General features: G+C 38.7%; 1 protein-coding gene and 1 pseudogene across 1 annotated transcript; one reads left to right on the top strand and one right to left on the bottom strand.

Annotated features, from left to right (window-relative positions):
- The first annotated feature begins 847 nt into the window (after positions 1–847).
- On the top strand, positions 848–1,632 carry LOC124108813 (NADH dehydrogenase [ubiquinone] flavoprotein 2, mitochondrial-like; annotated as a pseudogene).
- Positions 1,633–18,796: 17,164 nt separating this feature from the next.
- On the bottom strand, positions 18,797–58,073 carry Mtap (methylthioadenosine phosphorylase). Its single transcript, XM_046467388.2, has 8 exons — positions 57,887–58,073; positions 47,069–47,155; positions 45,829–45,887; positions 42,552–42,719; positions 30,657–30,759; positions 27,355–27,594; positions 23,638–23,760; positions 18,797–21,286 (listed from the first exon to the last, which is right to left on the bottom strand). Exons 1-8 carry the CDS (start codon positions 57,917–57,919, stop codon positions 21,248–21,250), a joined length of 852 nt encoding a protein of 283 aa, XP_046323344.1. The 5' UTR covers positions 57,920–58,073; the 3' UTR covers positions 18,797–21,247.
- Between the last annotated feature and the right edge of the window lie 14,016 nt (positions 58,074–72,089).

The raw sequence follows: 72,089 nt of genomic DNA, 5'->3' as shown, positions 1-72,089 counted from the left end.
GCTGAAAGGTGAAATGGTTGAGTTGTGAGGGCCTTACCCTAACCAGTGCCTTGATTCCTCTGAAAGGGATTAACTAGGTGGTAACTACAGGCAGGTAGGGTGTGGCTGGAGGAGGTGTGTCATTGGGGGTGTGCCTTTGGGATACCTGTTGTCCCCAGTGAGTGAGGGTTCTGTCTCTACTTCCAGCTTACCGTGTCCTGAGTTGCTTTTTTCCTTTACACCTTTTTGCTATGATGTTCTGCCTCACCTCCACAAAGAGCAACGCAGTTGGCTGTCTGCGGACCTCTGAAACCATGAGCACCAAATAAACTTTTCCTTCTCTTAAAATTGTTCTTGTCAGGGGCTGGGGATGTGGCTCAAGTGGAGCGCGCTCGCCTGGCATGCGTGCGGCCCGGGTTTGATCCTCAGCACCACATACCAACAAAGATGTTGTGTCCGCCGAAAACTAAAAAATAAATATTAAAAAATTCTCTCTCTATCTTTCCCCCTCTCTCTCTCACTCTCTCTTAAAAAAAAAATGTTCTTGTCAGGTTTTTTGGTCACAACAGCAAAAAACCTGACTAAAACATGCACCTATTTTACTTTTAAAATTTATGTTTGTGGGGGTTTGTTTTTATTCATATAGTGATTTTCATCTTAAATAATTTCATTTTAAAGCAATTAAGTATACTACATTGGTATTTCTATTTTATCCCTAATCAATTGGGGGTTTTAGCTGGCAAATTCAGTTTTGTTAAGAGCCCTTAAAGCCCTCCGCATAGAGAACTGCGCACCAATCTGGTCGCGATGCTTGAGTTTGGGAGCGTGCATGCCATGCGTCCCAGGCTCTCTCGGGATTATCGAGATTATGGTTTGGTTTGGCGAGGCAGCAAAAGGCAAATCATTTAGTCCGCTGAGTTCTGCTCCTTGGTGCTCGGGGGGCTGGCCTGCAGGCCTCACCGCGGGGTGGAGAAGACATAAGGAATTTGATAAGACAGCTGTACAGAATGGTGCTGGAGGAGCCTTGTTTGTGCACAGGGATACTCCTGAGAATAACCCAGCTATCCCATTTGATTTCACACCAGAAAACTATAAGAGCATAAAGGCAATTATAAAGAACTATCCAGCAGGGCATAAAGCAGCAGCTGTGCTTCCAGTCCTGGATTTGGCTCAAAGGCAGAATGAATGGTTGCCCATCTCTGCTATGAACAAGGTTGCAGAAAATTTACAAGTACCTCCAATGAGAGTATATGAAGTAGCAACTTTTTATACAATGTATAATCGAAAGCCAGTTGGAAAGTAACACATTCAAGTCTGCACTACAACATCTTCAAAACTCTGACAGCATATTGGGAGTCATTCAAAAGAAGCTTGGAATAAAAGTTGGGAAAACTGCACCTGACAAACTTTCACCCTTATAGAGGTGAAATGTTTAGGGATCTGCGCGCATGCACCAATGGTTCCAATAAATGTCAATTACTATGAGGATCTGACACCAAAGTATATTGAAGAAATATTGATGAGCTCAAAGCAGGCAAATTTCCAAAACCTGGGCCAAGGAGTGGATGTTTCTGTCATGAGCCAGCTGGAGGTCTTACCTCTTTGTCCTAACCACCCAAAGGACTTGGCTTTGGTGTGCAAGCAGGCCTTTAATTTATAATCAACTGTAAATATGTTATTGCAGAAATAAAATATTTTATTTATATTTTATATATATATATATATATATATATATATATATATATATATATATATATAGCCCTTAGAAGCAATACAAGGAGTTCCAATTCTATCAATTATCCAGGTATTCTACATTCTATTCTTGGATCAAGTTAAATTGATATAGGAAAGCTACGTATATGCATGTTTTAAGAGCCCCTACTGAAAATAATCTAAGATATTCAGGGTTATAAGTACATTATTGAATTAAAAATGTTAGTTTGTAATGTCTATATGAATATAAGTACAATTTGCAATCTGAGTTTAAGTCCCTCCCAGGACTGACTTCATCGATTGTATAGTGAGTGATGTACAGTTATTATTAGGATATTTGTTCTGAGTTTTGGCTGCTCTGTGGTATAACACTTTTTATATTTGGGGAATTCCTGAATTTTATTTGTATGGTTGGCATGCACAATTCACTACAGCAGCTCATAGTGCCAGATATTTACTTTCCCTTCCTCTTTTGCACAGGAACACAATATAGGTTCTACCAATCAGAAGCTACATGAAACAAGGGTTTGAGAGAACATCCGCTCTGTGGAAAGGAGAAGTTTTATCTTCAGACCAATTCAAAACATACTTCAGTGCATTTTCTTAGCAACTTAGCCTTGAGCCTGCAACTTCATCCCTCCTAATAGATTCTGTGAATATCCAAATGAGAAGATTTACTTATGACTTTTTTTATTTTTGAACTTTATGTTTGTATTGTGGTTAAAGGATTAAGTCTCTTTAAAATTTTTTGAGGTATGATATATATCCCAAAACATCATCCATTCTTGTAAATGTATCACGTGTTTTTTGGGGGGGAAGAAAAGCATATTTTGTTGTTAGTAGCTTTTGTTCTGTGACCAAAATACTTCTAGGAGGAAGAGTTTATTTTGGGCTCATGGTTTCAGAGGTTCAGTCTATGGTGTGCCAAGTCCATTATTCTGGGCCCCAGATGAAGCAGAACATGAAGTGAAATAGTGTTGGGGGGGGAAGCTGCTTAGTTCATGACAATGAGAGAGAGAGGGAGGGGGAGACAGGGAGAGATGTGTCGAGGAGGAGGAAGAAGAAGAGGAGGAGGAAAGTGGGTGGAAGGAAGTGGGTGGAAGAAGAGGAGGAGGAAGTGGGTGGGGAGGGGAGGAAGGGGAGAAAAGAGAAGAAAAGAGGTGAAGGGGGGCTATAGGGAGATATGGCCTAGGCTATGCCCCCAGTGACTCATTTCCTCCAGCCATGCCCTACTTGCCTGCATTTGCCATCCAGTAGTCCATTCAAATGATTAATCCAACAAATGGATTAGTCTACCAATTAGATTATAGCTCAAAAAATCTAATCATTTCACTCTGAACATTCCAGTATTGCCTAATACAGGAGCTGTTTGGGGGGGGGGCAGTTTTAGATCCAAACTGTAACATTTTCTAACAGTTACATACAGGATATGCTTAATCAACTTTGCTAATTAAGTTGTTCAAATCTGCATCTAAACTTGTTTGATGCATAAGTTACTAAGAGTAAAAAATAAAAATCTCACTTTGTATTTTTATAAATTTCACTATGTAATTCTGTATTGAATCTGTACAATTAGTGTTAATAATATTAAGTCTTCTGATTCATCAACATGAGATTTATTTTCATTTATTTATTTATATCTGTTTAAATTTCTTTCAACAATATTTCATAATTTTGAAAATATAATTTTCAAAATATAATTTTTAAACTTGTAGTTAATCACATAAAATTTATCATTTTTTAATAGTGCTGGGGATAGATTTCAGGGTCTTGAATATCTAGGCAAGTGCTCTACCACTGAGCCTCCACATTTTTCATCTTAACCATTTTAGATGTACAGGTTAGTGGTTTTAATCATGTTCACATTGCTGTGCTTCACATCTCTCTCCAGAATTTCTTCATCATGCACAACTCAAACTCCATACCCATTAAGCAATAAGCCCCCATTTCCTCCTCCCAGATCCTTGGCAACCAGTATTCTATTTTCTGTTTCTATGAATTTGACTACTTTTAGATATCTGATATAAGTGAAATCGTACAGTAATTTTCTTTTGTTTTTTTCATTTATTCCTTTTTAATTTTTCAAAAATTGTATTTATTTACTTGTAAATTTTGAGACAGGGTCTTGCTAAGTTGCTTAGGGCCTCTCTAAGTTGTTGAGGTTAGCTTTGAACTTGTGATCCTTCTGCCTCAGGTTTCTGAGTCACTGGGATTATAGGCATGTGCCACCAGGCCCAGTTCCATTTTTTTTTTTCTATTTTTTTGTGACCGTTTTCACCTAGCACAAGGTCCTTAAGGTTTATCCATTTTGTAAGATGTGACAGGATTTACTTCCTTTTCAAAGTTGAATAATATTTCATCTTATACATGTAGTGCATTTTGTTTTATCCATTCATTCCTTGATCCACCTCTTGGCTTCTGTGAATAATGCTGTAATGAACATGGGTTTGCGAATACCTCTTTGAGATCCCGTTTTCCACAATTTGATTTTACATGCGTATCTAGAAGTGGGATTACTGGAACATATGGGAGCTCTATTTTTAATTTTTTTGAGAAAAATTTATTTTCTTTTTTGTAGTGGCTGTGGCACTATTTTACATTTCCAATAATACTGTATAAGGGTTCCAGTCTCTCCACATCCATGGTGTCATTTGATATTTTCTAGAATTTTTAAAAAATATTTTTTAAATGTTGATGGACCTTTATTTTATTCATTTATTTATATGTGATGGTGAGAATTGAACTTAATGCCTCACACATGCTAGGCAAGTGCTCTGCCACTGAGCCACAACACCAGCCTATGTTTTCTGACTTTTTAATAGGAGCCATATTAGTGGATGTGAAGTGATACCTCAAGGTAATTTTTTAAAGATTTTTTTGTTTGTTTTAATTAGTTACACATGAAAATAGAATGCATTTTGATATGTCATACAGAAATGGAGTATAACTTTTCATTCTTCTGATTGTACATGATGTAGAATCATACCAGTTGTATAATCATATATGTACATAGGATAATAATGTCTGATTCATTCCACTATCCTTCCTACCCCCGTGCCCCCTCTCCACCCTTCACTTCCTGTACCTAATCCAAAATTCTTCTATTTTTCCATAGCCCCTGCCTCCTGGTTATTGTGAATTAGCACCTGCATATCAGAGAAAGAATTCGGCCTTTGGTTCTTTGGGACTGGCTTATTTCACCTAACATGATATTCTACAGCTCCATCCACTTCCCAGCAAATTTGCCATAGTTTCATCCTTTTTTAAGACTGAGTAAAATTCCATTGTTTATATACACCGCAATTTCTTTATCCATTCATTTGTTGAAGGACATCTAGGTTGGTTCCACAGTTTAGCTCTTGCTATAAACATTGAGGTGGCTGTGTCACTGTAGTATGCTGATTTGAAATCCTTTGGGTATAAATTGAGGAGTGGAGTGACTGGGTCAAATGGGGTTCCATTCCAAATTTTCTGAGGAGTCTCCAAACTGCTTTCCATAGTGACTGCACCGATTTGAAGTTCTACCAGTGTACCTTTCCCCTCACATCCTCTCCAATATTTATTGTTGCTTGTATTCTTGATGATTGCCATTCTGATTGGAGTGAAATGGAATCTCAGTGTAGTTTTGATTTTTATTTCTCTAATAGCTGGAGATGGTAAACATTTTTTCCATATACTGTTAATCAATTGTATTTCTTCTTCTGTAAACTGTCTGTTCAGTTCCTTTGCCCATTTCTTGATTGGTTTATTTATTGTTTTGGTGTTGAGTTTTTTGAGTTATTTATATATCCTGGAGATTAGTGTTATATCTGAGGTCATATGGTAAAGATTTTTTTCTCCTATACTGTAGGCTCTCTCTTTCACCTCTTTTGGTAGATTGACTACCAAGTATTAATTGTTTCCTTTGTCATGAAGGTTTTTAGTTCGAATCCATCCCATTTATTGATTCTTGATTTTATTTCTTGCACTTTAAGAGTTTGTTAAGGAAGTCAGTTCCTAAACCGACATGGTGGAGATTTGAGGCAACTTTTTCTTCTAGTAGACACACGGTCTCTGATCTAGTGCTGAAGTTTTTAATCCACTTTGAGTTGAATTTTGTACAGCATGAAAGATAGGGGTTTAATTTCAATTTGCCACATATGGATTTTCTATTTTTCTAGGACCATTTGTTGAATAGGCTATCTTATCTCCAATGTATATTTTTAAGCACCTTTGTCTAGGATGAGATAACTGTATTTATGTGGGTTTATCTCTGTGTCTTCTATACTGTACTATTGGTCTACATATTGGTTTTGGTGTCAATACCATGCCATTTTTGTTACTATGACTCTGTAATATGATTTAAGTTTAGGTAATGTGATGCCTCCTGCTTTATTTTTCTTGCTAAGGATTGCTTTGGCTATTCTGTGACTCTTATTTTTTCGAATGAATTTTATAATTGCTTTTTCTAGTTCTATGAATAATATCATTGGAAACTTAATAGGAATTGCATTAAATATGTTTAATGCTTTTGGTAGTATGGCCATTTTGACAATACTAATTCTGCCTATCCAAGAGCATGGGAGATCTTTACATCTTCTAAGGTCTTACTCAATTTCTTTCTTTAGTGTTCTATAGTTTTCATTGTAGATTGACTACCAAATATTTTATTTATTTTTTGAGGCTATTGTGAATGGTGTGTTTTTCTAATTTCTCTTTCAGTGGATTCATCCCTTATATATAGGAATGCATTTGATTTATGGATGTTGACTTTATATCCTGATACTTTGCTGAATTCATTTATTAGTTCTAGAAGTTTTCTGGTGAAATTTCTGAATCTTATAAATATAGAATCATGTCATTGGCAAATAGTGATAGTTTGAGTTCTTCTTTTTCTATGTGTATCCCTTTAATTTCTTTCTTTTGTCTATTTGCTTTGGCTAGAGTTTCAAGGATGATGTTGAATAAAAGTGGTACAAGAGGGCATCCTTGATTTGTTCCAGTTCTTAGAGAAAATGTTTACACTTGTTCTCCATTTAGAATGATGTTGGCATTGGTTTTGGCATAGACAGCTTTTAAAATGTTGAGGTATGTTCTTACTATCCCTAGTTTTTCTAGTGTTTTTAACATGAAGGGGTGCTATATTTTGTTAAATACTTTTTCTGCAGCTATTGAGATGAACATATAATTCTTGTCTTTAAGTCGGTTGATGTGATGAGTTACATTTATTGATTTCCATATGTTGATCCAATCTTGCATCTCTGGGATGAAACCCACTTGATCTTGGCGCATTATGTTTTAAATATGTTTTTGTAGGCAATTTGCCAGAATTTTATTGAGAATTTTTGCATCTATGTTCATTAAGGATATTGGTCTGAAGTTTTCATTCTTTGATGTGTTTTTGTCTGGTTTTGGTATCAGGGTGCTACTAGTCTCATAGAATGAGTCTGGAATAATTTGAGGAGTATTGATGTTAATTCTTCTTTGAAGATCTTGTAGAACTTGGCTGAGAATCTGTATGGTCCTGGGCTTTTCTTGGTTGGTAAGCTCTTGATGGTGTCTTCTATTTCTTTGCTTGAGATTGATCTGTTCAAATGTATGTCCTCCTGGTTCAGTTTGGGTAGGTCACAGGTCTCTACAAGTTTGTTGATGTCTTTAAACTCTTCTGTTTTATTGGAGTATAAATTTTCAAAATAGTTTCTAATTATCTTTTGTATTTCTGTAGTGTCCATTGTTATATTCCTTTTTCATCATGAATTTTATTAATTTGAGTTTTTTCTCTCTCTTCATTAGCATAGCTAAGGATTTGTAAATTTTATTTATATTTCAAAGAACCAAATTTGGTTTTGTCAATTTATTGAATTTTTTGTTGTTGTTGTTTTAATTGCATTGATTTCAGCTCTAATTTTAATTATTTACTGTCTTCTATTGCTTTGGTATTGATTTGTTCTTCTTTGCCTAGGGTTTTGAGATGTAATTTTAGGGTTTTTATTCATTGATTTTTCTATTCTTTTAATGAATGAGCTCAATGCAATGAGCTTTCCTCTTCATACTGCCTTCATAGTGTCCCAGAGATTTTGATGTTTTATCACTATTCTCCTTTAGCTCTAAGTATTTTTTATTTCCTCCCTGACTTCTTTGGCTATCTATTCTTCATTCAATAGCATATTTAGTCTCCAAGTGTTAGAGTAGCTTCTAGTTTTTAATTCTATCATTGACTTCTAATTTCATTCCATTAGGATCTGATAGAATGCAGGGTAGTATCTCTATTTTTTTTTTCTTTTTCTTTTTTTGTACTTGCTAAAAGTTGCTTTATGGCCTAAGATATGGTCTATTTTAGAGAAGGATTCATGTGCTGCTGAGGAGAAAGTGTATTCTCTTTGATAAATGAAATATTCTATATATGGCTGTTAAGTCCAAATTATTGACTTTATTATTTAGTTCTATAGTTTCTTTGTTTAGTTTTTGTTTGGCAGATCTATCCAGTAGTGAGAGAGGTGTGTTAAAGTGACCCAGTATTATTATGTTGTGTTAGATCTGATTCTTGAAGTTGAGAAGGGTTTGTTTGATGTATAAGGATGCTTCATTGTTTGGTACACAACTATTTATGATTGTTATGTCTTGTTGATGTATAATTCCTTTAATCAGTATGAAATGTCCTTCTTTGTTCCTCTATTTGACTATGGCTTGAAGTCCACTTTATCTGATAAGAGGATGGAAACCCCTGCTCGTTTACACCATCTATGTGAGTGATACACTCCCCCACCCCATCCTTTCACTTTCAGTCTGTGGATGTCTTTGCCTATGAGGTGAGTCTCTTGGATACAGCATATTATTGAGTCTTGTTTTTTAATCCAATCTGCCAATCTGTCTTTTGATTGATGAGTATGGCCATTGATGTTCAAGGTTATTATTGAGACATGATTTGTGTTCCCAGTATTTTTTTTTTATTTCTGGTTTTTAATTTGACTTAGTTTCTGCTTTGATTGACTATTCCTTTAGTGTAGTTTCTCCTTTTCCTGGTTTTTACTTTTTTTTTTTTTTCATTTGCTCCTCATGGAATGTTTTGTTGAGAATGTTCTGTAGTGTAGGCTTTCTCTTTGCGTATTGTTTTTATTTTTGTTTATCATCAAAGTTTTTATTTCATTTTCTGAAAATCTGAAGATAATTTTGCTGAATGTAAAATTCTTGGTTGGTACCCCATTTTCTTTCAGAGTTCGGTATATGTTATTCCAGGACCTCCTACTTTTGAGAGTCTGGATTGAGAAATCAGCTGAGATCTGAATTGTTTTCCCCTATAATAATCTGACATTTTCCTCAGGAAGGCTTTAAAATTCTATCCTTATTGTGTATGCTAGGTATTTTCATTATAATGTCCCTTGATGTAGGCCCATTGTAATTTTACACATTCGGGGTCCTGTAAGCCTCTTGCATTAGACTTTTCATTTCTTTCTTTATATTTGGGAAAATTTCTGATATTATTTCATTAAAAAGATTGTGCATTCCTTTGGTTTGTATCTCTGTACCGTCATCTATCCCAATAAATCTTAAATTTGGTCTTTTCATGCTATCCCATAATTCTTGGAAGTTCTGTTTATAGTTTCTTAACATCTTCTCTCCACGTTCAACTTTATTTTCAAGATTATATATTTTGTTTTCTTTGCCTGAGGTTCTGTCTTCCAAGTGGTTTAGTTTGTTGGTGATGCTTTCTATTGAATTTTTAATTTCGTTTACTGTTTCCTTCATTTCAAGGATTTTTTTCCTCCAGAGTTTCTATCTCTTTATTAAAGTGATCTTTTGCTACCTATATTTGCTTTCTTATATCATCTTTTACTTTGCAGATTAGTTTAACTATGCAATTCTAAACTCCCTCTCTGACATTTCTTCCACTATGGTATGAATGAATTCTGTTGAGTATCTTGTTTGCTTGGGATGATTGTTCTCTTGCTTATTCATGTTCTTTGTCTACTCATCTAAGAGTATGGATTTGAGGCAGTAGATTTTCTACCCTGTGGACTTAGAGTGTCTCTGAAAGTTTCTAGTACTTCACTATTTAGGGGAAGACAACTAATAACAACAACCAATGCAAATATTATGCAGCATTAAACCAAATTTCTATTACAATATCCACAGTATTAATTATCACAATAAACAGAAATGATTAGTTATTACCTATAATAAAAACAGTACATTTGCAAAAGGGTTTACATTTTCAAATGATGGACAGGGAAAGAACAGAAATGATAGAGGATGTGATTATTGTGAGGGAGGAGGAGAAGACAGAAGTAAAATGTTAAAGGAAAAGTAAAAGAGAGAACAATAGAGATTGGCTGTTAGCAGAAGAAAAGAGAATCAAGGGGAACAGGAAAAAATATATCTAAAGTAAAATTTTAAATAAAAAAATAAAAATAAAAGAATACAAAATTAAAATACACTAATCAAACATCCTAGTTCACACACACACACACACACACATACACATACACAGACAGACACACACATAATTCATGCCATATAACTGGCTTCAAAAATGCTAGAAATGAGAAGAAAAAAAATAGAAAACTGTATAAATGTCCATGTACCATTAAGGTCATGATTAAACAGTGAAAAAGAATTTAAAAAAAGAAAAGAAAAAAATCTTCATGAAAAGGTAAATAATTCTTTCTGTGGGAGCTCAAAATATTATCAGCTTCTCAGCAGTTTTAGGTGGGTCTTCTGAAGTGTGATGCTCCACCCTCTGGATCACTGGAGTGAGAGAGGTAGTCCCATAGGCAGAACTCTTGCATGCAGGGTTTAGGGTTAGACAGGCTCCAGCCTCTTCACTGAATGCTAACTGGTCTGGAGATTTTAAATCAGCGCACCTCCACTGCTCAGTACTTGCTGGGCCACACTGGAGGACTTTACCCCAGGGGTCCCCTGGGTTCCACTCATGTGGTGGGGGAAACAATTTTTAGTCCCCTACATTAGGTGGCTAAGGGAACAAAGCCCCAGGCAATCCATACCACCTGTCAATCAGCGGGGTCTCTTGAGCAATCCTGGTAGGACATGGATCTCAGCAAGATCCCCTGGCCAACCCAGGAGGACAAGGGACTCTAAAACCTCCCTTTCCTGTCCCAAACCCTCTCTTCCTGCCCTAAGCCCAATAAAATTCCAATCTGGCTGAGCCTGGGGGCAATTGCCCTGAACCCACTCTGTTGGACTGAAGGGTCTTGCCCAGGAGTTAATCTCAATAAAACCTGTTCAGCTGCTTATAATCTTCCTCCTTTTGATCACAGGTGCCTTATCTTACATCCTACATCACCTGCAGACCCCATGTTTCCTGGGCTTGGGTTCAGTCTCTAAACAATTTCTCCCATCATTACCCTTTTGAGTTCCCAGGCAGATACATCTCTCCCAGCAGATCTTGCAAGCAGTCAGATTAGAGCGGGAGGGTAGACCTGGGTGGGCTTCTGCCACCAGTTGTCCCTTGTGTAAACCTCTCTCTGTAAGGTCCCTTAGCATCTGGGGGGCCATCGTAAGTAACAACCACCATTTTCCTGCCCAAGGGCCATATTATCAGTCCCTCATACAGCTCCACTCTTAACTGCTGCATTCTTTCCTACACATTAGGACCCACCAGGCTCTATTAGGACCTACCTGGCTCTAATCCCTGAGCCTCCCCCATAAAAGCCCCAGAACTCAAGCTTGTGTTGCTTCCCTTCATCTTTGGAGAGATGGCCTTTATTTGTCAGCTCTGGCAAACAAACTGTCCTGTGTATCTCTGCCTGTTCTCCGTCTTTATTTCTTGCTCACTGTCTCCTGGTTCCTTGCTTTTCTTTCATTCTCCACATTTGATTTTCTTCTGATCACTTAAACACACTCTTATGTCTTGCAGTGCATGTTTACTTGACCTGTATTTTGAGCCAAACAGGTTTGCGGGAATCGACTTCCTCAGTTTTTGGACCCCCAGGCTGCAGCTTCAAAATGGTTTCTTCCATTGTCCTCTTCATGCCCTGGAGCGATGGTGGCTTCTTTCCCCACACATGGATATTGTTCAGTGCTCCCTTCAGGTTTGTTGGACAATGTCCTTTGTCTCTAAAGGCTCCCTACCCAGACATACCTCAGGCCTCCCCCAAATATAGGTTCTTTTAATTCCCTTATCCCTCTACTATGGTCATGGAGGGACCTCTCTAGTTGGAGCTTCCGGCTGGGCTGTGGCAATGGCTGTGCTGCTAGGGATTTTTTCCTTATTTTATTATACCCAACCTCCTGTGTCCCTGTTCTTCTTTGAGTGTCCAGTTTTAGGTTCCAGTAAAGCACGCCCCCCCCCCCAGCTCCCTTTTTGCTCACCCCCCTTGCTATCTGTCTGCTTTCTTGGTTTTACACCACAGAGCAGCCAGGAACACAACATCCTCTATTCTACCACTTGGATCTCCTCTTTATTCTTTCTTAACTTAGGCAGTTACAGATATAAAATTTTCTTGGAAGACTGCTCTTGCTGCAGCCCAAGTTTCTGTATGTGTCTTCATTTTTCATTTATCACAAAGAATTTTCTAATTTATCCTTTCTTCTTAGACCCTCTGATTATTTAGGAATGTTGTTTAATTTCTTCATACTTATAATTTTTGATTTCCTTATTTCTAGTATTTTTCTGTGATTGAAAATTTTATATTATCTCTATCCCTTTAATAGTTTAATTATTTATACCCACCATACTTCAAATTTATTGAGGTTTCTTTTATTTTCTTTGGTCTATCCCCAAAATGTTTATTGTGCACTTGAGAAGAATGTGTATTTTGTTCATAGTTCACAGTGTTCTATAAATATGTTAGCTCTGGTTGGTTTGTAGTATTGTTCAAGTCTTCTATTTCTTTGTATTCCAGCTAGTTGTTCTACCCTATTCAATACCAACTGAAAGTGGGGTATTGAAATCTCTCCAATTATGATTTATATATTTCTCTCTTAATTTCCCTTAATTTTGCTTCATGTATTACCATGCCCTGTTATGATGGTAATGCATGTGTTTTTATGTGTTATATGTTCCTCATGTTTTGACACTGCTATCATTGCAAAATGTCTCTATTCCTAGTAACATTCAATGTTTTTTCCCCCCCAATATTAGTATAGACACTCCAGTTTTCTTGTGGTTGTTATTTGAATAATTAAGTCATTTCATTTTCTTTTACTTTAAATCTATTTTATTTTAAATCTAAAGCATGTTTTCTGCAGAAAGTGTACATATATATATACATATTATATATAATTTTAAAAACATAAATATAAAATCATATATATAATCTAAAATCCAGTCTGGCAATCTTTGCCTTTCAACTGAATTATTTGATCTGGCCACATTTAATGTTATTAATATAGACATAGATTTATGTCTGCCATTTTATTTTGTTTTATTTGTGTCTCATGTCTTTTTTTTTTTTCAATAAATGAACATTATCTCAGGTAGCATTTTTATTTCTGTAAGACTTTTTCCTATATAGATTCTTAGTAACTTTCTTAGTGTTTGCTCTAAGGTTTAATATGTACATCAGCTTCAGGTTTATATTAATTCTTGAGAAAGCATTATTCTCACATAGCTCTATTCCCTTTCCTTTGTGGTTGTATATATGGTAAATCTATAAATGTTGCAAACTCAACAATACATTTTCATATTATTAATTTGTATCTTTTAAACAAGCTCAGAGAAAAAGGAGAGCAAATACATATTTATAACTTTTGTTATATTAACCTTCTGTTTTATCACTACTGTTTCTTTTTATTTATTCTTGTGTATACCAGTTACCATCTGGAGTAATTTTGTTAGCTCAATACATCTTTGTTCTTACCTTCCTCATGTGGTATTATAGAAAAAACATTGTCTCTGTGATGATAATTCTTGTAGCTGGGTGATGAGTAGGGGTTCATTATACTATTCTTCGTATTTTGTATATATTTCAAGTCAACTTTCCAATTCCTGCTTTAGTCTTTTAATCTTGATTCTTGGAATTTGTAAACTCAAGTGAGGTTGCAGAGAGAACAGCTAATGAATACCTCATCACATTCCGATGTGTAGACTTTTAAGGCTGAATCATTTGTAAAACTGGGGACATAGTTTGAAAACACTGACAATTTCCTGTTTATCTTCCTTAAATGAAATCATCCACTTTTTTTTAATTCTGAAAAACTTTGCTTTGTAACAAAATACTAACAAAATCAGGCATAGTTTTTGATCTTTGTACTTTTTCAAAAACCATTTCCTCAAGTTCCTGTTATTATGACTCGTGTTCCATTTTCATGATTATTCAGTTTAAACATCTTATTGGCTGCTCAATTATCCATCTGGGAAGCTATAACAAAATATCTTGGCTGGGAAAACCTATAAACAACAGATATTTATTGCTCATAGGTAGGAAAGTTGAAGGTCAAGGCAGCAGCAGATTAAGTGTCTGCTGAGGCCCACTCTGCTTCATAGATGTCTCCTCTCATGGGAGAAGGGGCAAACAAGCTCCCTCAGGCTTCTTTCATAAGGGCATTGATTCCATTCATGAAGGAGGCTTCCATGTGTGAATTTTGGGAAGACACAGATACTCAGACCTTAGCAGCTATTCATTAAGTGTATAAGGAATGAAGCCAGGACCATATGAATGACATCTAAACCAGTTTGCAATTTATAGGAGCCTGTAATTTATATAGGAATTTCCTTGAGGAAATTCTCCTTGTAAGATAGATTACCTGACAAGTTGAGTGATCAAAGATGGAAATAACTGTCAAGAAAACCGAATACATATTTAAAAAAAAAAGAGAGAAAAGTCAATTATCTCCATCTTAGGTTTTCCTTTTTAAACCTACTACATTCTCATTACCCATCAGCTCTAAGGTAATGGGGGCATAAATTGGGAAAATTGGGGTGAGGGTCTAGTAACATTAATTAAGGCACCAACATATTCACTTGATGAATAAAGCATATTCATTCCTTTTTGAAAAGCAGACTTTTGGTTTCTGCCATGCCAGGTCACCAACATCTTTATCATGAATTGAGCTGTTAACAGAGATATCAGGCTTACAGCCACCTGGAGCAGGTCCCATATTGCCTCTGGGGTTCTTTATCATAAAGACTATAGTCACAAAATATGAGAACTGGAGAAGCTTTGATACATATGTAATCCTTGTTCCACTCATCCCTCCTCTTTCTCCAATCTGGTAGGAAGCAAGGGAAAAAGAGTTACTGCTTGCTCTATATTACATAAAACAGATCTTGGCATAAGTTTCATAATTTAGTTTGCTTTTATCCTCTGTAGCTAGATGACTGTAGGATGCTTCAAAGTAAAAGTGAAAAATAAGCTTTGTTCTTTAATAATTATTTTTTAGCCCAGCAGCAATATATGAAAGTTTGTACATAACATTTTGATGACTAATATCAGTGTATATATGTATATGGAGGGACATGTTCCCTGCATCAACAGAATAGATAATAAATGAAATGAAGAAGTCTGTGATACAAATGACATTTTGATGAATGATCAAATACACAGACATGCAGGCAAAGCGGGGTACAGGAAGTAGTTTCATTTCTTCATTTGAAAGCAGATAGTTTTTAACATTGTAGTTAAAAGGAGAAAACGTTTCATTTATCCTAGTGGAGGAGTTACAAGACTGAAATCAGACAATGCATTGAATAGTTCATCAGGTTTTTATTGAATACCTAATGTGAGTCATCTTCTTTTCCCAAATTCCTGTTCTTCCAGTTTTCATTATCCGGTTAGGGAGTAAGAATTTGTATATGGTAAACCACATAAAACCAATGGTCCTTGAGCAATATGGAATCCAAGTGGTTTGGGAATAAAAGGGAGTCTCTACCATGGGCTGGTCTGAGGGCTTCCTAGAAGAACTGAGTTGAGCTGGAAATAGAAGTATGACTAATAGAAGCATGACTAAAATATCAATATGCTGAAATTTCATAGACTTCTACATTTATTTAAGAAATATATATAGTACCTTTTGTCAGCCACTAAGGTAAAAAAATATGAGGATGCAAAAGTAAACAAGACAGATTTATCCCTGGCACCAATGAACAACACATTAGATTATTCTAACAGTATAATAATAATGTAATATGTTGGGTATTAAGAGTATAGAGGAAGGGGTAATTGAAATTGGGTCTGATAAAGGAGGTGATGGTGGAGCAAAGAGGACAATCTTCCAGGTGGGAGGACAACAGTTATAAAAGGCGAGAGGCAAGTGCCAGCCTGTTCTGCCCTGTGTTAGAGTCACAGTTAAGCTGCTAAATATAGCAGCCACTAGACATGTGTGGCTGTTGAACATTTAAAATGTGGCTAATACAACAGAAAAAAAAAATGAGTTTTTCATGTAATTTTAATTAAATTTAAAAAATTGGTGAGATCTACTTCAATATACTTAGAATAATTAGGCAAATTTACTTTCTCAAAGTGAATTTTTATGGAATTTAAATCATTTAAATAGAGATAAAATATTTCTGAAGGAAATTTAGCATCTGGTAAACTGTTTTTTTTATATTGATATATTGTCTTCAAAATATTTTAGATATGCTAGGTTAAGTAACTAGAATATTATGATTAATTTCCTGTTTCTTTTTACTTTTTAAATGTGGCTCTTAGAAAATTTGAAATTGCCTATTAGCTCACATTCTCCCTCTATCAGACAGTGCTAACCTAGAATGTCATAAACTGTGAAAGGTGGAAAGAGACAGGAGCAAACCACAACATTCCAGAACGTGCAGGGTTTCCTAAGCTGTGTGTATTGGGAAGCTGTATATTCAAAGCGGTATTGGCTGGAAGCCTACTGAATGCCAAGAACTAACCTGATCATTTGGGCTATCATTGAGTGATAAGGTTCTCACCCTTAGAGTTCACATTTTACTGGGTATGTCAACAAATGAACAAATATAACAGATATTAGAGTATGTTGGCAGGAGTTAAGAGCAATGGGGGGTGGGGAGCAGGCCAGGTGAGTCCCTTAGCTTGCTGGAGATATGATTACATTCTGTTGAAATAGGATGTTTGAGGTTGATCCACTAATTTTTGAACAGATTTAAAGGTAGTGCTGTAGTAGATTTCCGGGTAGGAGAACAAATGAAATACTCTGGTGTGAAAGGAAGAGAGGGCCTGGCATACTCTAAGAAAAGCAAGAAGGCCAGTGGAAAGCGCAGAGTTAAAGGGATGGTACTGGGAGGAAATCTGAAATTCAGGGCAAGTGAAGATGACATGGGAATGCATGGGCTACCCTGAGGACCCAGAATTTTGGAGCAGAGAAATGATGTTTTTTAAAAAAATTTTTTTAAAAGGACCATCCTGGCTCCTGGGTTGCTATAAGTGGTGCATGAAAGCAGAAAGACCTGTTAGGTTATTGCAGTGTTCAGGTAAGAGATGAGAGTGGCTCAGTCTAGGGTGGAGGCAGTGGTTACAGTAAATAGTGTTTCTTGATAAATGAGGGTTTTAAATAGAAACAATGACTCCAAGGTTTTGGTCTGGGGACCTGGAAGGATGAAAACTGCCAATTACTGAGATGGAAGAATGCTGGGAAAGCAGGTGTAGGGGAGATGTAAAGCGATTGTTAAGAACTGAGCCTCGGGGTGGACAACCAGGGAGACGGTTAGGAACCAGCAAAGGAGACTGAGAAGCAGCAAGCATTGAGACAGAAAAAAAAGCAAGACGTGGTGCCTCCAGAAGCCAAGTGAAGAAAGCTGCTCAGGGAGGGAGAGCTCCTAGCACAACACTGCCTATAGGAAAAGAAGGTTGAAGTCTAAGAATCAACCATTACATAAGTAAAAAGGTGACCTTGAGAATAATTTTGGTGGTGCTGGGCATGGATGATGGCAAAATCTGAATTGGAGTGGGCTGAAAAATGAATTGGAAGCACCGAGAATAGATAACTCTTCAAGGGATTTTATTTCAATAAAAGGCAAAAAAGATGAGACAAAAATGACCTAGAATTCAGGGTAAGAGTTTTAATGATAGCTTTGGGTTTAGTTGATTGGTAGAACACTTGCCTACCATGCATGAAGCTCTAGTTTCAATCCCCAATACCATACACATGATAAATTTAATGAAAAATAATCTTGTGGTGAAATGATCCAATGAAGAGGGGAATCTAGATTGAAAGGCAGTGTTGCCAGTGATGTCTTTGTGTCAGAAGTCTGAGATCTTAAGAGGATGATGAAGCAGAAATGGCTATAATACGGGATTCTCAAAGTGGGGTTCCTGGATCAGCAGTGTCACTTGGTACTTATTAGAGATGCAAATTATCAGGTCTCACCAGACACCCCAGGAGTCAGAAACTCTTGAGTTGGAGCCATGCAACGTAATAAGACCTTCAGGTGATGTTGATATGTAAGCTCGAGAAGCACCATCGTGGATGGTGACACTCTGGAAAACAGGTCAGGAGAGAGAAGGGGGTCCTTGGAAGTTCTCTTCTGATGCCTCCCTCCATTTTGTCCATGAGGGAACCCGCTGAAAGTGAGGATGGAGAGTTTGAGAGAGCTGTGAAAGCATATTGAGATGTTATCAGTTTTTTTTTTTTTACACAGATGTTTATTCACTATATGCTAAGTACAAGGAACAGATCCTACACTAAATTAGAAAGTAAAAAAGATATGGTTCCTGCCTTTATGGGGCTTAAAAAATAGTAAAGAGACAGAATTTTATAACTGACTTTTTTGTGACTGAGCTTTTTATACATGAAGTTTTTATTCAAGGTTTTCTCTTCAATGGTGGGATGTATGTAATTCCTTTAACCATTACTAATGTGGCCCTGTGTTTCCCAGTTGCCTCATCCCTTTATTGGTGCTTTTTAGATGGCCAATGTTCCCCTTTAAAGTGCTGTGACCAAAACTGAATACCATGTTGCAGAATTTAATACCAAGAAACAGAAATTCTACCTCATTTACATAAACTGCAATGAAGCCAGTTGTCTTCCAGTCTTCTTTCCTCAGAGCTTATCATTAAGTTTCTTTCCAGAAACTTCCTATGAACAGAGCATAAATATGCTATCCACATGCCCAAACTGCATACTTATTTTACTTTACATATTTTTCTGATTGACACTTTTATTACATTGCTCCACACTAGTACACAAAAGATACATCTCTGTTCTTTTTGACAACTGACTGCACATATTTGAAATGATGTGTCATTTATTTAGAGCAGCTCATGTCAATGAGAATTTTAGCCATTCCCCAGCACTTACCTGTTACAATTTCTGAATACATGTAGGTTAATCTGCCAAATATTTTCAGGTATCAAACGTAACACTTCACTTATTAATTATTTGGGTTGCCATTCTTAAAATTATGAACATCAATGACAAACACAAGATCAGATTATAATGCCAATAAAAATCCCACTTGAAGCAGATGCGAATCCAATCAAATAAGATGCGAAATCACTAAGCCAGAGCTTTCCCATATGCCTATCATCCTTTCAAAATGGTCAAAACTGACTATACTGTTCACTTAATTAAAAAAAAAAATAGAGCGGGGGACGCAGTTCAGTGGTAGAGCACTCGCCTATAACACGCAAGGTCCTGGGTTTTACGCCCTAGTACTGGGGGGAAAAATATCAAGTAGCAGAGAAGTGAGAAGTGTTCCAGTAGATATTGAGCAACATCCCCAAACATGAGGTAAGAAAATTATACTGGCTCTGTATACAGGGCGAATGATTAATAACAAGCAATATGAGAATTTACCCTATTTAAGAAACTGCTAGAAAAGGCTACTAGACACAGAAAAGTTCTTTTCCAAAGTGGGGAAAAAAACTATTTTCTAAAGGCAGCAATACAAATGCCCACGCTTCTGCCTTGACATTCTTGGGCACCTACTAATAATGATGCAAAGTAAGGTATGATCTGTGTTACAGTGCAGAACACTGTGGGTTCCACAGCTGGAGAACCCACGTTCTCTGTGGACCTCTACCAGAGTTGAAACCACTGTATCAAGGAGTCCGAGTGTCATAATCACATGTAACCCAAAGGGCTCAGTGTCATGGCTGGAGGGTGACTGGCTTCCTTAATCTTTACACTTAGCAGCTTATTATCTTGAAGTCAATATCAGACACAAATACATTACCTTTATACTTTTTAAACAAAAGATCCCATTGCCCCTATCCTAAGTATCTTGTAATATATAACATGTTAGGAAAAAAAAGAATCTGAGGAAAAAAAATGATCTCTTAATAATACAAAACTTAAATATTCCTATAAGATCAATAATATAAAATATATAGTAAAAAGGTTCACTTTTAATTCTATGAAGAAATAAGAATCACCAACTCATGAAAAATAATGTCAACTCATAAGGAGTAGAAAAATATTAGTTTAAAAATACCAGATACACTAAAGTGTATTTACTTTTTAAAACAAGTTTTTTTAAAAAAATATTTTTATTAGTTGTTGATGGACTTTATTTTATTTATTTATGTGGTGCTGAGGATGGAACCCAGTACCTCACACATGATAGGCAAGTGCTCTACCCCTGATCCACAACCACAGCCCTTATAACAGTTTCAACATTTAGACAATCTCAGAATTAATCATGTGGCTTTTTTCTGGAAGCTGATGAAAGAAAATCCAAGCTGACTGTGTAGCAACCAACTGTCCTTTTTTAATAGAAAAAGAACTAACTTCCTTAAACAATACTCCTCTTAAATTTTGATTCATTACCAGAAAGTGTTTAAATCCACTTTTATTTTTATGACTTTATTATTTTACTAATTGTAGAAAAATGTGAAGATTCAGAAAGATTCAAAAGAAAATTAAAATTATTTAGTATTCCTCTCCCAAATACAATAACAAAAGATTATGTATATTTCCTTCTAGTCTTTTTACAGTTACATAGCATTTTTAAAACAAATCTAGAACAGGAAAATGATTTCTTTTTTCCCATTCTGTAATATACATGGACAATTTATTTGGAACATTAAATATTACATGAAAACATGATCGCCAGCTGATTGCTTTACAATCTAATGATAACTGAAACCATAAATAACCTTCAGTTGTTGGAAATCCAGATTGTTGTGAAAACTTACTATCTTAACAGTAACTATTAAACATCTCTCTTCATACATAGTTTTTTGTATGATTCTCCAATAATTTTTGAAGGAGAAATTCCTAGGACTTTCCAACAAAGTGCATAAGTATTTCTAAGGTTTCTGATGCATTTTGCCAAACTGCCCTCCAAAACGATTGTACCAATTTATAATAAATAACCAGAGTCCCATTTCTTCCCCATATTCCATGTCAATGTAGGAAAGTGAGTATTACCCTCAAATCTTTATTGTTGCAAACTTAATAAGGGAAGTGAGGTGAGAATGCTCTCTTCTTGGTGTTTTCCCAAAATGTAAGATTTCCTGTTCATTTGCTTTTCCTCATTGCTCTCAAACAGTCTCAATTTTTAAGGCAGAGTCTCCAATACGTGCGATGTCTTTCTACCTGCTCTTCTTTTGCAGGCAAGGACACATAAGCTGCATGTCTTTCCCAAGTTTTTGTTTTGTTTTCCCCTCAAGGTAAGCAAAATATCCAAAATAACTGTAAAGTCTTCTTTTCTTCTGAGCAGTAATAAAAAACGATTTTAGTGTCTTGGTAATAAAACAGAAAACTGGGCCATATTCTGAAAGGAAGAAAGCAGAAAGTGATGAGCATTGTAGGCATAGGTGAGTATGCTAATTACCTGAAGTACTTGCTAAAACTGGACTTCAACAACAGCAATAAATCCTCCAGATTTTGGTTTTGTAGATTATTCAGAACAGTGTGTGTGTGTGTGTATGTGTGTGTATGGTATTAGGGACCGAATCCATGGCACAGAGCATGCTAGGCAAGCATTCTACTACTGAGCGAGATCCCCAGCCCTTTTTATTTTGAGACGGGGTCTGTCTCATTAAATTACTAAGTTGGCCTTGTACTTGCAATTCTCCTATTTTAACTTCCTGAGTGTTTGGGATTACAGGTATGTTTTGTCACTTCTTTTTCCCCTAAATGAGGTTAAGAATATTCTGATAGTCACTCATATCCATCCATGTATTAGGATACATTTTATGTTCCAACCTTAGCGTGGATTGTTGTTTATGCATCTTCTAGCTCTTATTCCTATCTCATTTTTAAAAGAAAAAAAAAAAAAATCACCGAAATTTTAATGTGTCTATATTTTCAACAGGATAGAATCATCACAAGAAGTCTTTGTGAACCTTTCTAAACCAGAGCTTGACATACAGGCACATCAATATTGCTGAAATGAATTAAGTGAGCGAGTGAATGAATGATATACATTTCAGTGCTCAGAAGACTGAAAATACTACTTAGTCAAGGAATTGTTTGTATGGTAGTCCTTAGTGTCCCAGAATGAAGGCCACAATAACTCAATTTTGTTAGCAATTCTTCTTTTTTTCTCTTTTACCTCTCTGAAAATCTGATGACACACTCACCTTCTTTAAAAGTGAATAAATGTAACAAAGTCAGAAGCTTAAAACAAAAAGGCTTCTACCACTGAAGCATTTTTTACCTAAGAAATTACTTTCAAATTCAAGAGTCTATGGTGAAGTTGGGGTCCGTTGGGAGACTTCCCTCTTCCCCACAAAATTGTATCTCTATCATAGCTTGAAGGTAAACAAGTCCCTTCAGCAACAAAAATCTGAGTGATATTTCCAGCAAACCAACACGTGATTATCATACAAGCTGAGGATTTGCTGCCCTGCATTATACTTAGTTGAATGTAACATTTTAAAATGAAATAAAAAAAATCAAAATCAAGCCACTTGGTTTCAGTTTAAACCAACATTTGCTATTTCATAGAATATTTTTTGTTTTTCTATTCTCCATAATTAGAATAATAATAAAGGTTGTATCTCAATTATGATAAAACACTTCATGGAGGAAAGGGACTATCATTTATTCTTAAATAACATTTTCAAAGCCAGGTGTAGTGGCATATGCCTGTAACCCCAGTTACAGCAGAAGGATTCCAAGCTCAAGGTCAGCCCAGCAACATGGCTAGACACGGTCTCAAAAAAAATCTCCTAGGTACACAGTATTGAAGTCAACAGATATGAGTCCTAGTAGGGAGGATAATTAATTTTAACACTCATGGCTTGGCCAGTCCTACAAGCTGAGACATCTTAGTAATAGTGGTGTGTTAGAACGTGCTTGTACCAGTTTGCAGGAGCCATTTCCCAACTTCTCAGTGGCTCCACGTTGGCAGCTTCACAGACTGTCCTGGAGTATTTATACAATATAAGTCAACAAACACCACATAGTAGTCTCATCACAGTAAAACTGTAGCTCTCATTTCTGAACTCCTAAGTGGTAATCGAGGTAGGTAGGGCTTCTATAAACCTTTATAGCTCCTCTCAACGTGTTATAAGACCAAAGAATACAAGTGTCTCTAGGAGACTTTAAGATACAGCCCTCTTTAACTGGAACAATTCAAGGCATCATGTACTTCTCAGTTTAGCAGTTAGTATAAATTATATTCTGGGAACTAATACTAAAGTTGGAAAGCTACCAATCTGAAACCATTTTCATGTTCATCATTAATGACTGTTAGTCTGATCCCATGCTGCGTCACATATTCCCTGACGCTTGGTATTGCTATGTCAGTTCTAGTTTTGAATGCTTGCCAACATTTTCTATGAATCTACCAAAGAGAAAATAGCTTTGAAAACAAACAAACAAAAAAAGACTTAGTGATGTACTGCAAGACAATGTGAATAATATGGGACACAAGATAATAAACTCTCCCCACCCCAGTTTCCAATGGTCTTGGTCTTGCATTATTAGTCAGAAAATACGATTGTTCAGTTTCATAAGTGATTGGTATGGTAGTAAATGGCATGAAAACTTACTGAAAAAATATTCACGATTGCATAAAATATGTAGGGAAATAGACCCAGGGTGAAATGGAAGTGAGAAGATGATGTCTAAAGTCTCTGGAAGTGTATGCTTGCAAAGATGGCTCAGGACACTTACCTTCAGGTTATGGAGGGTTTCTGACCATTCCATGGATCCTATCTGAGGTATGGCAGTAAGGAGTAAACTTTTGGCTTTGTTGGCATTTTCTTTCAGGGTCTTTAAAACCCGGTCTACTGAAACCTAGAGAAACAACAGCATAGGATGTTAACTGAATTTACAAGTCCATTTCTGTTCACAGAATATTTTTCTTGAGTTTGATCCTTACTATGGTGTGTATGTGTGTGTCCCTTCCAAATTCATCTGTTGAAATCTAATCCCCAATGTGAGAGTGCTAGGAGGTGGGCCTCTAAAGGATATTAAGTCATGAAAATAAAGCCCTCATGAATGAGACTAGAGATCACAGAGTACCCTCACCCCTTGTGAGATTAAGTGAGAATTGAGATGGTTATGAGGAGGCAGGTGCTCACCAGACATCCAACTGGCCAGTTCCTTGACCTTGGACTTCCTAACCTCTAGAACTGTGAAAGAAAAACTTTTGCTCAGAAGCTACCCAGTTTATGAGATTTTCTGTTATAGCAGCTTAGAGACTAACAAGCCTGACTGGTAAAATCTGTTTTACTCCAAATTCAATCCTTTACACCTAAACACTGCATTTATCAAGATGGTTTTAGTCTTAGAGCAGAGGTCTCGGAGAAAAAAAAAGGCGGGGGAAGCATTAACAATTTTCAATATGGTATCTGAGAAAATATCTCAGATGTATAATGGATCAGTATGGTGTGAAAACAAGGTTCTGTTTTCTCCATGTCCATAGTAAAATGAATTCCATTCTTAAAATTGGGGCTACATTGGATAATCAAATGTAAAATAAGTACTATCTCTTTAGAAAGTTGTTCTAAAACTACTAAAGAAAAAAAAATTATAGAATCAAAGTATCACCACTGTATGACTTGTAATGAATTAATGGTTTGGCTACTAACATCACAAACTATCCAAACAACCCAAAACCTCCCTACTCATCACGGGCTTCAAGAAACAAACAAAAAACCTACTAAAGACACCTGAATCTGATCAAATTCTAGATCTAGCTGTCAATTTTCAGAAAATACAGAGGACAGAGAAACCTGTTACTCTAAGAGGAAGCTTTCAGAAATTCAGACTGTGAGAAACTCAACAGGACAAGAGTCTTGGTTTCCTTAAGAAAACTTACTATACAAAAAAAAAGAAATACTTTATTATGACATTTAACTAGACACTTGAGTTTTGTTGCAGTATATTGAGGAATTACTGTTGGAGTATAATAATGATAGTATGATTATGTCAGATAATTCCTGAAATGTTTTTGGATTAAAATTATGAAGGGAAATACAGATGAAATGTGACTGGACATAAGTTGAGAGGATAATGGTTAAAACTGGCTGTTGGGGCTCATGGATGTCCATACTATTGCCTACTTTTGTATTATGACTAAAATTAGATTTAGGGACATGATGATTATACCCTTCTATCTCATGTCCAGATTGCTCCCACGAGCACTGAGGATTGTTTAGGAAAAAAAAACAAAAAAAACCAAACACAAAACAAAACAAGCATGGGCACCACAGCAGAGGGAAATTTCCAGTACTGTGCAACACAAAGCCGCGGGCAACTGGGTATTTGCCAAGAACATGTAAAGGCATGGTTTCAGCTGAGTCATTAAATGCAAATATATGAAGCATCCAAGAGATTTACCTTGTTTTTAAGCATCCCCATATATTTTTCCTGTAAATGATGTATCTATATAGATAGATCTCTTTTTGTTTCTGTTAGGTTCCCTTCTTACTGACCCTCTCCCTGGAAAAATTCAACCCTCTATTAAAGGTCCAGCTAAAACTTCTAAACAACTCCAACCATTCACTTCCATTCACTCCAACCATTCACTCCCTGGCTTCATTCTGCAGAGGAGTTAACAGCTTCAATAACTTGTCTAGTGCCACAGGTAAACGGAACAACTAGAATTGAAGGCAGGTTGAGGCAACTCCAAAACCTTCCTGCCATGCCAGGGTGCATGTCTGGCTTAAAGCACATGACACACTTGGCGGGCTGAGTTGTTGCCACCTTTGTGTGTCTTCTTTGTGGCACTTAACATTATTTGTCTTTATGCCTATCACAGAGATCTCAGGTTCTCTGCTTTTGAATGAATTGGCTCCGATTGACTGCTTTCCAACTCTCTTCTGGGCTGCTAAAGGAAATCACTGCTACTTGTGCAAAGGAGACATGCTGAGCAGAAAGCCATAAGCAGGAAGCAAAACTCTTTTCAGAGAGCCAGCTGCAAGGGCTGGAGTTTCCTATTAATTGAACACATGTTCTCAACATTCAGAAACCAGGTCTCCCTTAGGTTACAAAGCTCCCAACCAGATATTATGGTATGACCTGAAGTCAGGATTTGCATATATGTGTAAAAGATATTCCAGTAATCAGCAATATTGCATTACACTGAGGAGCCAGGATAAGGCGTTCAAGTAAAATCAAGAACCTGTGTTCACCTATCTATGCACCCAAGCACAGTACACATGGACAGGCATGGCAAAAGTAGCTAACCTTTTTTTTCAAATGTGAAACTGGATGGTAAAATAAGCAACTCTCTTGAGATGTGGTAAGGGCCTCTTTGGAGGTATCATCTCCCTTCCTTCAAGTTTGGTAACCCTAGTTTTGTCTCTTTCTCTATTTTATTTTATATTTGGTATTGAAGATGGATTCTAGGGGCCCTTTACCATTGAGCCACATTCCCAGCCCTTTTTATTTTTCATTTTGGGATAGGGCATTACTAAGTTGCTGAGGCTGGCCTTGAACTAGCGATCCTCCCCAGCCTCAATATCCTGAGTTGCTGGAATTATACGCATGTACTGCTGTGCCTGGCCCTTTTTCTATTTTAAACTGAGATAAATGACAAGACAAATGCTCTCACAGGAATGAGAACAGAGGGCGGAGACTACTAAAAGACCCTTAAGAGGCATACCATTAACACACAATGTCTGAGCTGCAGGGATCCCAATTTGACTAAATTTTTAAAGATCATGAGACCAGAAGGAAAATACAAGCAGTCTAAATATTTGACTATATCAAGAAACTAATAACAGTGGCTAATTTTTTTAAAAATTAAAAAAAATGCCATATTAGAAAACTATTTACTTCAAAAAGAGGGTAGTGGTCGGAGAAACAGAAAGGGACATGCATGACACAAGACTGGCCAGGGTTGGTACCTGTAGAAGTTGAGAGGTGGGTTCCATAGATCTTTATAGTTTCCCACAATAAAAATGTTTGTTTTGGAAGCTTCAAATTCTAGTAGGACCTGCTATCTTCCTTGCTTCAAGCCCTCTGTGGTCTTGCATCCAGAATGCTCACATTGTCTGTGGTCCTGCCACATCTTGCTGCCATCTCCCTCCTCTCCATCATGCCTCTCCTGCCCCCCATCATACTTAAACCAGGAAGGTTCTCAGACTTCAAATAAATGGTTTGGTCAACTGGAGAGGGACTCCTGTATCGTTTCAACATTAACCCCTTTCGTACAAAAAAATTACAACCACAACACATCTTTATCCTTCAAGTAAGGCCCAAGTCTTATTGTGATTTTCAGCAGATCTACATGCCTACAATGAATGTACTGTTCTTGATTCCTGGACAAAAGATCTCACTCTCTGAAACTAACACATACACAAAATAATTAAGATGTTTTCTCAAAAGCTCTTGGTACCCCGAAACCCATGTTGCACATGCTCAGAAGAGAATTCCACCTACTGCTTCCTCATGCTCCTTCCAGCAATCATAATCTGTTGCCATGGCGATGCCTGCATAGCAAATTCCAGCCTCCTTGGCAAGAACCACCTCTGGAACTGTGGTCATATTGATAACATCTGCCCCCCAGGTGCGGAACATGAAGCTTTCTGCCCGGGAGCTAAACCGAGGTCCCTCGATTGTGACTATTGTCCCCTTTGAGTGGCACCGGAGTCCTAGCTTCTTAGCAGTCTCTATGAGAACCTAGGGGGGGAAAAAAAAAAAAACCAAACACAAACTAAAAACATATGAACATATGTATGATTTATAATTTTATTTATTCCCTGATGTTTAACAAGTTATTTATTTAAAATAGACCACAGAATGGGGTCTCCTACACTAGCCCCTTACTCATTCATACAGTCCCCTTGCATAGATAGATCAACACTATAGGAACAGACAAGGAGATCTCTTTATGCACCAGGAATTTGCTTACCTGCTTTATTTTTCACAACTTTAAGAATCTAAGCTGGGTTGTGAATTTGGACTTGAGTTTTACCTCTTGACTTCTCAGAGTAAGCTAAGGAGCCTTCTGACATGCACATCTCTTGAAAGAGTTGTGCTGAATTCTATTTCCAAAGCTCCTGAGGAGTAAGTGCTCATGCCCCCCCTTCCCCCGACCCACCCCACCCCAGAAGGTGCAGGCTTTAGTACAATCTTTGTTTTGAGTTAGAAAGTCATTTCTCTGTTGCCTGTTGCTGCTCTAAGGACATATGGTGAACAGAATGGAGCTGTGCTGATTTTTTCCATCCAGGAATAAATTTATCTTGGCATTCCTTTAGAGAGAAGATCATATATGGGTTTTAGAAACATTAAAAATTTTGATCATTTTGTCCAGTGTTTTAATTAATAATGAATGTCTATCTTCAGGGTATTAATTTAATTTTTTCTTAGTCTGTGTCAACATTCCCTTTTAATATAAAAAAAATTAGTTTTCTTCAACTTAGCTGTTAACCCATTAAAGCACTGTTGAAAAGTCACTTAACCTCATGCCTTAGTATTCTCATCTGTAAAATGGGAATAACAATATTGTATAACTCAGAAATATCATGGATTAAATAAGCTAAGGTATACGGTTGCACAGAATTGTCCCAGAACACTGTAAACACTACATAAAGGCTAAACTGGTCTTTCAATGATCACTAATATCAGCAACTTCTACAAGTTTGCCAAATGAATGGCAGATTCCTGCGATAGTGGATATATAAAATGGAGGGATTCAAAAGTCAAAAGACGGCTCTAATCTAGGCTAAATTTTACCTGCACAAGTCTGAACTCTATAAGCAAATTAATCTATTTCCTTACATATAACTCATTATGCCATGGAAAAGGGAAAGAAAATTTTAATAGGAGCTTTGGCAACTCCCAATTTGGAACCATAATAAGCAGTCAGCAATGAACACTAGATGCTGTACTGTGCTTTTATTTTATGAATGCTGAAAATAAATTATGTTTAATCTACCCTTTCTCCCACACAGTACAAGTTATAAATCCAAGGGCCCAAGTCCCTACTTCCCCTCCCCCCAACCCAGTCTTGCCTTTATTAAGTGTCTTTGAAGAATAATGGAGCTGTGTGTCTTGGCTAAACTTCAGTTTCTAGACATGTGTTAAGATCACAGCTACTGTGTCCCACTGGCCAGTGACACCTGACACCTAAGTCCTCCCCAATGCTCTGAGAGTTGGTACCATGTCTGTGAGGAGGAAAAGGAGACTTCTGGATTCAGGTTGGTTACAGTGACAGACCCTGGGGGCCTCATTGCTGAACCAATACTTTGTACTCCCAGGAGAACAAGTAATAACACCCCAAGGAAGCGGGGAAAATAAACTACAGGGCCAAACTCAGTTCTGAGGCTAAGATGATTTCATTTTCTTATCTTGAGTAATCAAAATGGAGCTCCATCACATCCTCGTAAAGGGACTAGCAATATTAGATCACCAGAAAAAAATGTATTAGAACATTCAGATAAAGATGTATTAGAACATTTGTATCTTCTGAAATGACTACAAGTGATATCATTTTCAGAACAAGTAACATGTGTACATGGTCCAAACCAAAATAATACGTAAAAGGCTGTTAGGTTGGGATAGAATTTCTCTCACCCTGACTTAGGAACCAGGTCACCTGCCCTCCAAGGGAAACCCCGGTTACAAGTTTCTGGTAAATTTTCTAAAAATACTCATCTCTTTATACATACAGAGATTTTAACACAAATGGCAATACTTCTAATCTTTTGGGTTGCACCTGACTTTCAAACCGAGGATTTCAAGAAAAGTGACACAACACAGGATCTTTCTATAAGAGACATTTTTAATTTACTGGAAGTTAAGGCTGAGATTCTCACTTGATGCCATAAATGGTCCCTGTGTGACTGCCACCATATTTCTGAGATTGTACTCTAATGTTAGAGCAGAGGCTGGACAATAATGGACAAACTCAGCTCAAAAGCAGAAGATGCCAATCCGAACATTTTTAGATTATCGATAAAAATTTAATTCATAAAAGCAGTTATTAATCATTAGATGTCCTATAACTGACAGACATGGTTCAAAACACTTTGTATTAGCTCTTTTGCCCCTCACGGTCCTGGGAAATATGTTATCATTGTCTTCTTTTTACATTTCTGAAGCCCAGAGATGTTAAATAATTTGCCCGATAATACACAGCTATCAAGCTAAAGAGCACAGCCTTGATGCTAAGTAATCTGGCTTCAGGCTATATTTTCTTCTTCTTTTAATTATTATTTTTTGGTTCTGGGGATTGAACCCAGCAGCACTTAACCACTAAACTGCTGAGGCTGGCTTTGATCTCACAATCCTCCTGCCTCAGCCTCCCGAGCTGCTGGGATTAGAGGTGGGTGATACTGTACTCAGCTCAGTATATACTCTGAACTATCATGCTGTCCTATATTAAATTATTTAAAAAGTATTCTGACAGCAAAATAGAACTTTTTTTTTTTTTCTTTTGGCAGTACCTGGGGATTGAACCCTGGGCCTTGCACATCGCACATGACAGGCAAGTGTTCTACCACTGAGCTACAACCCCAGCCCACAAAATAGGAGCTTATTAAAAAGGTAGGTTCCAGACAGGCATGGTGGTACATGCCTACAATGCCAGTGACTTGGGAGGCTAGCCTCAGAGGCAAGACCCTCAATAAAAAGCTTGAAAGAAGAAGGGACACCACCTGCTCAGCTAACTGATATAACTGCAGAAATCACCCCAGGCCCTTATGAACTGCTCTGGTACATCTTCCTGAAAGTCTACGAACCTCTCTTGTTTTGGGGCAGAACGGCTCAGCCAATGGAATATGGCATACTCCTCTGGTACAGGAATGACATCCATCATAGAAGGTCTGGGGCCTCATGGTGGTCCTATAGAAAAATAAAGTGAAAGGTTAAAAAAAAAAAGCCACCTCTAAACCATCATCATCTAGGACAACATCCTACTCTTTCAATCCCGAATCAACAGCCCCAGATGATGATAGCAGTTGCTCATAAGGCAGCTTTAGGAGGGCATCTGGCTCTTCTGGTTCTAGATAGCTCAACAGGAATGAAAATTTGACCACTTACCATAGGCCCAGGAGGCCAGGTAAACACATAAGAAGTCAAAATGAAAATGTTTCATCATCACGGATTACAGATCACAGAGTGAGCCCTGTAAACCCATCACCTAGATTCACCAGATTGCACATTTTGTCAAACTTGCTTCATTTGTTAGGTTTTTCATGGTTATAAATTCTAGGCTTTTACTTAGACCATGTCCAGATGTCCCTGATGGACTTAAAAAATTTTGTTTTGTTGTTGTTGTTTAACTATTGCATCCTTAGTTTCAGGGTACAAACAAGGTCCTTACCTTACATTTTGATTGCCATACCTCCAAATTAAGGGCAATTCCCAGATCAGTGACCCACTGAATAAAGCAGCTATCTATCTTGCCCTACATATGGGAATCTGTCTCTTTGCCACCTCATTTAGCTTGTTCCTATTACCAACTCTAACCAGTTCTTAAGTCTCTTGGTTCAAATTTTTGGTACAAGATTTTTGAATCTACAAAAGGGGTTAAAATTCCCAAGGGAATTTCTGCAGAAATTTCTTGTAGAAGTTTTTAGAACAAACTACTTTTATTTATTTATTTTTCCATGTTGGGAATTGAACCCAAGGACTTGTAGTGCTAGGCAGGTACTGTGCCTTTGAGCTATATCCCCAGCCCTTTGAGAAAGAAATTCACTAAATTGCTCAGGCTGGTCTCAAACTTCAGATCCTCTTGCCTCCTTACCCTAATCCTTGGCATGAGTAGCTAGGATTACGAGCATGAGCCACAATGCCTGATTCAGAACAAACTACTTTTTATTTATGTCTATTAATTTTTTTTTCTAAACTTGAAACAGGAAAGATAATCCCTATCTTTCCCACAGAGGGGAGGGACAGGGAGAGATGAAACAAGGGAGAGTCCACAGGGGAAGGTATATAATTTGATGTCTTCTTCCAGAGGCAGGAGTAGGGGACAGTACTGAGAAATCCTTTTATAAGTTCTATTTACACAGCCACATGTCTGTAGACTAAAATTAACCTGTTACTCCTACTTCACCACACTAGCTGGCAACGAAGCCATCTCACTTGGAGATGAGGCCTCAGTGCCCTGGAACAACCCAAATGCTGCCCTTGATCCTCCCAACCTTAGGGGAGAGGCCTAGTTAACCCTAAGTAATGTCAGAAGGGGTGAAGAAAAGGTTCAATGGCTGTTCTAGCTATATCAATAGAAGCTCCTCTCTGTTGGAAAGACTGCCCAACAAATGGTGCAAAATCCTTTGCTCAAGCTCCATCTGGTCTGAGTCTTCAATTAGTCTAGTATTAACAACAGTCCCACTTGCAACTGTGATTATGAAAGCAGGGTTTCAAATCCCCCAGTGGCTATACTCCAAAAGACATTCAAGCACTAATGCCCCATCACCTCTGTCTACCCCTCCTCTCTTTGGCCCTTTGCCTTGTTATTTCTCTCTTTGTACTGAACTGCTTTACTTTAAGGCAAAACATGTATTACTTTATGCTTTATATCGTATTACATATACATGATACCTGTTTATAGTTTAATTCCTTCTTTTAAGTGGAATATTATATATTTTCCCATTTTAGCAAAGATCCCTGCAGAATTATTGGCTATACACCTTGTTGCAAATAACATCTTTTTTTGATTCTTCATTTTCTGGCCATGAAATATGATGCCTTGTCCACTTTGTAAAGGCCTCAGGAGGGTAAAATTTAACCAAAAGGTCCAAATAACCCATAGCAGATCAGAAGTGAGGTGTGGGCTTGATATAAGACAAATGGAATTTACAACCAGAGCTGAGGAAAGTAGACAACATACCCAAGAGAAATTCTAGAATGAAATGTGTTAGGAGAACTTGTCCCCCCTCTGAGAGTTTTTCCTCCAAGATCGGAGAAATCAGAACTTTTGCAACTAAGCCAGAAGCCAGGCACATCCTATAAGTGGGGACTGTTACCTAAGTAGGCACGTTCAGTTCTGATTTCCAGTTAAAACACCATTCTGGTTCAACCTTGAGTCATTTTCTGAGTGATGTATAAAAACAGAAAATGTAGTTTTATCCCAGAAGTTTAAATTAATCACTGAATATGTATGTCTCAGGCAAACTAATTAGCCTCCTCAAATGAAATCACCATGTTGCCCACACTGGCATCAAACTCACAATCCTCTACATCAGCCTCCTGAGTAGCTGAGACTACAGGCATGTGCCACCATACTTAACTTCCCAAATTCTCTTCACAAGGTATATGGAACCTTTTTTCACAAGGTATATGGTCTGAAAGTATGCCCCCAGAATTTCTATACTGAAACCCAAACTCCTAAGATGATATTAGAAGGATATGATTAGGTCATGGGGGTAAAGTGCTCATGATCGGTTATATCAGTGCCCTTATAAAAGAGGTAGTAGATGGAATTAAGTTTGGTAAGCAGCTGATCTTAAGATATAAAGACTATTCTGGATTAACCAAGCAGGAATAATGCCATCACAAGATGACATTAGAAGGAGATAGAAGAGCCAACCTCAGAGTGATAGAGATGGGAGAAGAACTCCATCTACCATGGCTGGCTTTAAAGATGTATAGGGACCATGAACCGAGCAGTGCAGGAAATGGATTCTCCCCAAACCTACAGAGAGAAATATGGCTCTGCCACTTTTTTTTTTTCCCTCTTTAAGCCCAGTGAGACCCCCATTAGATTGCAAACCTGTAGACTTGTAAGACAATAACTTTGTGTTGTCAAAGCCACTTATGTAATTTGTTATGACAGCAATAGGAAGTGGATGCAGATGCTTCAGTGGTTTGAGATATGATTAACCCAGTTATGGTTGCTACAATAATAAAGAACTGCTGCTGGGCTGGGGTTGTGGCTCAGAGGTTGAGCGCTTGCCTAGCATGCATGAGGCACTGGTTTGATCCTCAGCACCAAATAAAAATAAAATAAAGGTATTATGTCCACCTATAACTAAGAAATAAAGATTAAAAAAAAAAAAAAAAAAAGAACTGCTGCTAAAGATCTGCTGCTTATTCTTTCTTCAACCAGTAAAACTTTCTAGCAAGGCAAGGAGACTCATTTTACCTTCCCGTAGTAGCATGGGATCCACTGATTAGCTGATTTTGCCATTTACTGTCTGTAGATACACTGCAAAGTTACTTTGATCTCTTTGCATTTCAGTTATATAAGCTTTCTCGTATTTAAATTGGAAATAAAACCATTTACCTCATATGGCCATGTGAGGATTAAATTACATTAACATGATGCAAGGGATCGGCACTCTACCTATTGCTTATGTAGCTACTACTAGTATGCCTGCTTCTGTACATCTCTTCTACCAACCTTAGATAGTGATTTTGAGGAGCCTCCAGTGAAGGATATCCCCCCAAATTGCTTGAGGTTGCCAAGCAAAGACATATGCTAAGAAAATTTAAGGCACAAACAAATGAAAAATTGTCCTTTGAAGAGCGAAGGAAACAAAATTATGTTGTGCACTCGCAAAATACATGAGTTTAAGACAATCAAGGAAGAGACCACTGGGAACACAGGCATGGTGGGAGAAAAACCCAGAGAATGACTGGTAGGCTGTTTCTTAAATCAAGACTCTTGAACAGGTTATGGTCATTTGTTAATATTTTTCTCTTGGGAAACACTCAGTTACAAACAAGTTGAGGGCAAACACCTGTCTCTGAGCAGAAGCAAACACAAACCACATATCTCTGAGATAGTTTCAGAATACAGCCACCCTACAACAAGCCCCAGCATGCAGGAACATGAGTCAATTAATTTCCTGGCAAAGCAAAATGTCTGTGTTCACAAGGAGGGTGGCTTTGGGGAAGTGATTCTATCGGCTTCATTGAAAAGGTATCCAAATAGTAAAACAATAACAAGAGATGAGATAGAGGAAGTTCTGATATGAAGAACAACAGATTAAGAGACGTGAACCTGTTTTATTAACCAGAAGGAATTGAAGTTTTGAATTTGAAGCATTATCATTATGATCTTCCCCTTGCTGCAATCTCCAGAGTGTCCCTAATGCCTTACGGTGCCATAAAAAGAGAAAAAGAAAAAAAAAAAAAAAAAAAGATGTTTTTATCCCAATGACAAGAGACTGCTCAATTAACACTTTACCTAGTTTTCCTGTCCCATTTTCGGTAATTTTTCATGAGGTCTTGCTAAACAGTACACTGAACAATACTACAGAATAAAACCCCCAACTGTGACCCAGGTGGGAACAGCAATCTCTTTGTTCTTACCTGTGAAAGGCTAACGGATATTAAGGGGGTGCTTCCTTGTAATAATTAGCAGAGGCAGGAACACAATACGGGTTATAAAAACATTTCCTAAAGTTACTATGCAGCTTCATAAGCATCCTTCAAACTGCTCCAGGTCAATGCATGTGGCTTTATCGAGTCCCACGGCTATGCAATCAGTGACTCTGTCTACTCACACAGGAAACAATACACACACGTCCTGGTATATAAATTAGAAAAACACAGGCTTTGGTGCTATTCTTAGGGTTGTAAACTGCAAAGGGTGAAGAAGGCTGGTTGGAAAGGCTTGTACATTATAAAGTTTACTAATGGGACAGAGTACCTTTTAGAAAGGGGCCTAACCCCCTAATCTCCGTTATGTGAGATTAGGCCCCAACTTCCTTAATAATACTCCTGTGGCACAAGAATTAAAATCAAGAATCAATAAATGGTATGGACTCAAACTAAAAAGTTTCTTCTCAGCAAAAGAAACAATCTGTGAGGTGAATAGAAAGCCTACATCTTGGGAGCAAATCTTTACCCCTCACACATCAGATAGAGCACAAATCACTAGGGTATATAAAGAACTCAAACAACTAGACACCAAAAAAACCAAATAACCCAATCAATAAATGGGCCAAGGACCTAAAGAGACACTTCTCAGAAGATGATGTACAATCAATCAACAAACACATGAAAAAATGTTCATCATCACTAGCAATTAGAGAAATGCAAATCAAAACCACTCTAAGATTTCATCTCACTCTAGTCAGAATGGCAGCTACTATGGATACAAACAACAATAAATGTTGACAAAAATGTGGGAAAAAAGTACACTCATACATTGCTGGTGGAACTGCAAACTGGTGCAGCCAATATGGAAAGCAGTATGGAAATTTCTTAGAAAATTGGGAGTGGAACCACCATTTGACCCAGCAATCCCTCTCTTCAGTCTATACCCAAAGGACTTAAAAACAGCATACTACAGGGACACAGCCACATCAATGTTTATAGCAGCACAATTCACAATAGCTAAACTGTGGAACCAACCTAGATGCCCTTCAATAGATGAATGGATTAAAAAAATGTGGCATATATATGTGTGTGTGTGTGTATACACACACATACATACATACAATGGAATATTACTCAGCAATAAAAGAGAATAAAATTATGGCATTTGCAGGTAAATGGATGGAGTTAGAGAAGATAATGCTAAGTGAAGTTAGCCAATCCCAAAAATCCAAATGCCAAATGTTTTCTTTGATATAAGGAAGCCAATTCATTGAGGGATAGGGAGGGGGAGTATGGAAGGAATAGATGAACTCTAAATAGGGCAGAGGGGTGGGAGGGGGCATGGGGTAATTAATGATGGTTGAATGTGATGACCATTATTATCCAAAGTACATGTATGAGACAAATTGGTGTGGGTATACTATGTATACAACCAGAGATGTGAAAATTGAGCTCTATATATGTAATAAGAGTTGTAATGCATTCTACTGTTATACAAAAATTAAAAAAAAAAAAAAGAAAGGGGCCCTCAAATCTCCAATAGCAATAGTTATATAAGTTGCTATTTCCAAGTTCTAACAGCATCTGATATGTGACAAGTGCTTAATATGTTCTCACTTTGGAATTATCCACAGAAAACTCGAATTCATGTTCAGAAGACCAGATGTGATCAGATAATAAGTATTAACATCCCTTCCCTTGGTGGGAGGAAAATAAGCAGGGATCCTCAGCTTTCTAAATGTAAATGTCAGGGAAGAAACATTTTCTACAAAAGCAATAAGAGGTTATAAAGCATATGTCAAAGATCTTCACATCAAAAATGAAAGAAACTATGAACAAGTTATATCAAATTACAGGAATGGATGAGGTCTTCTATGTAAACAGCCTTGAGGACATCATTCCTCCCTGGGCTGTGTGGTTAATTCAGAAATCTGGGTGTGCTGCTGCTGATCACTGCTGCCACAGCCCTGAGGATCAGATCCCAGAGGGCAGCGGATGCCTGGTTTCCAATATTCTTGGTTTCTACTTCCAGGGAGAAGAATGGGAACCAGATTCAAGAGGAGACAAGCTAAGAGAAGGAGGAATGTCAAGGAAGGAGCTGACTTCCAGGAAGGCAGTGGAGGAGGGCTCAAGGCATGTCAGGTGACAAGATGGCACCTTCTAGAAACTGAATGGACGCAAGGGTGACAGACAGGAGGAGATAGCACTGCCAGTGTTCCCTCTGTATTATTGTAGTCCAGAAGTGTGGCTTGTGGGAGGGAGAGCAGGGCCTGAAGACAACCAAGGGAGAAAATTCAATCCTAAATTACAAAATCTGAAGTCTCTCTGGGGCCTTGCCCCCAGGCAGCCAGATGGATCTAACAAGGAATAAAAAAGGTGCAAACATGGGGATGAAGGGGAGCTAAGCTAACAGTTTTTGGATATAAAGCTGAGTTCAAATCCCACAGGGTCCACTTTTGAGCCAATGATAATATTTCTGGGTCTAAGTCTCCTCAACTATAAACCAGGGAAATGATCGCTGCACACAAACAAATGGGATAAACTGATGGTGGCACCTTGCAGGAACTCAATCTGTGGCAGTTCAGTGTTTTTTTTAGCAGTACACACTTATGGTCAGGAATCAGTAACAAACTAGGTTCTGGAGCAAAACATAAGAATGGATTTCACACAGGGGAGTAGCTGACCCCACTTCTGGGATAGCTATAGTGAGAAGATGACAAAGAAGAGCAGGGATGCGAGTAAATGGTGCTAAGGGCCGAACGGAAGCTGCCGAGTGGCAGAAAGAGGCTCCATGTGTAATCCTTTACCTTGAACCTCCATTTCCAATCATCGGAACCTACTGGAAAGTCTGACAGACTTTTCCTGGGAGCACACCCCCACCGGGGTCAGGGTTCCACACAGTGATGTCATGGGGAAGCCCGAGGTGGGGCTGGTCTCTGGGAGGGGTTAAATGAACGGGTATAAATGATCCTTCAGCACTATTTACAGAGGGACTTTCCTAATGAGTCAGAATGCATCACAAAAGCACACCCCGACCCCTCCTACTTTATGCAGGAAAATAAGTTGCAGATAATAATCTACAGGACACCAGAACTCTTAGGAGTCAATCCAACACCCTCATTTACCAAATGAGGATGCTGGGTGACAAAGCAATTTTGCAGCAGAGCCAGAGGAAAGAATTTGGATGTCCTCCCTCCCCATCTGCAGAACTTAACCAGGGGCCAAGGCCAACATGTTAATTGTACTTGAAAGAAACCACTTGGCACTAGGAATCACATTCTGCTTTCTTTAACCCTTTTTGGCTGTATTTTTTCTCATTGTTAAAAATAAAGTTCTTATTTGCCTTTCTCACAAAACATTCCTCATAAAGACTACTAATAAAAAGAAATCTCATTTTATTTCTTACTGGTATGTTCACAAATTTCACCTTCAGATATTTTTGAGAGCAACAGAAGCAGAACCCAATAGTCTAATTTTTCTTAAAGTTTAATACAATGTGGGCATTTTCCCAGTTTACAAGTCTAGCTGTTGCTTTCTACACTTGCATAATAAATATGGTGAACTGAAGTCCCATAATAATGAAGACTGATGGCTCAGAGAAACAAGGTCATGTATAGAAAATTTCTGGAAGTCACTGCTTCTAGGTCTTGTATTGCATGGACAATTAGCTCTTTGGGATGAAAAAAAAGATCTCATCACCAGTTCTCCCCTATGGACAAAAGAATCTGCAGCCGTATCCAACAATAACTTGAGTTAGAAAGCAGAGACCCTTGAGGAACACGGGAAGAGAAAAAAAATGTTTCATGCTTTAAGGAAAGCAGTCAGTGGAACAGTCTTGCTTTGCTCCAATAGCAAAAATTTCAGGAGAAATCACTCCTATCCAACACTTTTTAATGCACTGTAAAGGTCAAGCTTTAAGTGGGGTGTGTATGGGAAGGCTGCAAGGCTGATAAACAAAAACAAAACAAAGGCCAGGCCAATGAACCATTATGCTTGTAAACTTCTCCACATCTCATCCCGGAACCTGGTGTGGTGCCAAGCCACAGGCAGGAAGGAGCCATGTTAAGTATCAGGCTAATGAACTGACCATTACCTATCCTGCTGGATTCAAAAGGAAGAAGCTGTTATCTTACACTCAAAGAAGCTGCATCATGAAAGCCCTTTTAGAAAGAACTGTACTACTGTAACAGGAAGTGACTATAGAATGAATTAGCAAGTAATGACGAGTTGGTTCCACAACTATTCCTGTACAGTGAGGGGCAGATATGTGGAAGACCCAAAGATGCCAGGAAGAAAGCACACATAAATCCCAAGGAGTAACTATCTGCAAGTCCAACTGGAGCCCTGAAAGTAGCCAACTTCAGGATGCCCTTTATTCTCGCAAAGCCAGGGTATAAGGAGTAGAATCTACCTTTTTATTTCCAGTACTGGAATGAACCTGGGGTGCCTCACCACTGAGCTACATCTCCAGACCATTTCCTTTTTCTTTTTGGTACTGGGGATTGAACCCAGGGACACTTTACTACTGAGACAAACCCCCAGCCCATTTTATTTTTTATTTTGAGGCAGGATATCACTAAGTAGCTTAGGTCCTCACTAAGGTGCTGAGGCTGAACTTGAATTTGTGATCCTACTGCCTTAACATCCCAAGTCGCTGAGATTACAGAGGTGTAACACTCCTAACTGTGGAATTTGCTGGGAGTCCCTCATGAGCTTTATATTCCCACTTATAAAACATGGCACTCTGATTACCCATAGGTGATGGGATTGAAAGCCAGATATAACTGTACATATAAGGGTATGCACCACAGGAGGGAAACCCAAAATTATAACCATCAGGAAGTTAGAACAAGTCCCAATCCTAACCATGTCCTATTCTCAGTGGCCAAATGACTCGTAGCTCTGACAATGGGGACTTTCTACAAGGTAGGAGAAACAGATTAGTTGCACCCAAGATAGCAGGAGGTGCAGGGCACCACGAAACCTACTGTGGACAAGACTCCTATGGATTCTCAGTAGGAATTGCTATTTTTAATTTTTAGTTTGTGAAAAACATCTCATACAGAGACCAGGATGGAAGGCAAGGGAAGAGTCAGGAAAACTGTACACTACAAAGGGGAAAATGAAAACCACAATGCATTCTTTTTGACATTTAAGTTCTAGACCACTTTTTTTTTTTTTTTTTGTTTCCCACAGCCGCCCTACTCACAAATAGAAAATGGTTATTCTCCCTTTGAATTCAGAAGGCATTTATTTCCTTGCATATTTGACAAGGACCTGAGGACTGAGTGCACATGCTCAAACACCACTGGACTCACTGCCCTCCCACCTGGTATGTTGTCCTGCTTTTTCCAGGACAGTCTCAGCCAGGACTCCCTTTGCTCAGACTCAAGACTCTTGACATTTGATTTGCTGGGATGTAGCATAAAAAAAAAAAAAAAAAAAAAAAAAAGGACTTTTAGAAAAGAATGATCCTACTGTTTCACAAGAGCTTCCAGCCTTGTCAGACTCCTTAAAGGGTTTATTTTATCATCACAGCAATAATCTCCTATTTCTTAAAAACTCAAATAACCTCTAAGGTATGCATGGCATGGCTGATGCACAGCCCATGCTGGGGACTGACAGATGAGAAAGGATGTGCTTTAGTTATTCCATCTATAAAATAAAAAGTCTTATTGCTTGATTCCAATTCTTTGTTACAAAGTTATATTAGAAGGATTAAAATCAATCTTTTACTTTTAGACAAAAACAATTTTGAAGATCACTGCAGGATGAGGATTTTTTTTTTCTGAGATGATATGCTGGCAAAGTTATAGCAATAGGTCAAAGTGTATGTCTCTAGATCAGCCCCTGGAAACGATCCATGGGCAGTGCTGGGAAGCCTGAGAGATAAGTTCAACCCTTAATTCTGTAGAGGACTGACCTGTAGGTAGGTAACTGGTCTGATTGAAGCACAACAGAGCCAAGATGAGATCTTGAATTGAGGACTCCTGCCCCCCCCCCCCCCAGCCCTAAGATCCTTGGGGCAGATATGCATAATGTTACAGTTTTGTCAAACAAATTGAAGCTCTGGGAACCTTAGGGCAAAAACAGCACAGCATCCAGCTCACAATGATAGCACCAAGAGAGAAGTTGAACATTTGCCTCAAAACACACACACAATCCACTTTATTAAGAAATGTGTTTTCATTACCCACAAGGCAATTAGTTCTGGTTCTCCTATGAGAAGTTCAAATACATACATGCCCATGGCTGGTTAAATGAAAGCCACGTGGCTCAATCAGGGGGCACTATCATTTTAGAAAATGTTGGCCAACAATAATAAGATACAAGCTCACAATGTAACTTTGAAATTTCTAGTGGCCACACTAAAAAAGTAAAAGAGAAACAGGTAAAATTAGCTAAAAAAATTTTTCTGGTGGGGGGCGCAGGGGCAGGTAGCAGGGATTGAACTCAAGAGCACTCGGCCACTGAGCCACATCATCCCCAGCCCTATTTTGTATTTTATTTAGAGACAAGGTCTCACTAAGTTGCTTAGCACCTCACTTTTGCTGAGGCTGGCTTTGAACTTGCAAACCTCCTGTCTCAGCCTCCTAAGCCGCTGGGATTATAGGCATGCACCATAAATCTAAATCTTATCTAACCTAATTTATCTAAAAATTTAATCACTGCAATATATGATCAATATAAAAGTTGAGATTGCATCACATTTGGGGCATATTCCAAAGGAAATAAACTCAGAATATAGAAGAAATATTGCACATCCAAGTTAATAGCAGCACTATTTATAATGCCCAAGATATGGAATTATTCAAGTTGTCTATCAATGCATGAATGAATAAAAAATAGTATTCCATTGTATGGATGTACATACACAAGTACTCTATGATTTTACTGATGTGTAGAATTTAAAAATACCCAACTCAGAAGTAGAGAGTAAAACACTGTTCATCAGAGGTTGGAAAAATACTGGTTAAAGGACACTAAATTTCACTTAAGCAAGAAGAAAAAGTTTTTGAGATGTATTGTACAGCATGGTGATTATATTAATAGAAACGAATTATGAATTTCAATACTACTAAAGGAAAAATCAAATGTTTTCACTACCAAAATGGATATGTGAGATGTAAACTAGCTTAATCAATCATATTAATCATTGTGCAAAGTATACATATACCCAAATCTCAAACTGTATCCCATCAATGTATATAATTACTATTTGTCAAGTAAAATTAAAACTCTCACAAGAAAAAGCTTCAGATGCATCTATGTCCTGCTCTTCCTTTCTCCATGTAGTTCCTATACATCATCTTCTGAGCTGGGAGTGACCAGCTACAAGAGCATTTTAGATGACTGCTCACCTGTCAATGAACTGATCGATGACAACGATGTCACCGGGCTGAATCTCCTCCCTCAAGGAGCCGCAAGCCGTTGTCACTATGACATGTGTACAGCCCTCCTCCTTCAGAGCCCAGATGTTCGCCTGGTAGTTGACTTTTGAAGGCATGATGGTGTGATGCCTCCCATGTCTAAGGGAAAGAGTATAAAGATGGTAGACAAGTGATCAGGGCATCTTAATACTGCTAGAAAAGCATACTAATTCAACGGCAGTGTTTACTAGTGTTTTCTACCAAAGCATTTTTATTGGCAGAGGAGGAATGAGAAGAGATCGGTCAATAATCATTCTACAACAAACATAGACTAGCTCATCTTAAAATGCAGACCAGCTTTATGTTCCATATATTAATTTTCCTACAAGGGCAGGTAACAACTTGCTTAGAATCCACATTCCAGGAAGACATACTGCATCTGTCACATGGGGCATGAATGCCCCAGAGCAAGGCATGAGGTTTCATGTGCACCACTGTTTTCTAACTGAAATGGAAGCCCAAGCAGTTGGATCTTTCTGCCTGATCCTCCAAAAAGCTAATGAAAACTTGTAAGGCACAAGAGTTCCCAGTTGTTTGGAGTGACAGTAACAGGTTTTGTCCAGTAACTGCTTACCTGACAACCACTGGATGGTCTGAACTGTGACCCACCAGAATTCATGTTGAAGACCCAACCTCCACTCCTATCTCAGAATGTGACTGTTTTTGGAGACAGTTCTTTATGAAGTAATTATGTTAAAATGAGGTCATTAGGGTGAGTCCTGATCTAATATGACTGGTACCCTTTCAAGAAGGGGAAATTTGGACATAGATATGTAGAGAGGGAAGTGGATATGAGGACACTGAGACAAGCCAAGCCAAGACAAGCCAAGAGACAGGCCAGGAACATAACCTTCCCTCACAGCCCTCAGAAGGAGAGCTCTGCCAACACCTCAGTCTCAGAATTCCAGCCTCCAGAGCTGTGAGAAAATTCATTTTGTTATGCAAGGCAGCCATTCTATAGCACTGTTATGATAGTCTGAGTAAACCAATATAATCACAAATGCTTACTATCATACTTCAAATAAAACCTAGCACTTTACCATGGATTTCTACCTCGTGGGCCCCAGCTTAATGACACAACACCTCCTAACCTAGGTCTCATAGCTCTGCTGCATCCACGCTCACTTCTACTTAGGTCTCAAAACTCTTTAGGCCTAAACTCAAAGATCGCCACCTCTGAGTTTCCCTCTATGATCATCACATCTACATCACATCAGTTCCTCAAACCCATTTTTCTTCATAGTGCCTCTCAGCACCTTAAACTTATCTTCTTTTAGTGTCAGCTTTTTCAACTGGAATCAGCCTGGAGGGTGATGCGGTGTCTACTTTCCTCCCTGGCACTTAGAAAGGGATACATAACAAGTAAATGGTTTGATCTGTTAGACAAAAACATGTATTTGGTTAAAATTCTTTGATCACCTGAAATACACAGCAGTGTGTGTGTGTGTGTGTGTGCGCGCGCGCATGCATACACCCCCTCTACCTGGAGGGACTCCAGTGAGCAGCTGGTAAAGGGAATTCAATTTCTGAAATTATTTCTAAAAATTCACCTGTATCACAAAGCATACTTATAAGCCATATTTCATAAACAAAACTTAAAATTATCTTGGGCTATTTGAGTAACTAAGACATGTCATGCTCTATCACAGAAAGGCAGTGCCCAAAATCAAGTTTCCTTTCCATGTGATCATGCAGAAGGACTATCACACAAAACTTACAAAACTTAGTTTGTTTGATGATGATTAGAAATTTAGGCTTCGTTTTTGTTTTGCCTACATATTTGCTTATATTTTTTGGTGAGAACACACACTTAAATTCTATTTTACATAAGTATAAGGTTGAATTTCTATGTGTTTAACATTAATAGACATAGACATATCTAGAAAAAAAGAGTAGAAATAAATATATCCAAATATTAAGGAAAAAGTTGGGGCTTTTGAGTAAAATTTTGGGTTTGAAGCTCTGCCACTTACTAGCCCTGTGACCTTATCAGTCACTCTACTCTCAGTTCAGTTTCTTTTCACCTGTAAAATGGATAATGAAATACCTACGCTAGAGGATTATTATTAAATACCTCTTGTAATTATCATATTTATACTTAAAAAGTATCTTTAATGTCTTTCCTGATGAACAACAGAAGTATTAAAAGCATCAAAATAACTGCAGACACATGTAGCACACTGTGGCTTCTATCCTGAGTTCACAGATGACCTATCAGAAGATGGGGACCATTGATACCCAGAAAGTACATATATCTTTCTGAAAGTGTTCTCTAAAACTCTTGATTAGCTACTTCAAAAGAAATTTTTAAAACCAAAAGCAATTCAGAACCAATGCATTAAAGGGTCAATCATTTCACAGTCTGACAGTTTAGTTCAGGAACATTAAAGCCTCAGCATTGGGCTACCTTACCAACGGTCTCCCCATAGACCTTGGAAAAAATTAATCAATTCTCTAGCAATCTCTAGCCAAGACTTGGGTTGTCAATACAAAAGCTATTTTTTTTTCTTTAATTTAAAAAGCAAGCCAGTAGGGCTGGGGATGTGGCTCAAGCGGTAGCACACTAGCCTGGCATGAGTGGAGCAGGGAATACACCTTATATGACCCAAGCAGAGGACCCTATGAAACTGTGCCAGACTTCAGACCACAGAAACTAGGAAATAGTGTGCTGCTGAATCCGTGGTAATCTGGAACATGGCCATGGAAAACTAGGCAATGGAAAACTAAATGTGTAGTCTAATGTCTAACTATGTGATAAAAACAATGTTGCCTTCTTTATACCAGGGAGCGGCACCAGCCTCAACCAGGGAACAAGGTCTAGACACTACAGTCAATTCACTTGATAGGCCCCAAGCCCCTTTCCACAAACATGAAACAACTACTATATAAGAAGTCACTAATGGAACACTGTTCTTTATGTTAATTAGGAAAAAAAAAAATTTCTTCTTGCAGTTAGAACTGAAAACAGAGCTTCAATTTTATTCACCTGATTTTCTTTTCTAACCTCCTGGGATGGAGTGGAACATGAGCTCTTTGATATCCTACATATGCAAAGCTTACTTCAATTAATTAATTAACTAATTAATTAAAGGTGGCTAAGATGTTCTGACTCCAACACATAAAAGCTCATGCCTTCATCATTATTCTTTCCAGAATTTAAGCTGAATTTCAATTTAGTGATAATATTCAAAAAGCTTAAAATACTTACCTTGCAAGGAGGACACAATCAACATTTTTTATCTTCCCCAAAATTAAGGCATCAGATGGCTGTGTGCAATGAAAAACAGTTACACCTCAGTGATTTTTAAGACACATAAGCAAACAATTTAAAAATTGTTAACCTATAATAGATTCATGAAACTTGCAGTCTGAAAATATAGCTTAGAAAAGAGTCTAGATTTGATTAACGTAATCAAAGAACTTTAACTGAGTGCAAACTCAGGTTCTGAAGGTTGCTGGGGGCCTATATAGGTATCACTTAGTAAGGTCATTTGTATCAAGCACTCAGTGGACTCTGATAGCAGACTCAACAAACTTAGATGTGTCAAGGGTATATGGCAGGCTCAAGAATAGGTGTGAGTGAAAGGCAGAGAGGTAATGAGACCACAGCACGAAGGACTCAGCAATAGTGCTGTCTGCTTATGTTAACCAGGTCTCAGATGGCCATGGGGATGATGCAGGGAAAGTCCCCGTTCACTGAGGGGTTGCCAAAGCATGAGGTTAGGAGGAAGGCCAAGACGACATAGGGCCTGGAAGTCATGAGGTCAATCCAAAAACTGAGCTAAAAAGGAGGATTTAGTTAGAAAGGACAGATGCAGAGATCTTCAGAGGATCAGAGGAACTAGTGTTTGGAAGTAGCAATAGGGAGTAAGTAGAAAGCAGACACCCCACCCTGGCCTAGGCCGGTGACACAGGAGCCTGGGGAAAAAACAGTGTGTCCTGGAAAATGAAGAGCACATCACTCCCAGTGCTATGAATACCCACACTGTGTGATCTCCAAGACAATCCTCCTCTGGCTCTGGGCTCACTCCAAAAAAAAAAAAAAAAAAAAATAATAATAAATAAATAAATAAAAAATGCTACTTTGTAATAGTACTTCATCCTATTAGTCATCAGCCTGTACCCTGAATTAGTGTGCTGTGACATATAGTCACTGAATTAGAAGCTTATTTGAATGCAGACTTGAAAAGCAGAGTTGTTATGTCTAAAATGAGTGTCTGCCTTCTAGCAACATGAATTGAGAAGTTACTTGTGCGTATTCAAAAGCTGTGTTTTCAAAACAGGGAGCTCTGAAGCATCCTTGCTCTGGGGGGGGATGAAACCCAATGACAAGACCCCAAGCCAAGACTTGGGTTGTCAATACAAAAGCAATTTTTTTCTTTTGATTTAAAAAGCAAGCCCGTAAGAAGTGTATAAAACTAACATATCTCGATTAAATAGATATTAACCTTGCCAAATGGAGTATCCACGTATTTTTCAGTTCTTCCTTCTAAAATTTCTGGATCATCCAGGCCTGTTCCACCAATTATTCCAATCTAAGGGAAGAAAAAAGATCATCACACTAGGTCTTTTTTTTTCATTCGAAACACTGAAAAACATTCAGAAACATTTGAAGGTCTTCTATTGTTTAGAAATAACCAAAATGTAATTTTTAAAAATTATATCACATTTATTTCTGACTGAATTACAAATAAATAGAGAGGTACTTTTAGATATCTAATTAAGTAACTGACATCATTAGGAAAATTTCTCTGGGCTAACATCTGAAAGGAAAAAGTATGTAAACAGCCAGAAACCAGACATGACACCAATAGAAAGATCATAGTGACCGGAACTATTTTTACCCCCAACGAAAGGTTTAACTCTATTGAACAAAGTAGCTTCTGGAACAAAAATTCAAAGTTTAGAATTACTTGAATATCTAAAGTAAGCAATTTTCAGATCAGGTTATATAAGTTGATTTATATCAATTTGGAGGAAAATGGCTCTTTCTCTGGCCCTCAATTTCCTGGTGGGGGAGTCAACAAATTGAAAATAAATAAATATGTAAAATAGGGGCATTTAGTGAGACCTTGCTGAAAATTCTGTTGGCTTAGTACATTTCCTTAAGTGGCTAAGTCAGTTGATGGAGCCACCTTGTGGTACATTACTGAAATCACAGGTTTTATTGTTTCATACTAACTAAAAAACATAAAACTAATAAACATTAGTTTTAAATCAAATCAAAAGCAGCACTCCCTTTAGTCAATACATTAAAATCATCTAGTTGAACAGAATTTTTTTTAAAAAAAGAAATCACACTGCTTTTTGCAAATGGGAACCTTCCTTTGGTCTGGCCTCTCTATTTTATCCTTCATTTTATGTATCCTCTTAAGCACCACGAGTCATAAAGAGGTTAATAAACTGTCCAGCCAATGTCCTCATCTTGGTCACAGAAATAAATTGCTGACTCTAAAAATTACTCTCAGCCTACTCTTTGGAGATTCAGGTACTCAAAGAAACTTTTGCATTTTTTACTTATGACCACTTTGACTTGATTGTTTTTAGATATTCCCTGGGCTGTGGCCCAGGTGATTTAACAGTGGATTCTGGATTTAACAGTGGACCCTCAGGCACGTACATACAAAACAAATCTAATTTGGTTTTGGAACCACCGTTCAGTTTTCATGCTAGTCCAGCATGGAAGCAGTGATTACAAAATGCTAGTGGGGAATGGTGATGCACATCTATGGTTCAGGAGACTGAGGCAGGAAGACCGCAAGTTCAAAGCCAGCCTCAGCTTGAGTGAGACCCTGTCTTGGGGGAAAAATTGGAGAGGGGGCTGGCTTTGTGGCTCAGTAGTCGAGTACCTCTGGGTTAAATCCCCAGTACCAAAAACAACAACAAAAAATAAAACAAACAAACAAAGAACACTAGGCAGTCCAGAAATTCTGAATTCCAAACTTCAGTTTATACCATCTGGGCTGCATGATGGCCCTGCACTAGGTAACTGGCAACTCAGTCCTCAGCAAAGCATATACAGTATTTGACTAGAAAGCAAGTGGCCAGTGCTTGCCAGAAGGGCAGGATGGAGTCTCTGGCAATGAAAAGATCTGCAGGCAAGCCTACCCAGCCATCCAACTAGTTCCAGTTGTTTATGGAAACCCTCCTTGCAAGGGATAAAGCAACAAGTGTAGTGACTGAGTTCTGTATTGCCATTGAAGGTAACTGGACCTCCAAGATGGAGGCTGGCGGTGCCAAAATGTGGTCAATGTCTCCACCTTCTGGTCCTATGGCAAAGTACAGTTGAGATAAAGTCTCCAAGCACTAATGGCCCAATTCTATTTACACCCTGGTAAGCCTCTAAATTCAACAATCAGTTCAGTACTTGCTTTGATAATGAAATGACTGTTTTGAGTATTTACATGCCAGATGTATTGTGTAAAGTGTTTCAGAGGCCGAATCTGTTATTTAATCATTACATCTATCCTATGAGATAGGCCCTATACTATTATACCCATTTTACAAATAAGGAAAGGCACAAAAATAAAGAAATTTGTATAAGAGCAATTCATAGGGAGCAAACCTGGGATAGAGACCCAGGTGTCTAAAGCTTAATCATCATGATATGCTATGTCTTAATATCCCTTGTAGTCTTTCCTGATATCATGCTCTATTTAAAAAATTTTGTTGTTTCCATGTTATGAAGAAACATGCTCAGCAGGGTCAAGAACTTTCTTGACCAAGGTCACAGAGCAAGCATAGAAATAGTACCATTGGATATCTGAGTGACCACCTTAAAGGAGAAGAGGACTGATCACGGATAACTTCATCCATCCTCAGGAAACAATAAGACCCGTGGGCTGGATCATCAGTCATGAGTCCAGTTAATTCTAGCCTGTCCATAAAATGGGCTTAAGGCCTGAGATGGAATTTCTGGGCCAATTCTCCCCATCATTACACAAAATAAGGGACTAAAATGGGAACTCCCTGGTCAATCAAGGTCACTAAAAGATTTTGTCAGTTCCTTCCCCATTTTCCCACTGACAGACCACTGAGACAGTCTTCTCAAAAAGAGAAAAACAGGTTTCACTTCTTCTCTGACAGGATGGAAGCATCCTGTCCAAGTGGTGGCTTACCTGGCCAGAATGGTTAGATCCAGCAAGGATGAAAGGGTGCCTCCAAATCCCTACCCTATGCATTTTCCTTGGTACCTGGCTCCAGGAGACTTCACCTACCCAGTCTGGTCTCAGGACCTATCACCTTGAGATCTGAACACCCTGCCTCAAGAACCCAGTGCTCTATGAGGGCATTCTCAAAACATTACATCTCTCAGTAGCTGAGATCATCCCATGCCAAGGTGATGGACTGCTTCTGAGTGCTTCAACTCTCAAGGAGGTTAAGAGTCAGAGCTAAAGCTGGCAGTCTTTGAGTATTTCAGTCCGTCACCTATGGTTGCTGCTTACAAGTTCAGTAAGCTCAGCAGATAGAAGCCCTCATTATTTGGCCAACTTGGCTTTGAAGTCTTTGAGGACTTTGCAAAATCCCAGATGTCCTATATGGGAAAAGAGCAGCCAAATGACTCAGGCTGCCTATTTAAAACCTGCAATATGGTTCAAATGTCCTTTGTGAGGAATGATTATGTGCTGAACTGTGCTCCACTCCCCCAGATTCGTGATGAAGTTCTAACCAGCAGTACTTCAGAATATGACTGTATTTGGAAATGGGGTCTTCAATGAGGTTAAGAAAGGTTAAATGAGGTCAATGGGATGGGCCCCAATCCAATAAATTGGGAGTCCTAAGAAAAGTGATTCAGACACTTATATAGAAGAAAGACTGTGAAAACATGTGGAAAACACGGCTAGGTATAAGCCAAGAAAAGGGAAACTGACCCTGATCACACCCTGATCTTGGACTCCACAACTGTAAGGTAATATGCTTCCATTTCTTAAGCCACCTGTTAGTGTGCTTTATTACAGCAGCCCTGGTGAACTACTACAGGGATGTTACATTCCAGTCAGAGAAGTCTGATGCCCACAGTTCAGAACACTCATGGCTTTGATCATCCTCTCCTTGCAATGTCAAGATACGAGTCCAGTGAGGAATCACTCTCTGGAAGACACTTCACTCCTGAAATGGTCAAGTAATTTTTGAGGGTTTTCCTCAAAGCTCATTGTGTTCTTTAGAGCTCTCCTTCACAGGATCTACCTGGCTTTCTCCTGAGTCAGCAGAGAGAATACTTAAATCCCCTGGGGAACTTTCAATGCCAAAGCTCAGGTCCCAGACTGCAGAAATTCTGATTAATGGGAGACACAGAATTTGTTTTACTTAAAGCTCTTCAAGTGGTTCTAACGTGCATCCACAACTAAGCATGCTGCTTTCGGGCTTAAACCACAAATTTATAAAATGTGGCCTAGCTGAGTATGGTAGGCTGAATAATGGTCCCTATATTCATCCGTTTTTTGTAGCTGTGATGGTATACATGTGAAAATAATTTAAGAGGAAAAGTTTATTACAGCTCATGGTTTTAATCCACAGTCACTTGGCTCTGTCTCTTTTGAGTCTGTGGTGAGGCAGAATATCATGGCTGGGAGCACCTGGTGGAGAAGATGGTGGAAGAAATCTGTTCACCTTATGGCTACCAGGAAGCCAAAAGGAGAGTGAAGGTCTTGGGTCCCAAAATCCCCTTCAATGACCTAATTTCCTTCTACTAGGCCCACCTCCTACAGGTTCTACCACCTTCCAATAATACCACAGGCTGGTGCCCAAGCCTTTAAAATATGGATCTTTGGGGAACATTTAAGATCCAGATCTTAATATAAATAGATCCTATTTATATTCAAATTCTCAGAATCTATGCATGTTAAATGATTAAATTAAGAACCATGAGATGGGGAGATTATCTTGGATTATTTGAATGGGACCTAAATGTAATCAGGAAAAAGAGCCTCATAAAAGTTAGGCTGAGTCAAATGATGGTGGCGGGATCACAGGAGCAGAGGGAGAGAAAAGGGGATGTGATTCTGGTGCTCTTAAGCCAAGCCAGGCTGATGTCTTCAGAAGCTGGGAAAAGCCAGCAACTGGACTGTCCTTTAGATCCTCCAAGAAGAGCCAACAAATGCTTGATTTTAGCCTCGTTAGACTCATTTTGGATTTCCGGCATCCATAGGAAAGCAACACAGAATAAGACTTGCCATAAGAGTCTATTAGAATGCAGTTGTCCACCCTTTCCAAAGCTCCAGGGTCAGTGGGCATTTAACATCCTGGGTTTGTTAAAGTCCTATATTTCTGGTTCAGCGGGATTGTGGCAGGGCCCAAGAATTTGCATTTGTAACATCACCAAGTAAGGCAGATGCTTAGGAAGCTTTGAGAACCACTGGTTTAGATGCCTCTGAGGTGCAGACTAGAATACGGGGTTTACAATCACAGTTAAGGATCCAGGGTCCACTGCATGCAAATATTTATGCTATGTTTCTTCATCTTCCTTATCTATGAGGGTCAGATTTCTACTTAATCTATAGAAGTATCATGAGAGTCAAATGAAACACCACATTAGCATCAGTTACTGTTTCAGTACACCTTACTAGCCCTGGCAACACACAAAATCAATCTAAACTTCCTCAAAGCAAAAAATTCCTGTATCTGTTTTTCTCTGCTGGTCAGTACACAAACCTGGCTGCTCCCATCTCTCCTCACCAGGTGGAATGCAGCACACAGGTCTTCAACCCAGTATCAAGTGGCTCTCCTGGGGGTGTCTGGAAACATGGGACATTTGTGGCTGTCACAGGGATTGCAGGGAGTGCTGCTGGCATTTAAGCAGGGGTGTGTTAAGGATGTGCTCTATGTCCTTCAATGTCCAGGGATGTCTGATAAAACAACTGTCCTGCCCAAAATGCCACAGTGTCCCTAGGCAAAAAAAATGAAGGCTTGTTGGTAATTTTATTTTCACCAGAGGCTTGTGTGCTGAACCCCAGTTTTGGAGCACCATACAGGGACTTTTAGTCTGAAGTCCTCCACTGGCCACAGTTGAGAAAGCCCAAAGTAGTTTTAAAGGCTTATTATTCACTGACTTGCTGTCTTCTTTCATGTCATTGTGTTTTTGGCTTACTCCCTGCCTATAATGGGACATATCTGTTGGGAACAGTGAATAAATCATTGCTTCGAATTATTGAGACACTCATGCTGGGAATCTTTTGGTATGACTGCATGAATGGTGTGACTCTACATTGTGTACAACCAGAGAAATGAAAAGTTGTGCTTCATTTGTGGAAAGAAAGAAAAAAGGAAGGAAGGAAGGAAGGAAGGAAGAAAGGAAAGAAAGAAAATAGTGCCAAGAGAAAAAGTTGTGCTCCATTTGTGTAAAAAAAGAAAGAAAAAAAACAGTGCCAAGAGAAACGCCCATTTCCAGGTGACTCAGCACTGTTGATAAGGAGAATTCCGTGCCTGTCATGGAATGTACTAGTTCAAAAGCCTTGAATTCAAATCCCAGCTGCCCGGAGGTAGAAGATGTGGGTGCAAACTGATAAGTCCCAACTAAGCTGTTTTGCTCACAAACTTAATCCCTTTGATGTTTATACCTATATAATAAACACAGAGACTCTTGCTCTTTGTTAAGCCAGACTCCACCAGAGCTGGTGAACCCACCATATCCTGCTTCCACTTATAATTGAGTCCTTGTCTTTATTTTTATAATTTCAAATTTTCCTAATCTGACCCACACCTGTGTTTTGAGAACTGTTCACTCGCTGTGCAGGTCACTGTGAAACATATCCCCTCCTTGTCACAGCAAAAAAGATTAACACATTATTTTTTAATTTCCCAGAGTGAAAGTTGGGCAGTTGCAGAGGAGTCACAGCCCACTAAGATCCCTTAGAACACCCTTTCCCTGAATGAATGGCAAAGACCTGTTTGGCCTTTTGCCTGGTCAGTTATCATCTGTTGTGGCTGAAGCTGGAGGACAATGTCTCCCTGAGGTCCCCCTGGATAATGCCAGGTGTTAATCCCATGGCTGCCTCTGTTCTTGACTGCCCACCTGTTATCCTCACCCACTGCATGAACCATAACCAACTACAGTGAACCATTAGATTATCCAATTACTTTTCTTCTCAGAGGCGTCCTCCCTCCCTCAACCCAACATCACTCTGCACCCACTTTATTCCTATAGCAAAGGCCCCTTGGCCTCTTATGTCCCAGCCTGCTAACCACCAGTAGTACATCAGATGAAGGAATCCTATATTCACCTTCCTTGCTTCAAAGAGTCACTTATGGTTCCTTCCCATCTTCTGTTTGAAAACGATCGCCAGCATTACCATCATTTGGGTTCCCCAGGTGGGAAACAGAAATCCTCCTGTTCCTCTGCTGCAGTCCCATATCTTGCCAACCTCTGTTCTAAGACTTCTGTGGCCACCACCCCCGACTTGGGCACTAGTGCGGCAGCATCTGGCCTGATCTAGCTCTTTCCCTATACAGGCTACTCAATACACAGCAGCCAAGTAATCACTTAAAAATGTAAATCAGATCCTACCTCTCTGCTCAGAACCTTTTAATGGTTCCCAGAACATTTAGAATCAAATCCAAATCATGGTATGTATGGAAGGCTAAATAAGCTGCACCAAGCCATTATCTCAACATGCACCAGCACCGAGATTTCTATTCTAGGACTCCATCTCACTTCTGCCTCAGACCTTGGTTTTAGCTGTCTTGACCCCTATCTTTGCTCAGGTCTTCACATGATTATCCTCATTTTGTCTAGCCACTTATATTTAATCTGCTTAAGCTGCAATAACAAAATACTAGACTGGGTGGCTTATAAGCAACAGATATCTATTTCTCACAGTCTGTAAGCCAGAAATCCAAGATGAAGGCAGATTCAGTGCCTGGAGAGAACCTGTTCTGGTTCATAGGTGAGGCCTTGCATGGTAGAAGGGGATAAGGTAACTCTCTGGAGCCTCTTTCAAAAGAGCATTGGGTATGGTGGTACACACCTGTTATAACAGCTGCTTAGGGAGGTTGAGGCAGGAGGATTGCAAGTTCAAAGCCAGCCTCACAAACTTAGCAAGACCTTGTCTCAGAATACAATATAAAACAGGCTGGGGATGTGACTTAGAAGTCAAGTGCCCCTGGGTTCAATCCCTGGTTATCCCCACCTCCAAAGCACTATTCACAGGCATGATGGCTCTACCTTAACACTAATCACTCCCCCAAAGCCCACCTCCTAGTACCATCACACTGGCAATTAGGTTTCAACATATAAAATTGGGGGAAACCACTACACAGCTTAGAATCTGCTTTCCTAGAGGTCTTTTTTGACCCCATCACTCTGTTTCACTCTCATGTTGGCTGGCCTTCTACCTCCACTACCAGATAAGCTTGAAGAAAAGCGGGACACTGTCTTACTCAAAGATGTACCCCCACTGCCTGGCAGATATTCAGTACATACTTTTGCATAAAATTCTGCCAGGAGACAGCTAGATTTGAACAATATACAAGTATCACATTTCCAACCTCAATCTGATGTTTTTAACCTTTAGATGATCTGATGATCTAACAGAGCCTCTTAAACCAAGGTGACTGAATAATTTAAGCTGCAATCCTTGGTAATAGTTGTATTTTACAAAGGGATGGACTAGGGCTGGCATTAACGGAGTATGTAGAACTGGGCTCAATGTGTTAAATGTTACTGTGCTTAAATCCAACACCTCTCAAAGTAGTGTGACTAGCGCTTCTCTGACAGCCAAGGACCCTAAGGGTAAGATTCTGAGGAAGAAGTGTTAGGACCTTCTGGGATATGGGCTGGGCTTCTGGCCTTCATAGTTCTTTCCTCCCCTCTCTGCCTTGAGTTAAGCTGCAACACCCTCATCCCTACACCTCCAATCAAACTGCTATTTAAATGACCAGATGAAATGATGGCAGTAAGTCAGGCCACATGTCAGCTGCCAGTGATGTCAATGAGGGCTCAGACACACAACTGTGCTTCCACATCAGACTTGGAGAGTGTGTTCAGTGGGTTCAGGGAGAATTTGTGCATGCACTTCCAATTCCCCTTTCTAAGGCTGGATGCCCTTCTGAAGACTCACAATAAAACAGGGCATAGAAATATTTCAGAAATGCCTCACATCCACTTGGTGGAATGCCAGGCTCTGGGCCCAATTCTACCATTATCTAGGCCCTGCTGTGTAATTCTGGACACCTTAGTTGATCTTTGACACCTGCAAAAGAGTTAGTGTGGCCATAGAAGGAAAAGTGCTGCTACTATTACACCACAATGGAGAGAATATGGTTCTTACCAGCTGTTTTGCTCTGGACATGGGTACCTTCATGTTTTCTACACAGAATGCTGCCTTAGCAATCAAGGGGGATGTGATGCTGGCAACATGGATTGTCAGTGATGAAGCTGTCACTTACCCTAGTTCCCTACTGGGGTAATCCAATAAATATATATTTTTTTAACTCAATGGAGAAACCTCACCTAAGCAAAACACTGGCTTGCAGCAGCCTGGTCTGTAAGATGCAGAAATGCTGCAAATGTCTTGTGGGTAGGGGGTCCCAGGAAGGAGATACTGTTCTCTTTCCCTACTGAAGCAAAACAGAAACAATACACAAGGACAGTTTTACTCCTATTACTGTCTTGTTAGCCTGGATGCTGTCCATATAATCTGCTTATTTAAACAGTGTACACTTTGACTCTCCCATGTTCTAGCTTCACAAAGAGAAATCAGCAGGCAGGCCTAGCACCATTTGTACCTCTTAATTTGATGTCCAGCAGCTTGCCAAGAACAAAAATATACATTATTCAATATTTACATCAGGGCTTAAATCACATTGCCCATTCTGCACTTAAATGCACTGCATTATTTTACAGGAAAACCGGCAAGGAGAATGCTAACCGGATTAAAGTGAAGCTGTTTTAAGTAAGATCCCTCTTTTTGTTGGTGCTTTAAATTCCTGTAGGAGAAAACTGTGGCCTAATGATACCAAACATAGTTTAATTGTTGGAGAAAGGGTAATTCAAAATTAATTTAAGCTCTCCCACTTATACACATTACTATTTAATAAGTTTAAACCATGTGCAAAACATAATACCAACACACTAATTTCTGCAGTGAAACCTGCACTACATAGATAGTTACTTTAGGAAACTTACATACTTTGCACGTGAGTTTCTGCCTTCTTCCCTCTTACTGGCCTGGGAAACCTCTCAAAGTGTGCCGTCTATAAAACGCACAAAAAGTTACACATATAATTTTGACTACAACACCCTCACCCACTCCTCTCCTTGTGTTTCATGAACACCGCAAAGGCCTAATATACCAACCCCTCTGGCTGAATACCAACTGATCCCAGAGAAGTGCTTTTTCCCAGGAGAGCTGCACACAAGTGCAAGAAATGCTTGGAGAAGAAAGCGGACCTTGTGCATCATGGGCAAGAAATTTCTAAAAGTGAACCAAGTTAACCGTGTTCTTGGCCAATAATAAAAGTCTAGAAAAGGTCTTAAGTTTTATCATAGAATTTTCTTTGTGTACTGTAATTATAACTCTCCACCAAAGAGGAAAGAAGTGTTTAAAGCCCCAAGGAAGCTTATTGCAACTCTCAAAAATCACGCCTTTTTCTGGCCAGAGCGTCCTACCGCGCTTTGATCCCACGTGCCCAGACCTCTGAGGATCTGGGGCCCAAAGAATCTAAGCTCTTAACTTTCCAGATTGCAAACGAAGCAGTTTCAAGTCAGAGGCCTCCAAAGCAAGAGCGGCCCTAGGGAAAAGACGCCTTTAGTGTACTTAAAAGTTAAGTTTGTAAGAAAAGCCGAAAGCTTGCAAAAGAGCAGGTACGCAGCTCTCCCACGTGGGCCGAGGACAGTGAGCGGAGTCAAGAAAGCGGAAGCGCGAATCCCTCAAGGCATGGGGCGACAGTCGCAGCAGCTGCAGGCGCCTGGCCACATGGGGGAAATGGCCAGCTCCAGCCAGCACACTTCATGAGAAGGGAGTGGTGCCTGAGAAGGGCAGCAGCGCAGGCGAAACCTAAGGCCACCCACTGCCCCTCTAAAAATGACTTGCCACCGCCCTGCAGGGTGCGGTGCAGACAAGCCCCAAGGTTGGGGAGGGGAATGCAGCTAAGCCCGAAGGTTGGAGGCGAGAAGGTGTGCACCCCTGCCAGAGGGCCGCGCCCCAGCCCGTCCCCGCCGCGGCACCGCTGCACTGGCAGAGCGCACAGACTAGAGGTGCGGTTCCCTGGAGCGGAGGGAGAGGCTACCGGGCAAGGCGGACCAAAGCCGCCGGGCAGGCTGATCTCACCTTCACCGCAGTGGTAGCAGCGCCCGAGGCCATGTCTGTGCTGAGAAGAGGCTGCGATGGGCGAACGTGCAGGGCCCAGACGCGGCTGCGGGGCCAAACACACAGCGCGGGAGTGAGCACTGCGGAGTCCGGGGGTGGGCCTTGACTCCTCCTCTTCCTCCCTGGGACAGCTGGATTGGCTGCGCCCGTGGGCTCTCCCCCGCCACCCCCCTCCTCAAATCAAGGTTCCCGCGTCCCGCCCCTTTTGCAGACCTTTCCGGTTTTCCGGTTTTCTTTTCTTTATCTCCCGCTGTAACGGGTTCCTGATAGTGGTAGTAACGGAAAGCCTGATGGGAAACTTCTATTGTTCCAGACTCTCTGCTTTGTACTTTAATTAGCTCCTTAACTTTCACCAGAACCCTATAAGAAGAGCAGTACTCCCAGGTCGGCCCAGTACAGATGCCTTTACGGCCCCGGCAGCGTTCCAGAAGTTCTCGCGGGAGGGAGAATCCTCCGGAGGAGGGAACTAGCTTGCTGAGATTGCCTCCCGCGCTGATGTGGGGCTGGGACGGGCCGGGGGCGTGGTCTGCTCTTATTGCCGTGTTAATCCAGCCCTTCAATTCCTGGGGGATTGACCCACACCTCAGGGATGACCAAAGATTGAGTAACATGCTATTGATTTACAAATTATGATTTATTCATCTTAATTTGAAGGGAGGCTTTCAAGGGCTCCGACTGGCTCCCAGCCTGGCTCAACCATGCAAAGGCCATTTTTAACCCTATCTATGCTGAAGCGGCATCCAATACACCTAGATTCAGAATTTGGACAGCCGTTGCCTTCATTCAACACTGGCAGGACGCCACTCCCAACATCCTCACCTCCTCAACCCCCGCTGGTGAGACTTCCATTGGGATTATCTCTCACTTTCTAAGCTCCTATCCCTTACCTCCTAGGGTAATCATATATATATATATATATATATATATATATATATATATATATATATATATATATATATATAACTTCTCCTAAGCAAAACACTGGCTGGCAGCGATCTTAAGAGTGGTCTCTGAAATGCAGAAATGCTGCATATGTCTCGTGGGTAGGGGGTCCGAGAGAGGAGATACTGTTCTCTTTCCCTACTGCAGCAAAACATAGAACCAATAGAAAAGGACAGTTTTACTCAAAATATCACTGTCTTGTTAGCCTGGATGCTGTCCATATAATCTGCTTATTTAAATAGTATTATACACGTTGACTCTTCCATTATTTGCTTTAGCTCTAAGTTTTCTCACAATATTAAGTTTTCTTCTGCTACAATTATCTATTTCTTTTAGGTCATAAAATGAAATAGCAAAAGAAGTACAAGTAGATAAGGTGCTTCTTTGGAAGGACAGAAGGCTAGGAGTTCTTCATGCATGAAGAGAAAGTAGTTTTCTGGGGGCCTTTTTGAGTGTTGGAAGCCCACACTCAGGGAGAGATCATTGCAGGGCACACAGAGTGTAATGGGTTTTATGGCTGTTTCTTCAGTAGGGGATCTTGACCAGCATGTATGCTTTGACGTGACCAGTAAGGCCAGTTTCTGCTCTAAATCCCCTGCTGAAAGTTAGACACTATAAACAAGTTACACCTTGTAAGTATGAAAACATCCCTCAACAGAGAAGGAACTAAAAGCCTGGAGGGGATTTGCCTGGACTTCTGGACTTTTCTGCTGTAACTTGCAGTTCAGGCTCAAGTATTTGCTTTTGAACACGTGATGTTTGCTAAGATAAAACTCCCTAGTCTGGTCTGGTTCTCTGGGTGATAAAATTTGCAAGCCATTTCTGAGAAGAAATTAGCATTTCTAGACAAAGCTTAAGCACTTTTCTGTCTTAAGAAATCAGTTACCCATCCACCAGCTGATTGTTAGGCACTATTTTGTTCTTTGTGTATGAGGACACATAAGTTAAGAAAAAAATTAGCCCACCTCCCAAGGGGATCCCAGCAGTTTTCATCAGTGTGACTTAGGAGAACAAAGCATGCAAATACTAGAAAGCACAAGACTGGTCAACTATTGGTGATTTGAAACTACAGCAACAACTACAGAATTCTTTAAATAAAATAATTCATTTTTAGAAGAGTATGTTAAATTTTCAGAAGGTTAAACATAACAATATTCAAATATACAGTCTGCCTGTGTCAGATCTATCTAATTCATGAATAAAAGAAACAGCAAAATGACAAAGCTGATTATTCAAAGTAATAACAAACTGAAACAGTGCACAGAAAAGAGAATACTGGAATAAGACTGAAAAGTCAGAAACAAAATTGGGTTTGTACTTTACAAGTCAATAAAACTATCTTATGGAGTTCTTCCCTAGATATCCTTTGCATCTCTAACTGAGGAGGGGAACTGACATAAATTTCCTACAGGGTAATACCTCATATCACAGACTTAGAATGCTTACCAGTAAGAAACTGTAAAATAAGTTACATTCCTTAAGAAAGGGGTTGGCAAATCTTGCCTACCAAGAAGCAAACATTGAGAAGTTCAAAAGCATAGGGAATACCTAATAAAATGAACATGGCTGTAATCTAGTGCAAGTTTATGGATGCTAAAATTGAATTTCACATATGACAAAATATTATTTTTCTGATTTTTTTCCTCCAACCTTGGAGAATTAGAAAAAAACTACTTTTAGCTTGAAGCTACATACGAAAACTGATGGAGCACTGGGTTTGGCTTTTGGTTTCAGGCCCTTGTTTGCCACTGAGGGTGTGTTTGTTTGATTTTTTAACAGTATTTTGTGTTGCTCAGGCTGGACTTAAACTTGTGTTTCTCCTGCCTCAACCTCCTGAGTTGCTGGGATTACAGGTGTGCATCACTCACCTGGATACAGAGAGCATCTGAACCAGATGGTCGATGGGCATGCTTTTTGGAGAGTCTTTGGTGTGGCAATTTGAAAATTGCCCTAATTTTTGCCCTAATCTCAAGAGTTGGATCTTTATTTATTTTTCATTAATAAGCCTAGAATAAAAAGAGGGCAAAATTTCAGATATTTATATTATGGCTTGGGTATGAGGTGTCCCCCTAAAACTCCTGTGTTAATACAAAAATGATTAGATTATGATACCTGTAACCTAATCAGTCTAATCTAGATTGAATGGACTGAATGAGTGCTAACTGTAGACAAGTGGGTTGTGGCTGGAGGAGGTGGGTCCCTGGGAGCATGTCAGAGATTTAGCCAAGAAGGACTACACCTCTGAAACTTTGAGCCAAAGTAAACTTTTCCTCTTCTAATTGTGCTTGTCAGGTGTTTTGGTTGCAGCGATGCAAAGCTGACTCAAACAATCCGTGATCTCTTTTTGATTGGTATGGGGAATCTTCAGTAAGACAAGAGAAGTCTCAAAGATCTATCTGTGAAAATCATATCTTTCCCTACTGTTTGATTCTTGTCCCATAACTTTGTCTTTCTTAACCTGTAAACTTACATTCCTGAACATATTTCTAAAGAAGTCCCCAGGCCACCTCATAACAACTCTGTTTAGGAAGCTGTACAAATATTTCAGTGGCTTTCCCTTTTAAAAAATAATTTTTTACACAGGCATCTCCAACCTCCAGCTGCCAGTCAACAAGCTACTGAGATGGTGTGACCTATGGTGTCTATATCAAGTCTTGAGCAATGGTCCTTCAGTATCCCATTAAGATGTATAGAGAGTGTACAGAATATGGTATATGGAGAAAAGCTACAATAACTTACATTTTTAAACATGAATAACTTATATACTATTTTTGAAGACTTCTCTAAACTATTCCAGGATTAACACATAGTCATAAAATGTGTGAAATGTGACACCTCGCTAACCACTTTTTAGCTTTCCCACTGAATCACTGGATCCCTACTAGAGATCACTTAGATTGCACTTAATTTGGATTTATTGATGTAAAATCTTGCCTGCCCTCTACTTGCTATAGAATAATGCTGTACATTAAGAACATGTTTTGGTTGCCAGATGATATCTATCCTCAATTCCCAGAATTCTTACATCTTTTAAAGTAGGTTTTAATATTTCTATTTTAGGGTAAGCAAAGGGCAAGATAAGGCCCTAAATCTTACATCTTCCTCCATAAAGAATGGTATGTTCAATCTTCAGTAAAGAGACATGATTCCTACTCTCTGTGCTCTGTATAAAGATGGATATTATGAAACAATGTGGCCAGGGTGAAGTTAGAGACTGAAAGTGCTGAGCAGTGCACCTTTTCCAGGTTCTGGGGTTCAAGGTGATAGAAGAGTAGCCAGTTCTAGAGGTAATGGCAAGATATAAGAAGGGAACAGCTATATTAAGCAGACAATCAGAATAGGGGGGAAGGTTCCTGTGTATTACCCACCTCCATACAGTCTTGTGGGACCGTGGCTGGTAGGGCTTGGGATGAGGGGAAGACCATAACCCGGGATCTGATTTCTGAGGTTGAAAGTTGGAGGTCGGAGGTTGGTAAATCAAAGCTACAAGGCTATCGGAGAAGGGTAGGGCCAGATGACAGAGACCCCACAATAGCATTAGTTGTTATAGAGATCATGGAAGCAAACCCACCTGGAATTGACAGGGAGAGATCAGGGGAATGCCACTCTTTATCACAGTCCCGTGTTAAAGTGAATGGAAGAATATCAACCTCTCCGAGAGAGATGGAGAGGGAGATGATAGACTAGATTCCACTAAAGGGCAGAAGATGAAAAAGGTGACCCAGAATGAGGATAGGGTTGCAGAGGAGCTTGTTACTAGTCAAACACTTTGTGATGAATTTCTGAAGAACAGTTCCTTGTAAATTGGAGTGGGAAGAGGAAAGAGTGTAGGGAAAATGGAAGGGAAGCATCTTATTTTCCTTGATGTACTTGTTTATTTTAATTGACAAATAATAATTTTACATATTTATGGAGAAAATGTGATACTATGATATAAATATGTATGTTCATTGTATAATGATTAAATGAAGCTAATAGCAATATCTATCACCTCACATCTTGTCAGTTTCTTTTAATGCTAATACCATACTGTTTTGATTACTATAGATTTGTAGTATATTTTAAAGTCAGGTAATGTGATGCTCCAAGCTTTGTTCTTGCTTAAGATTTTTTTTTTTTGGCTATTCAAGGTATTTTATGATTCTATATAAATTTTAGGAATATTTTTCTGCTTCTGTGAAGAATGACATTAGTATTTTGTAAGGGATTACAATGAGTTTGTAGAATGTCTTGTGTAGTATAGACATTTTAACAACTCTTCAAATCTGTGAATTTAAAACATCTGTCCATTTTTAAAAAATCCTCTTCAATTTCTTTCATCAATGTTTTAGACTTTTCAGTGTATAGATATAGCAAGTCCTTGGTTAAATATACTCTAAAGAAACCTTTGGATGCTATTGTAAATTGTATTGCTTTCTTTATTTTTCAGATAGCTTATTATTGTATAGAAATATTACTGATTTTTGTATCCTGCAACAATACTAAAATTTTAAATTAGTTCTAATAGTTTTTTGGTGGTATCATCAGGGTTTTAAAAATGGTCTAAAACAAAGTTATCAGAATATACATCAACAGATTCCCTTCTTCCTTTCCTATTTGATTGCCTTTTATTTCTTTCTCTTGCTTGATTGCTTTGGCTAGGACTTTCTGTAGTATATTGAATAGAAAAGGTGAGAGTGGACATTCCTGTCTTGCTCCTGATCTTAGAGAAAAAGATTTGAACTTTTAACACTTGTGTATGATGTTAGCTGAAGTCTTGTCATATATGGCCTTTAATGTTTTGAGAAATTTTCCTTCTATATATAATTTATTGAGAGTTTTTATCTTGAAAGAATGTCATATTTTGTCAAGTGCTTTTTCTGCATCTCTTGAGATGACCCTGTTTTTTCTTTTGTTTTGTTAGTATGGTGAGTCACATATTAGCAAACCAAATTCAACATCACATTGAAAATATCATTCACCATGATCAAGTGGAATATAGTTCTGGGATGCAAGAATGGTTTAACATACACAAATCAATAAGTCACCAAATTAAGAGAAAAGGTAAATATTTTGGGAGAAGGGGTACTGGGATTGAACCCAGAGGGACTTCACCATTGAGTTACACACACACACACACACACACACGGACATTTTTTTTTTTTTAATTTTGAGACAGGGTCTTGCTAAGTTGCTGAGGCTTGCCTAGACCTTGCAATCTTTCTGCCTCAGCTCCCAAGTAGCTGGGATTACAAGTGTGCACCACTGGGCCTGGTCGGAAGAGGTAAATCTTAATCAAATAAATAGCTTGGGAAAAATCAGGGAGAACATCATGATGGTTTCTCAAGGGCAGTTCCTCATAAAGGGAAGTGGAAAAAAGGACAGAAAGAGGCATATACCAGGTTGTTCTACTGCCCACGCACCTTCTTCCCCTCCCTAACTTCACCTGTCCTTCCCTGTCTGCCCCCTCCCTCCCCTTTCTCTCCCTTTCTTTCCCCTTCTCACCATCTCTCTGCTGCCCACTTTCTCTCTTTTCTTGAAGTGGTTATTAAAGCCAGACATCATAGATTTGTTATAACTAAAATGATGAACTCTAGAGACACTTTAAAACAGATTTTCATATAATTTAATGTTGAAAATTCTTCATTTTCTTTCCTTATCACATTAATCACAATTTTGCATCCCATTCATTTCTTTTTTTTAAAATATATTTTTTAGTTGTAGTTGGATACAAGACCATTTATTTATTTATTTATTTATTTTTATGTGGTGCTGAGGAAGGAACCCAGTGCCTCGCATGTGCTAGGTGAGTGCTCTACTACTGAGCCATAACCCCAGCCCCATTCCAGTGATTTCTAATAGAGCGTGGTTCATAGGTTCACAACATAATTTATATTCATTTATTGAGGTATCCTTGAACAAGCACATTAATTAATTTTTTTTTTAGCTTTAGCAAAATAGGCACAGGAGTGAAGTTGGATAGGTGGAAGAACTTCTAATGTTCTATACCACTGTAGGGTAATTATGGATGACAAAAATTAATTGAATTTTTCAAAATACCTAGTAGAGAGAAGTTTGAGTGTTTCGACACAAAGAAATGATAAATGCCTGATGTGATAGCTATGCCAATTACTCTAATATGATTCCTACACATTGTATTCATGTATTGAAATATCACATTGCACCTCATAAATATGTGCAATTGTGCAATTACTATATGTCAATTAAAAGTAAAGTAAAAAGATATATATGTAAAGAGCCAATGAAAGTTCAGAAATGCCAAGGAATCTGAACAGCAGGGGGCACCAAAAGGTTGCTTTTTTTTTTTTTTCAAACCTGCTGGTGGATGTGTTCTAATTATTGAGTCATATTGGCTTTTGTGAGAAAGAAAATAAATAAAAAGAGAAAAGGGGGTGGAAAGTATATAATTTGAAGGTGAGTTCTAAAGTGGGTAAGTGTATTCGTTTTAATTTACTTTACCTGTTTCTAAAATGATGTTTGTGGTTTTTTGTGGTTCATTCCTGAAGGACCCCAAACTATTCATATGGAACCAGTGGCCAGTAGATGGCAGCACTTCTTGAGTCAGAAATACAGGACCAGATTTTTTGGGGGAAAAAAACAGGGATAGTAGATGAAATCTTTATTTTAAAATTAAAACAAACAAACAAACAAACAAGCAAAACCAACAAAAAAAGCAAAAACAACACTAAACATAGGACTAAACCTTCTGTGTATCAAATCTAAATGAGTGAAAGGTAAAATTTTAACCAGAGGTACATAGTTTATTTTGAAGTAAGACCGTAACTAAAATGTTTTCAGATGTCAAGTTTAAACTTTACAAAAAAAAAAAGAGTGAGCTGAAATTGATGAAAATCATTTGGATTTTTCTGTGTACTTTTAGAATGCTTCTTTACTGGATTTTTCAATGATCAATTAATTTGCAGATTTTAACAAAGAGAAAAACAATCCCTCTCAGACACAATACTTTTAGATTACTGATTAATAGCAATAAATGATTTCCTCATTTTCCTTGGTTACGTTATTTAAGTGTCTATAATAGAGTACCTCCAAGTCTTTAATATATTATCTGGCCTTCACATTTTCTAAACATTGAGCTACTTTAGTTGGATATTTGTAATCAGATAAAAAGAGGAACAATGTCTGTAGACGAATACTTGTAGTGCAAAGGAAAATGCAGACCCACTGGTTTCTAAGAGTGACAGCCCTTGACCCGAAACTTCAAACACGCCTGTGAAACTTCCATCTGGGTGAAGGAGCAGAGGCCAGTCTAGCACTTAGTTTCTTTTTAGATTTTTCTATCCCTTAGTCATGCAGATAAGTAATAACTGCTTGAATGGGAATAAAAAGCATTCCGTTGCTTTTCGATGTATAACAAAAAGTTCCCCTGTCTCTGACTGTTTGATTTCCCACATGAAGCCCAACTTGGATTTCACTACAATAACAAAGAGCACTAGAAAAAACAAAAGGGCATATTTGCTTAAATTGCTGTTTGCACCAAAAGAAACTGCCTAATGGGGTTATCACTAGGTCAGCCTGCACTCTTCTTTTTTACCAAGGCTGAATTGAGGGCAGATGAATTCAGGAAGTCTGCTCGGTTTAGAGTCTTTGAACAGCACAATATTTATAAAATTCCTTCATGACAAAACCATCTCTAAACCCTTTTATTTGATTATCAACTGAAAGATACATAAGAAAGGGATTGAAATACAGAAGCATGGTCAGCTAGTAGAGGAAAACTTTGGATTTAATTTTATTTCCAAAGAACAACACTGCTTCATATGGGAGAAAATATGGTATAGAGGCATGTCTAAAACCAGGACTGTGGATTCTTGACTATCTGTGCTGAATCTTGTGACACTATGAGTTTCAGTTTATCAGTAAAATTACGATAATTACATAGGTTTGGTGTGAGAGTTTACGTTAATTCTTGTGAAGCCCTTGGAACGTGGCATACACTGTATTTGATGGTGGTGGTATACCAGGTACTGCATTAATACTGAGATTGATAGGATACTGTCTTGGCTTTGGGGGACCTTAGGCCCTTTAGAAGGAGTCAGGTAAACAAATAAGAGCATATTGTAAGCATAATAGGGAGGTTATGTAGAGTTTGGAGATGGTGGGGGTACAAGGGATAATATGGTGGGTTTGGCCCTGGAAGAGGTGAAGGATGCCTTGAAGAAAGGACCTTGAACTGAATCATGTAGTGCAACTGTATATTCACAGATAAGAAAGAGGGGCAAGGAGGGCTTTTGAATATGTGACTGAAGAAAGAGCAGGGGAACATGAATCTAAAGCACCAAAGTGAGAACTGGAATTATCAGAATATGATTAGAGTACTGAGTATGTGTTCAAGGGGCAGAATGAGAAATGAAGCCCTACAGATGAACAGGTCAGAGTCCAGCATTGCACACAAGAACCCCTGGGAAAAACTGAGGAATTGGGTAAATTTTCTGTGGCTCACTGAGTGTGTATGTATGTATGAATGTATTTGGTGGTACCAAGAATCGAACACAAGACCTGTATAAGCTAGGCATTCTACCAAGCTACATCCCTAGCCTTTTTTTTTTTTTTTAAGTTTTATTTCAAGACTGAATCTTATGAATTTGCCCAGGCTGGCCTTGAACTTGTGATCTTTCTGCCTCAGCTGCCTGGATAACAGGGATTACATGTGTGTTCCCCTATACCTAATATTTTCAACATTTAAAATCTATGATCTTTCATATGGAAAGATCTGACTTTCAGGCTTTATAGAAAATTTGGAGTGTCTGATGCAATCATTCTCTGATTGATGCACAATCATTAAGACATGACATGTGTACTCTCCCATCTGTCCCAGACCTCTTATCAGCCTCACCTCTAATACCACAAGCCCTGGGGTCTCTGATTTTTGTGTGGCACTTTAAGGAGCTCTGATTTTATTCCATGGGGGCAAACAGATCATTGAAGAGGTTTAAGCAGGAGACTTTGCTGTGGTTTGATTTGTATTTCTGTGTGGAAGAAAGATGGAAGGGCAAGATGCTAAATTGTTTTCAGCTTCCATAAAAGTTTTATCATAAATAGCAGCCAAACACATATAATTGAATAGCATTACCTTTTATTGCTAGATTTGATTAGAAAATAAAATCCATTCTTTGAAAACTGCAACCTTTAATCTTGTTATGGAGCAATGATCAATCTTCCAGTCAACTGAATTATTTTTAGAGATAAGCAAGAGGTCTAGAATTTTAAGAGGAAAACTCATTCTAGTTTGGCAGCTCCTTTAAGAATTAACCATTGGTTCCCTTGGATTGATAATAAAAATAAAATCAGATCTTATCACATCTGGAAAGGGCCAAAGGGAATGCCTGCATTTCAATAGGGGAGGGAGCTGGTTCATAATAATAGTTACTGAAAGGCAGCAAATTATTTCCTACAGAATGTGTTTTATTATCTAAAAATCTGCTCTTTAACAGTAGAGAAAACCTTGCATTTTCAGATAGACTATGGCTCTCTGGGGAAAAGTCAGACAACTTAACTTGGATTGATGGATACAGATAAATCCAGGCTTTCCTGGTATGTGGTTCAGGTCCCTGTGACGTTAGTAGAGGCAGAGCAGAAGCAGCTTTATTAAGATCAAAGGCAGAATGATGCAAATGTTCATGAAGCATCTTACATCCACTTCCCTTTGGCCCTGGGACTGAGGAGATGGGGAAGATGAGAAGGGGATGAGCTAATTCTATACTTATTCTGTGACATTCTGTAAAAACACTGGTGAGTTCCTAGCAGGAGAGTTTGCTAGGTATATTAGACAGTGTTCTTCAGAAGAATTGAACCATTAGGGTGTGTGGTGTCTCTGTGTGTATATGTTCTCTCTACATATAACATTAAATATGTCCTATATAAATATATATAATACATGTCTTTAATAGTACCAATAGAATGTGTGTATATATAATATAACATTCATATATAGATGCACATGTGTACATATTTATGTATATATGTATATCTAGATGGCTGTGGGGGACAAATATAAAATTTGTGGGGCAGGCTGGTAGTCTAGAGACCCAAGCAGGAATCAGTGGTGCAGTCTTGAATCCAAACGCAGTCTGGAGGCAGAATTTCTTCTTCCTTGGAGGATCTCGTTCTTTTTTCTTAAGCCTTCAACTGACTGTGTGAAGTTCATCCACGTTATGAATAGGCTTTATTTGAAGTCTCCTGAGTTAACATTAAGGTAAAAATACCTTCACAATGGCATCTAGACTGGTGTTTCATGGAAAAACTGGGCAGCATAGCCTAGCCAAGATGGTATATGAAATTAACCTTCATGCTGGAGCATAGGCTGGTCTGCATGGTATAGGTGGGAGAGAGGAGGAAGACACTGCTATTGAGCTATGCCTATCTCTGAAAAACCAAATTTAAACTTGAGAGTTATCATTAGTATTCACTGAACACACATGGAGCTGTGTATGAAATTCTTTACCAGTTCTTTGCTTTAAGTGGGTCTATTACTGTTGTTAATACTTAATTAAAGGAGGGGCACAGATACAGACAGACACCCTGGGAGGTAGCTCAGTTTGGTGAAGGGTACTGGGTTTGGAGAGAAGAGTACTAGTTTCAGATGTGTGACTTTGGGCAAGTTTTCATCCTTCCACATACTCATTCATGGTTGAGTCTATTTTACTAAAACCTACCAACTCTCTGAGCTTTATTACATACATCTGTCAAATCAGCATAATTTGAAAGGATTTAATGGAATAAATATGTAACATTTTCTGATACATTACAAGTTACCAACAACTAGTTTTTGCCCTCTTTCCAAATCACATTACAGAGTAAAGTGGGGTATGAGAAACTGACGAGAAAGGGAGGATAGGGCATATGGGGCCAGCTGCACACCCAGCCAGCAGTTTGGCTCCCAGACGGGAGGGGGGAGATCTGTGGTGCTGGTGAGACACCATGCTGACCCATGATTTGGTAAAAAAAAATGCTGTACTTGAAATCTAGAATTATTTTAGAATGACTATAAAATTATAGAGTGATTTTCACCCTTTTTAATCTCTTATGCCATATGCTCCATTTATTGTTTTGAATTTTAAACAATGTTTTTAAGTTCAAAAATTCAGTACTTACAAAATCCCAGATGGTCTAAGAGTATATTACAGTGAAATAATCACCAGATTCTTATATCAGACAAATAGAAATGAATGAAACTGAATATATACTTTGTATAACTTCTCTGATCTTCATTGTTCTGAAACAGAAAAGTCAAAGATGCTCAAATTCCTGTTTTGGTCTCTTAGTTCACTTGCTGAAAGTGATACTGTAAGTTGCCAGTTGGTTCCCACACTAATTTGAGGGTTGAGCTGATAATACTTTAATGTCACTGCATTCTCTGGCATGGTTGTGTTAGATAGAATATCTTTATTAGACCCATAGATGTCTAGTGAAAAGAAAGAGAATGTTATGATTTGTTGATGACTACTAACATTAAATAAACCCACAGCAGGTTTTCTGGCCTGTTCAGGGAGTGGGCAATAGAGAGTTATTTTACTTCTTGAAAGGTAAATTTATTGTTCTACCCATTGAGTTTGTTGAAATGGGTCATTATGTTTTTTAACTTGACAATAAGTTGCTAGTAAATGATACTTGTGCATACTATGGCTAAAAATTATTGGTAGTAAGTAGGTAACAGTAGGAGATATGATACTGGAAACTGTAACTTAGTTGGAGATTCAGGCAAGTGAACCAAACTAGTCATACCTACAAGCAGATTTTTCACTCATCCTTAGGTGATGACCCTGAAGAAGACCAGGTTAGAATGGGATGATGGAACCATATAATATACCTATGGTTAGTTCAGCTGTTCAGAACTGTAGGTGCAGATTATAGAGAAATGCATGACCAATTAAACCAGCAAACCACTCTCACTGGAGCTGTGCCAATCTGGGGGCCATTTCTAAACCCAGCCCTTAAGAATCCAATTCAAGAAAGTCAAGGTTGTATAAACACCTAGCTAGCATACATGGTAACTAAAGACTTCAAAAGAGATATCAGAAAGACCAGAAAGAGATAGAATAAAAGAAGGCTTCTTGGCACATATTTCTGTTACTGCCTTGAGCATAGGACCAGTCCTCTGCTGTGCTCATTGAATGGGTAAGTTGAAACCTATCTCCTTCCACAGCAAAACAGAAAGACAAAATCTACAAAACTATAAAAGCAATTCCGGAGGAGAATAAGGAAGCCACACAAAGATCAGGAAGGAAGAGTAATAAGAGTTGAAAGAAAAGCAAGATATTTTATTTAAGGATTCAACAAACCCTTTTCCCTGAAACATCTGCTATATGTAGCTGTATGACATGTAGCTAATCATGTCTTATATACTCTGATTTAATTGTCAAAGCAGTACGAAATGGATACACATATTATACTCATTGTATAGAGGAGGAAACAGGTTTAGTGATGAGCAGCATGTTCAAGGTCAGATAGATGGCTGAGGTCAGAATCAGGTTTGCTTCAAGCCTGTTTGAGTCCAAAGGACATAGTCCTACCTATACCATGCTTTCTCTGAAGCCTGGGATGATTCAGGTTGTTTGGGCCAGTCCAAATTTAAATCTATTTTTCTGGGTGTTTTACTTATTAAATCCTTCTTTTCAATTTTTTTCTAATTAGTTATACATGACAGTAGAATGCATTTTAACACATCATATATAAATTAATAAAACCTCTCATTCTTCTGGTTGTACATGATGTAGAATCACACCAGTAGTCATATATGCACATAGGGTAATAATGCTCAATTCATTCTACTATCCTTTCCCCCCCATACTTTCTCCCCTTCCTTCACTCTCCTCTGCCAAATCCAAAGTACCTCTATTCTTTACTAGTCCTGTTCCCTCATTCTGAATTAGCATTCATGTATCAGAGAAAGCATTAGGCCTTTGGTTTTGGGGTTTGGCTTGTTTTTGCTTAGCATGATATTCTCCAGCTCCATCCATTTGCCTACAAATGGCATAATTTCATTCTTCTTTAAGGCTAAATAATATTCCATTGCGTATATATACCACAATTTCTTTATCCATTTATCTATTGAAGGGCACCTAGATTGGTTCCATAGTTTGGCTACTGTGAATTGAGCTGCTGTAAATATTGATGTGGCTGTGTCACTGTAGTATGCTGATTTTAAGTCCTTTGGGTATAAACCAAGGAGTGTGATAGCTGGGTCAAATTGTGGTTCCATTAC

Source organism: Marmota monax, unplaced genomic scaffold (genome assembly GCF_021218885.2).
Source record: "Marmota monax isolate L192 unplaced genomic scaffold, Marmota_monax_Labrador192_F-V1.1 WCK01_AAM20220418_F8-fsc00033, whole genome shotgun sequence".
NCBI lineage: Eukaryota > Metazoa > Chordata > Mammalia > Rodentia > Sciuridae > Marmota > Marmota monax.
This window is presented reverse-complemented; position numbering and strand designations above follow the sequence as displayed.

Coding starts and splice junctions, on each gene's coding strand:
- Mtap (XM_046467388.2), bottom strand. CDS start 57,919: ATGGCCTCGGGCGCTGCTACCACTGCGGTGAAG. Junction 27,595..30,656: donor TCTGCCCCAAAACAAGAGAG/GTTCGTAGACTT, acceptor TTCCCCCCCTAG/GTTCTCATAGAGACTGCTAA. Junction 21,287..23,637: donor AAACCCTCCATAACCTGAAG/GTAAGTGTCCTG, acceptor TCTTCCTTTCAG/AATATGGCCCAGTTTTCTGT.